The sequence below is a fragment of the Dipteris shenzhenensis genome, chromosome 10, assembly GCF_047967505.1.
Source record: "Dipteris shenzhenensis isolate YYH24624 ecotype China chromosome 10, Dip_SZ_1.0, whole genome shotgun sequence".
NCBI classification, from domain to species: Eukaryota; Viridiplantae; Streptophyta; class Polypodiopsida; order Gleicheniales; family Dipteridaceae; genus Dipteris; species Dipteris shenzhenensis.
In genome coordinates this window covers 51,140,252-51,212,340 of record NC_141605.1, presented here as the reverse complement: position 1 = coordinate 51,212,340, position 72,089 = coordinate 51,140,252, and the positions used below count along the sequence as shown (strand labels likewise).

Here is a 72,089-nt window from a genome sequence, read left to right as displayed (position 1 = left end):
CATTAGGGCATGTAGAATGGCTGTCATTGTCATAGACTTGATCTTCAATTGCAGCATTCTCAACCTCAGTTTCAAGGTCCCAAGGAAAATCTGAGTCATCATTGGTATGGTACCTTCTTCAGGTTCATTACCCCACTCGAGGTCAGCAACCATAAATAATGGCATCTCTAGACCAGCACCTTTGCATCTATCTATGAGAAGATGGGGTCTAATGAATGGCAGTTGTCGATGGTTGCCAATGTTTGTATCTAGTTATTAACATTGCTTTGTGAATCACCCGCTATGGCATGCTATTGCAAGGGAGTTGATTTGCCTGATATTGTCATTGAAGATGTGTCATCCAATGCTCTAGGCACAATTGGTTTTATAGCTCCTGTCCCCACATTCACCCTTACTGGCAGTGTTGCAATTTTGGATTGTTAGTCTATCAGTTCCCCAGTCATGGAGGACTGATGCTTCCCATAACCAAGGACGTCCTAGTAAGATTTGATAGGATTTTTTGGGGAGATTTAAGATTGTGAATTGAAGGAAAAAATGGACTCCTACGACCTTTGTGGACATGCCATTTACTATTTCCAAGGGTTTAGCCCGTGAATCATGGGCAAGGCATATGTTGAAATTAGCCTTTTGCATTGGTGGGAGACCCCATTCTTTGTAGAGCTCCTTTGATAGGACATTTACACCTGCTCCACCATCCACTATGGCTTGGACTTCATTATATGCCTTGTGGATCAAAGGCACAGTAATGTTGCATATGTCGTCTCTCTCACCCATCCACATAGGGATATCTTCGATGTCATTCATAGGTGGAGAGGGATTTGCGAGTTCAATCCATCCTTTGAAACTCTCCCAGAGATTGGGACAATTCCGTAGGAGGATTCCGATGGAAATTAACACAGGGCAACTCAGGATGCTAGAGAGTGCAACTCCTTCAAGTTGACATGGTGGTACATTATGTTGTGGAGTCTATTGTTGGAACAAAGGCTCGAGTACCGTATCAATACTTTGTGGGGCCAAGTCATGGATTGGGTCTTGAGCTTGTTTCTCAGCCTCAAATTGAGCTTCTTCCTTTTGTACCCATTGTTGAAGTGCCTGAAAACGAGCCTTCTCCACCTCTGCATTTGGGTATGGAGCTTCTTTTATTTGAGGCTCAGGAGTTGATGTGAATGAGCTTGGCTGCTCATTGCTTGGCAGAGGTGGAGGTACTTGTGCTTTCTTTTTAAGAAGTCGCTTTGGTTGGATTGGAATGTTAGGGTCATTGGTGGCCTCTTTTTGTTGGCATGTAATTACATTCACAGGTTGTGATATTACACTTGTCGGACCTAGACTTTGATGGTCCACCCCAATGATGCCGATTGGAACGTCAGGCTTAACCTCCGTTTGTTGTGGGACTTTATTTTTCATGGGACAATCCATACAGGAATGGCCTATTCCTATGCCAAAATCTTTGCAGAGTGGTTGGAAAGTAGCGAGGCTACCACGATGAGGGCACTTTGTGATCTAGTGATTTTCTCCACAACCGTAGCACTTGATTGGTGCTCAATATGTGTTGGGATGTACTTGATTTGCATAAACTAGTATTAGACCCTGTGCACCTTCTACATAATACAATGGGTACTCTGTTTCATACTCAAATGACGAGTCTACTTCCTCGGCTTGTAATTGATGTTTGTAATTGATGTATTGGAACTACTAGAGGAGCTAGATTTGGTGATCTTGGATATGGTCATGGATTTGGATTCCTGAGTCAGAGGCGTTGGCCAGAGTGTAACTGCATGCAGATTGGGCGAGAGTTGCAAAGGGTGAGTCTACCGCAAGTGCGAGTGTTGATGTAGTTTTGTTTGGAGGGTTAGAGTGGTGTTAGTTTTGTAGGGATCATCATGTTAATGATGTTCCTAAGATTGTCACACATGTGTAGGAAAATGTGTCGGTGCAGACGAATCGTCAATCGGAGGTCACAGCAAAACAAGGCCCACATGAGGGCGCTAATAAGCGAGTGCTAGGGATGCCGAAATGGTGTGAAATGGGCTGGAAAAATGCCATGTAGTGTGTGTTTCTGTGTGTGAAATTTTGGTTCAAACGGGGTCCAATTTGGGTCCCAAACGGATGAGTTACGAGGGGTTAAAGAAGGGGGAAAATGGGCCTTTTTTTGGGGGGGGGCCCTTGGTCTTAAGCTTGGTGTGAATGGACTTTAAGTCCAACCGAGGGATTTGAACTAGGTTAATTCTAGTTAGTCTAACTAACCTATAAACCTAACTGAACCTAAACTAACTGTGGATCTCACTAACTACAGCTAGTTGAACTAATTGACCTAACAAGTTCCACTTAACCTAACAATAGCTAACCTATCCTAACAATAGTTAGGTTAGACTTAACCTAACCTATATCTATGTCTAACTAATAGTGGTTAGTATACTAACCTGATTAGAGTTAATGCAAACCTAACCACTAGCAACACTAACCTAACCTAAGTTAGTTTAGGGTTAGTTAGGTTATTATTATTATTTTAATAATAATTTTTTTTAAAAAAAGAGGGGGGAGGGGGGTGGCATCATCTGAGAGGAGAGGGGGATCACCGAAGGAGGGGGGGTTTTTGGCAGGAGAGATGCTCGGGCGAGAGGGAGGTGTGGAGGGGGTGGAGGAGTAGAGGGCTTCGGAGAGGTTCTCCCGCTTGCTCTCTCCCCTCCCTTCCCCTCTCCTCCCTCCCCTCCCTTGTCCTCCCCTCCCCCTCCCTTCCCCTCTCCTCCCCCTTCTTCTCCCGCTTCCTCTCTCCCCCTCCCTTCCCCTCTCCTCCCGCTTCTCCCCTCCCTCCTCCGGCTTCCTCTCCTCCCCTCCCCGCCGGCCCTTCCCCCTCCCTTCCTCTCCCTCTGCCTCCCCCTCCCCGTAGGCCCCTCCCTCCCCGTCGTCCCTCCCTTCCCCTCCCCCTCCCTGCGGCCCCTCGCTCCCCTTCCCCACCATCCCTCCCTTCCCCCCCTCCCCCTCCCCCGCCCTCGCCCTGCCCCCTTCCCCTCCCCCGCACCCCCCCTCCCCCTCCCCCTCCCCCACCCCACCCCGCCCCTGCCTCGCCCGGCCCCCTTCCCCTCCCCGTGCCCCCCCTCCCCCTCCCCCGCCCCCTTCCCCTCCCCCGCGCCCCTCCCCTCCCCCCCCGCCCTGGTCGAGCCAACGGGGAGGGGGGGAGGGGAGGGGCGCAGGGGAGGGGCAGGGGTAGGGGAAGGGGAGGGGGCAGGGGCAGGACAGGGGCGGGGGCGGGGGCGAGGGGCGCGGTGAGGGGGAGGGGGCGGGGCGGGGCGCCGGGAGGGGAGGGGGAGGGGGGGGGCCCCCCTGTTGCGTGCACAACACGGGGGAGGGAGGGGAGGGCGAGGGGTGCGGGGGAGGGGGGGGAGGGGAGGGGCATGGGGGAGGGGGAGGGAAAGGGGCGAGGGGAGGGGGAGGGCGCAGGGAGCGGGAGGGGACGGGGTGGGGCGGGGGAGGGGACAGGGCAGGGAGGGGGAGGGGGAGGGGGGGGCCCCCCTGTTGCGTGCGCAACAAGGGGGAGAGAGGGGAGGGCGAGGGGCACGGGGGAGGGGGAGCTGACGGGGAGGGGGGGAGGGGAGGGGCGCGGGGGAGGGGGAGGGGGCGGGGGGGGAGGGGCAGGGGCGGGGGAGGGGAGGCGGGAAGGGGGCCCCCCTGTTGCGTGCGCAACATGGGGAGGGGGGGAGGGCAAGGGGTGCGGGGGAGGTGGAAGGGAGGGGGCCGCGGGGAGGGGGGGCAAGGGCGGGGGGCAAGGGCGCGGGGGAGGGAAAGGGGCGGGGGAGGAGCGGCTAGGGCAGGGAAGCGGGGAAGGGGGGTTAACCCCCCCACCTGTTGCATTGCACACGCAATAGGTGGGGAGGGGGGGCGGGGGCGCGGGAGGGGAAGGGGCGGGGAAGGCAGGAGGGGGAAGGGAGGGGAGGGGGGTTAAGGGGGAAATCCCCCCCCACCCACTTGTTGCACACGCAACAGGGGGGAGGGGGGGCGCAGGAGCAGGAGTGGAAGGGGAGGGACACGGGGAAGGGGTGGGGGCGGGGGAGGTGGGGTTAACCCCCCTAATAGGTTGGTGGGGGGGAGGGGAAGGGGAGGGGCAACAGGGGAAAGGGGGGAGGGGAAGGGGAGGGGCGCGGGAAAGGGGCAGGGGCGGGGAGGCGAGAAGGGGGAGGCAGATGAAAAAAATTAATTAACTTAATTTATTTTAAAAAAATAAAAAAGTTAAAATAAATAAAACTTAAAAAAATTTAAAAAATTAAATTAAATTTTAAATATAAAAGTAAATAAATTAATTAAAATAAAATAATTAATGAAGAAAAAAATAAATTATTTTATTTTATTTTAAAAATTAAAAATAAATAAAACTTAAAATAATATTTAATTAGAAATTTATTTAATATTTTGAGTTTGAAAATCATTGTAATTCTCATTTTTTATTTTTGATTGTTTTTCAGAAAGCTATGGCTTCCAGTTTTGGTTCCAAGGTGTCTTTCAAATACCTTGAACATGCTTGGTATTTTATGGAGCGCAAATCAAAGTATTTTTTGGTGATCACTGCAGAGAATGTATCAAGCGTGAAATATTCTAGAGAGGCAGTAAGAAATCATGGCATGGTCTCAAACATCAACATTAAAGAAAACAATTTGATAGAAGTTGTGTGCAAAGGAAAGAATGACAAGGTGGTTTATAAGTTACGAGTTACTCACAAGCACTTCTTGAAGCCCTTACCAGATTCAATTGAGGGATCCCAAGAATTACTTAGTGCCTTAGAAGCATTGAAGAAAACGTGGGATGCATTTCCAAGTGGTGGTGTTGTACCTTCAGCAGCAGTAAGTGCATTAGTAAGTACGCCATCTATAACATATAACCCTCAAGTACTGCCAATATCTGTGGCGATAACTACGGTAACTCCGACAAGAGTAACGACAGTATCTCCAACTGTACCTACACCATCGACTGCTGCAACTACAAGAACAAGAAGGAGTGATCGTGGAGCAGATTCAAGTTCTACAACTATTCCCAGAAAGAGAGCAAAAATAACTCCTACTCCACGTGCAGATAGTTCAAGTGCAGGTTATTTAAAACCAGGTGAAAAATTGGATAGCGATGAAGAGGAGGATCCGCAAGAAGAAGATATAAGTCTCGAAGACTTTTCTATAAGTGTGGCAAACTTACATCCTCCAGAGGATGAGGGATACATTTGGGGATTTTCACAATTCAGCGTGGCCACAATGCTTATTGATCGAGCTTCGTTGTTCACAAATCAAAGAAAGCTAGATAAGACATTTGCACGCAAATTGTATGAAGATACAAGGAAAACAAGAACTCCAGTTGCCACTAATATCACTCTTCGTCCTATGGCGTTTAAGAGACTTCAAGAAGATGATCCTACATTGCCTGATGTCACATTTCAAAAGCGCATGGACTTTCTTGATGCTTTTGAGAACTTTAGAAGGAGTGACTTTGTTCGTGGAGAGGCTTTGTACCAAAGCCGATACTCGGGGGGGTCACTCATCATATGTAACCCTATCACGTGAGTTCAACAGAAGGATATTTTTTATTTCTAAAATTTACAGAAATAAATATACATAAGGGACTATTTAAAATAGTTTTGGAAAAAATTTATAGATTTGTATAGAAAAGGGGTACATTTTATTAATGAAAAATTTACAGGTAAGGGATTTTAGAAATAGGCCTTGAATGCACGTGGTATAGAGGGTTTCTATACAGTGACCCCCCCGAGAGCCGATATGGGACTGACATCGAGAAGAGATACATGCTGGCAAAGAATAGATTCTTGGAAAGATGTAGGTTTGATCCCATTGATGGGAAACACTTTTGTGAAGCTTGCAGGATCGCCCTTGATGAGGGAAGAAAAGGAAACTTGCCACAGACTGAGCGGATGGAAAAGTTTCAATAGGTCATTTGTCATATATGCATATTTAACAATGACTCGACGTACATTCTAGAATCAGAAAGGTTGAATTCTGCTCCATTTAGGTTGAAAAAAAGCACTTCTCTTTCTGAGATCTTGATAAAGGCAAGGGAGTTATGGATGGGCTGTGGAAAGCCATAAACAGTGAAGGGCAGGAGATCTACATCTGAGTACATGGCAAAGAGGACTTGGTTCTATAGATGCTTGAAAGGTGTTGTAAGCAATACGCAAGGCATACCAAGTAATAAGGTTGAGGCAAAGGATTTGAACACCGCCGTTGCAAGATACAGGGATGTGACTTGCATTGTCTTCCACGAGGACTCAGTGTTTCAGAGCATAGTGGATGTTTGCTAAGCATATGAAACAGGGAAGATATCCTTTGAGGCACCAGAGCACATTGCAACTCAGAGGAAAGAAATAAAGAAACCGATGTCTATTGTTTAGTGGAGAGCATTAAGGTTTGTTCCAGATGCAAAAACAGAAGAAGTATGCAAGAAGATCCTAAGTGGTGACTGCTTCTTTGGAAAGAAGAGCAAGCATAGCAACTTGGATGAAGTGGTCACTCGAATGATTCAAAGTGAGGCTGCTCTCTCGACACTATTATTTTTATTGAAATCTGATGATGAGTTAGCTAGCAAGTCAATTGATGTGGATAAGAAGAAAGCACTTAGCCTAGGTCAGCTCCTTGATAAGACATGGGCTAGAAAGTGGTTGGCTTCAATGGATGCAGATGCCACACCAACAAAGGATCTAGGAGCTATAATGCCAAAGGTTGTTGAGACAGAATATATGGACATCAAGAAAAAGGCCTTACAGTCCACTACCCAAGGTAGAGCAATTGGTGGTTTAGATGATGGTTCTCCATTCAGCTTCTCCTATGATATCCTACTATCAGAGAATGATACAAAATTTGCACACATCAATGGCATTGATACATAGCATTTCATAACAATGAGCAGTCATGCTTGGGAGAAGCCATGCATATTTTTCATAGATGAATTGCAAGACCTTGTAGTGTCACGGATAGTTGAACTTGTGCGGTTTATCGTAGAAGGTCCTATGGTAGATAAGAAAAGATCAACGTTGGTCCCGTTCGTGACAAAATCACAAAGGGATGCCTTGTATGCGAGTTTGACATCTACATTTGGGTATTTACTTTCAAAAGTATACCATGGTATAGTCCTACGTAATCATATGACTGTCTGGGAAGGCACTGCCATTCAAGTCTTGTAGCCTTTCTTGATGTGCTTCTTATCCAGGGGTGGTGGCAATCTAATCCAAATTCCTTTAAGGACTCTCGAGCTTCATTACTTTGAGGACAATAAGGTTAAGCTTGATGCAGCAATGGTGGATTACAGAAAGCCAATGGATCCTGATGTGATACTAGAGATGACAAAGAATTTACTGAATGATGGGTGGGAAGTAGCATTGTATCAAATGGGTTTTGCTGCTGAGAAATTGCTACGCCAAGGTAGAAATGTAAATGTCATTGATGTCCCCCATCAAATTGAGTTCTTTGACACATATTACAGTTGCACTACCTTCTTTGAAGAGGAAAATGTCAAAGAAGAGGGTAGTGAGTCTGAGGGTGATGATTCTAGCTCAGGTGATGATGAGGATGAAAGCTCTACATCCGATGACTTAGGGCAAGAAGAAATCCGCACAAAGAATAAGGGTGATCAATTGTCAACTAGAGTTAAGGAGGTTCCACTCATCATACAGGAAGGCTCGTGGTAGCAAGAAGTAATAGTATAGCACGTCACAGGAAAAGGTAAGTCTAAAGAGGTGGAAGCACTTCCCTTGAAATTAAAAGTGAGGAAGGCACCCTTGATCTTGGGTGAAGGACAGGCAAGTGAATCAAGCAAGGAAGCCTTACTCAAAGAAGGTATGGACGAGGCAAAGCATGACCAGGAGGAGTTACCAGGAGGCATAGATGGTTCTTCAACCATGACCTTACAGACTCTAGAGCAGCCTACTAGTCAGGAACCTAGTAGCCAGGTCCCTACTCACCAAGAACTTGGTTATGAGACTCTAGAGCAGCCTATTAGTCAGGTGCTTGGAACTGAAGAGCAAACTAATGAAGACCTTGCTACTGAGACTCCAGTCTTAGAGCAACCTATTAGTCAGGACCTTGGTAGTCAAGGGCCTAGCATTGAGGACATTGGTACTGAGTAACATGATGGCTGACGGCTTTGTAATCACAAGTTTTGAACTTCTATGTAAAGCGAATATCTAATAAAAAGTTTACTACTTTTTTGATTTCTTTACTCTCATTATTGTGTATAAAGATTGTTTATGAGGTCCATTTTATACTTAATGGTGTATTTTAAACTTTATGTCAAATCTATTTTTATAGTTAAGGGTGTTTTTTAATACCAAGTGTGGTGTTTATGTACACCACTTACACATAAAAGGATTTATCTACACTACCTGTCTAAGGGCTTTATGTACACCACCTTTCTAAAAGAAATGGTCATAAAGGTGTGTGCACACCACTTATACATAAAGGTGTTTATTTACACCACCTTTCTAAGAGAATTGGTCATCTATTATTGTTCATCTATTATTGGTCATCTATTGATGTTCTTAGGCGATAGTAGCTCAACTCACAAGAAGTTATGAAGATGTTTATGTAGACCACCTTTGTAAGAGATTTGGTTATGCATTGATGTTCTTAGTACTTAATCATCAAATCTTTTGTTTTGAGTTGGCAAATCTAGTTCAAAAAACAACATTACTAGTATATTCAAAAATTTTGGACTGTTTTTTAGTCCATTTCTCAAATTGGACTTTACACAAGTTCAAAAATTTTGAATAGGACTGCTATCTAGAGCTTCACCATTTTGAAAGCCAACCCATGCACTTATTTCCCTTATTTTTTTGTTTTGTAGACCACTGCCAGTTATAATGTATAAATGATAGCGAGCTCCAGCAATAACGGGACCCCAACATGTTGTACAATTTTCCCAAGTACAACTTCCCAAAAGAGATGACACAAGAGGGATTTTGCTTCCGCCTCCAATCCTTCAATGACACATACAGCTCGATACCCGATCCAGCCATCATTGCAACGGTCCACTTGAATCGCCTTCTCCTCTTAGTCCTCTGCAATCTCCCCACCCACAGTCGTTCATTGACGTGACCGGCTCCACAATCTGACTAATCAGATTGCCTTCAACCGCGACATTGGTCCCACTCAATTTTAGGACCTGCGCCTCTACCTCTGCATCTGCAATCTCCATGGCCACCACATCTGCATGTACAAAGACATGCACACCACCCTTTTTTGGAAGTTTCGCTCGTACCTGACTCGGCTCACTCCACACCAATTGGACCGCGTTTTCCAGATGGTCCTCTCCACACATCTCCTCTAGCATGGCTGATTCGAGGGCGACTCAGCAACATGAAAGGGGCATGTTAACATTTACAGAGTACAGTTGTAGAATGCTAGGTAACCTATGATTAGAGGTGGTTAGGCTTCATGATTCACTTCAATGGTTGCAGCCATGGAAGGAGTATAGTGCAAGCTCAAGGGGTTTGAGCCCCAAATATCCCAAGCGGTCAGCTTTAAGCCACAAATTGCCACAAATACATCAAGTGGTTATTTTTCTCACGGGGGTCAAGCCGCTGCAAGTAGCTCAAGATCAGCCTTGCCACTCCATGTTTTGAGCCTCAAACATGGGTATTGAGCCCTAAATAGCTTCGGCCTCGGAGGCTCGAGGCTGACACAAGCGCTATTTAGTGCTCTTATATGGTTTATACAAGTGCTATTTCTAACATTAAGGGAGAGATAGAAAGCATAGCAAAGATGCCTTGGCACTCTACATGCCCAAGAGCCTTTTAAATGTAACGAAAGAGAGAGTGCTAAAAGGAAAAGGGTTGGCCCTCCTTTCAAAAGGTGACATGTATAAAAGACCAAATGGTTGACTTTGGTCTTCATTATTGTATGCACAAGTTTGGAATACAAGCTCCCTCTTCTCTTCAAGAGTGTCTTTGGGTGTTCTCGTGTTTCCTTTGTAGTGCCTTTGTGTTTGCCACTCCATCCCCCTTCACTCTCCCCTTCCATTCTCCTTCTCCCTCCCTTCTCCCCTCTCTTCTCCCCTCTCCCCCTTCCCTGCTTCTCTTGTGGAAACACACTGCAATAATGCGGAAGCCACTTGCGTGACACAAGTGGACGGCTCGTGCTTGCATTGCTCTCATAAGAAAGTAGCTTGGAGTGAAGGCTCCATCGAAATTCCTTCAAGATCCCCACGATAGGTGAGTCACCATCGAGACCACACACTTTAGCATGGATAATCCCCACTCATTTTCTAATCCACCTTATTTTCTACTAATTTTTGTATGCATTTTACGCATTTACTATTGGCATCATTTTTTCATTTTGACACTTATCATATAGACCCACTTTTATTCACTTATTTTGTGTACACCCTATGAAATCTCCCCTTTACACTCTTTTTAAAACCACCCCACACACCAAGCACACTACACTTGTGACTTAAATGTTTTTTAAATTATGTAAGAATCCATATGGTTGTATATATTCCTAGGTAAAGCAATAACAAGTCGGGGAAAACATGCATTACCTATCTACCTAAACGTAACACCAAGCACACTAATTTTCCCATATTCACTAATCCCTTCTCAACCCATGCTCTCATTCGCTCCTTACTCCACTTGTGACTTAAATGTTTTTTAAATTATGTAAGAATCCATATGGTTGTATATATTCCTAGGTAAAGCAATAACATAACAGACATTACCTGTCTACCCAAACATAACTATGTTGTTCTTATACCTAGTTTGTTTGGATGGTGGCAGGTAAGTGGGGCCTGCCTTCGGAACCTAGATTTCCTGAGGATTCGACATCGTTTTTCAATATTGTGTTTGTCAAACTAAATATTATTAAATTTGGTGGAAATTTTTGCAAACTCTAGTTGTTGCATTTTTCAACTTAAATGTCTCAAATATTTTTTTCTTATATGTTTCTGCTTTTTTTGAATTTTTATCCAATTGATGGAATTAATTGTATGGCTCAATTATTGATGGGACTGTTTAATCTAAACACACACACACACACCCACATACACAATACATTTGGGTAGTAAATGTATCTCACACACACAGATACTTATTTCTTTACACACACACACACACACACACACACATATGGATACTTCCCTAACTATGAATTATTCTTTTATGTGCCCCCGTGAAATCTTCCCTTTACACTTTCTTTTTAACCACACCATATACCAAGCCCACTAATCGTCCCATACCTCCTCAAATCCCTTCTTAACCCATGCACTCATTTGCTCCTTACTCCACTTGTGACTTAAACTCCACTTGTGACTTAAACTTCACTTGTGGCTAAATTGTTTTTTAAATGATCTAAGAATCCATATGGTTGTCTATATTCCTAGGTAAAGCGATAACAAGCCCCGAGGAAAATAGTCATTACTCGTCTACCCAAATGTAACTATGATGTTCTAACACGTAGTTTGTTTGGATGGTGGTAGGTAAGTGGACCCCGACCTCGGAACCTGGACTACCTGAGGATTTGACATCTTTTTTCAATATTATGTTTGTCAAACTCAAAATTATTAATAAAAATTAATTTTGATTAAAATTTTTGCAAACTCTAGTTGTATTTTTCAACTCAGATGTCTCAAACATTTTTTCCTTATATGTTTCTCTTTTTGAACTTTTTATCCAATTGATGGAATTAATTGTATGGCTCAATTATTGATGGGAATTTTTAATATAAGCACACACTTTGATTTTCCAACTAGCCTTTTGTCAGGCTAGTGCCATACAATTAATTCACATCCATTGGATAATTCTTTAGCATGGATAATCCCGATATAAGTCATGTTGTGATCCACCTTATTTTTTACTAACTTTTATATGTATTTTGAAGAAGTGGATTATGCATTTACTATTGCCATAATTTTTTCATTTTGACACTTATCATACAGATCCACACACACACACACACACACACACACACACAAGTATACTTTTTCTCATATAAACATACTCACACACACTAGCATTTTTTATTAACAATTCTTTATCAACCTTTTATGGTTTTAATTGCAGGGAACTATCTCTTTGATGGAAGATTGACTATCAAGCTCCTATCAAGTTCATGGATCCTCGTATTTTGATGTTTTCAGGGAACTTTCTCTTTGATGGAAGAATGACATTTGATGGATAGCAAGTGCATGGATCTACATTTTTTGGGGGTGATCTCGTTGATGGATGAAATAACACATGGTGCTTACAATGTTTGGGACCTGACATGGTGATTGGGGTTCAACTATGGATGTTTCTGGGTTTTATGAGGTACATCTAGGACCTCTCTTAGATGTGAACTTATAGTTCTTCTCCCTTTTCTCTTTAAAACATAGGATTTCCCTTGGTAGTGCTTGCCTTTTTGGTATAATAAATCCTTATTCCTCTCTTTAAGTGTTATTAAATTAGTTCAAAAGTTGCCTTTGTACTTGCTTAATGGTGATAATTGTTTTTTCCCAATCTACATCTACTTTCACAAACATTTAGGAACTAATTTTCCCCCCTTTCCTTTGAAAAAAAGAGTATAATAGATTTAAATCAACAACAAGCATTCAAAGATTCTTTCCCCCTCCCCTTGTAACATAAATAAACCAATTTTCATAGCACCTTGAAGTTAAAAAAAAAAAACTTTTGGTTCCCCCCTTTTTTTCTTTTTCTTTTCTTTTTTTCCCTAAACCCATTTATTGGTATAGTTATCTAGATATATGTATCCCTGATATGTTTACACACACTTACTCTGCCTTACTAAAATTCCTTTTAAACCCTACGACCCCTGCCACACTCGTCCCATTTAGTTACACATACTCTTAAGTTAGCCGTACTTAAGGAATTTTACTTAGACTTTGTTAAGTAATTCCTACTTGTTTATTAATGTAATGAATACTTACAATTGAGTTTATTTATTACTCCCTAATTGATGGCATCTAGTATAATAATGAAAACATTTAATAAAGGGGATTATATGGTTAAAACTCCATTTAAGAAAGCTACATTAAGGAGATGTAATTCCCCCCCTAAACCTCACCATCCTTTCAATCTAACCTAACCTCTCAAAGAAAAGCCACCTAACCTAACCTCTCAAAGAAAAGCCACCTCCCTTGATTGAGAGCCATTTTTTAAAACTTAGTGCCACCGCCCACGTTGCCACATCATTCTCCTCCCTTCTTCTCCTTGGGTTGCACATACTTTCCAGCTTCCTGTGTCTTTTCTTCCTCATCGTGGTGAAAGCTATTTTCCTGCTCGCTTTCCTCCAAACTCCCTCTTCCACACTGCGCAATGGCATTGTTCTTGTTTGGCTCCTCACGAGCTACCACCTTCTACTACTCTTCTTCTCTATTCTTGCGCGATGTCCTGATAGACGTATGCGTTAACCTCTGATCTCTCGTTTCGGCTTTGTCTCTTCAAGAAGTCCTAGTCTTACGTTTTTTCCTGTGTGCGGGTTTGATTTACGAGCTTATTTGATCCTCAAACTACCCTTCCTTGCACGTTTTGTTAACTACATTTTATCCTTAGGCACTCTTGTCCTTGATACTTCTTGTTCTTTCTCGCTTACTTTTCTCTTAAACAGTGCACCTCCTTTCCCTGCGATCTCGTTAGCTATGGCCTTGTAGGCTCTGGACAGACCAGATAGTGATTGTGGTTTAGCATTGTACATTTCTTGATTTGTTTTTGGCAAGCCGTGTGAAGTTTCTTCTGTTGGGGATCACCACAGTTTTTGATTCCGTCCTTTAGGTCTTCAAGCTTCTTATCTCTAGCGCTTTTTACTCAACGGGTGGACCTTAGCCACCTTCATAGCTTCAACCGTGTTACACGGTTTCTCTTCATGCTCCACAATGCGAGCCTGGTCGTAGTAGTGAAGCTCTCAGTTTCGGTCACTACGCATGTATTGCAGTGCGCAGTCCGCTCCTGTACCTTGGTCTACACGACTCAGTTACTTCTTACAGGTTATCCGGGTCCCCATTACGTATGCTTTTACAAGTTCGCTTCCACAGGGTGTAGACAACGGGTTTAACGTGAACGGTTTTTGTTGGAAGATGACCACTATTGCTTCTACTTGCCAGTGACACGTCTCTTGCTGAGATTCAACCTTTACATTTTTTTGCTTTGGTTAGTCAACCTTAGAGTTGACTAACTTTTCTTTAACTAGGTTCTACATGATTTATTCTTTGTTTTTCTTGCTTATTTAAACATTTGAGAACTTACAATAAAGGCAATGTAAGTAAACGTATCGAAGTCCGTAATTCTCTTAGTGACTTTGGTTTGCTATGAGGTTTAATAAGTTAATACTAGTAATTTCAAAAAGTGATGGATTTAACCCCCTAATGCACATGTTAACTCTTTGCTATACTCTTTTCATGCATTTCATATAATCTTTATTGATTTATTTCATATACTTCTAGGATTTTTACTCTAATTGTATTTATACTTACTTTTAACTCTACTGATTTACTATACTTACACTTTATTGCTTTCAAATCAGGTGTGCGTACTTAGTGTCACCTTGTGTGATTTTTTCTTTCCTTAGTTAAACTTTTACCATTGCTTATTGCTCTTTTTTCTAGATCATCCATCATGGTAGCCATAAATTCCCTTCGTCTTTGGTTAACTCAAAATTTCCTTCGCTTTTTAATAAACTAATTTATGTTTTCATATAGGATGGGTTTATTTATTTCTATATATATTTAGTTGGAGCTTAATTCTTTTAGATAATTAATGGACCCCATGTTAATGAACATAAAGGACCCCATGTTAATGAACGTTTTTATTCTTTTACATAAAGGACCCCATGTTATTGAACATTTTTCTTGTTAAGGTTATGGAACAATTAATGTGTAGTTTATTTAATGAAATTTGATGGAGGTGTGGATTAGTCCCTCCAATAATTTATGTGAATATGGTCATTTATTAGACTTTGCTTATGGGCGTGAATAAACCCCTTTTATATAGACACTTGCTAATGGATGCATTTTAACCCCTTTGGTGTGGCCACCCACTATTGTGTGTGGTTCTCCCCCCATGATTATTTATTTGTGATGATGGCAATCACTAATGGATGTAACATATTCCCCTTGTTTAATTATTTTAATTTTTGCATAAAAGAATAAATTTAATAATATTAAATATATTATATGTACTCAAGGATGTAGATTACCCACCTTGATTACTTTTTCCTTTTGTCACTAGTCTTGCTTTCATTTTTTTCTCAAATAAGGGTGTGGACTAACCCCCTATGATTGGTATTTTTTTACTTTTCTTACATGGGTGAGGAGTACCCCCATGTTGTTGTGCTCCTTCATGTAGTGCTAAAAGATTTTTTTGTCTCACATTGGTGTAGTATACCCCGTCTTTGGTTGGTTATCTAGTTTTGCAACCTCTTGTTAGTAAACCTTATCTGATATGGTTAATAATTGTATTTGATAGGAAACTCTGGTGATAAACTCCTGCAAAGTCCATAGAACTGCTAGGATGTCCGCAATCACAAACCTTTCCAGAATGGCCTTTATTTCTCAAAAGTGGGAGGAGGCACGTAGAGAAATGGAAACAATTGTACAAAAAAATAGAACTAGAATGCTCTATCCTCGTAAAGAAAAATGCAATCAATGATATATCACTTATGGCTTAAGTTTTTGGTATACATTTAGATTCTTTCTAGGATTCTTTGTTTCTTTTGGTATACACGATAACAAGCTAGGGAATACAAGCATTATCTATCATCCCATATGATGCCAAATTTGTTCTAACAAATGGTTTTTTATGGATGTTGACAAGTAAGTGAACCCTAACCAAGGAACTTCCAGAACTCTGAAAAGATTCGACACTCTATGTTATTCCTGTATTACTATATCAAAGGCATTTGGATTTATTTAATAAAAATATTTTTGGATATTTCTATAGTATCTCTAATGGTCCATGTCTCACTATATGAGTCTTGATTATCATTGTCTAATTTTTAACAAATACTCCTATTGATGGTTTTAATTGTATGACTCAGTCAATGATGGGACTTTTCAAATTTACACACACACACACACACACACACACACAAACACACACACACACACACACACACACACACACACACTCTCTCTCTCTCTCTCTCTCTCTCTCTCTCTCTCTCTCTCTGCTTTTTTGTCCCCTAGATAAAAGCATGAGGAATCAAAACATGAGGCTTGACCCCCAGGAAGGAGGGAGACCGCACCTTATTGTTGAACGATGATTTGGAAACAACGCGAGAAGGATAGACTACATAAGAATAATAGTTGGCACATAGGGATAAACACATATGCCCCCATCCTACCCACATATGGCTGGTATTATGGACACCTAAGGGAAAATGCAAGAAATTGACTCACCCCCAATGGCCATATACAACTAGCACCACTAAATGGACCATCAATAAGGGGTAGGCCTATAAGGAAAAATGATAGTGTGGAATGTGGGAGGCTAGCCTAGACACCCACAGAGGACTGACATATGAAGTATGGAGACATTATTGCAATAGGTAGAGACGTTTGGAAGCCGAATAATACTAGCCCTAAGTGTTGCAATAGTACATCAACCCTAGGATGACATGGATATGCCTAGACAGCGTACACATCCCCTAACGAGATAAACCAAGCAATCAATTGGATATGAATGGATAGTGGTGGATCAGCATGGAAGGTACTAGAGACCTTGAATACCTATTTCATTAATTTTGGACTTTTTGTGTTGTTTTTGGACGAAGCCCAAAAATCCTTCCCAAATGAAAACTTTACTTTGTGAAAATATCCTTCCCAAATCAAAATTTTACTTTCTGAAAATATTCTTCCCAAATCAAAAGTTCACTTTGTGGCACTATCATATTCACATAAAAATATTGTTTTTTCAATCTATACTTTTGCACCAACATTCAAGAATTTGAAATAATCCTATATTAGAAATTCTAGCTATATCTAAGTTATTTGTTAATTTAATTATTTTTAATATTTTTCCTTGACGTGATAAATTTATAAATCCATGAAAGGAGACTTAAATATTTCATGAAAATAACATTGTCACTCGCAATATGCACAAAAATTTTAAATATTTTAATAAATAGAAAAAAGACATGATGCCATAAGACCCAAGTTTTGTATTGAACCAAAGAGGTATAATAGCAATTATAGCTATTATTATATGATTACATTGAGAGACGTTGCTCTCAGCTAGAGTCTTTATATCCAAAATGATATAGATTGAACATATGTTTACAATTTAAATTGTTGCTCTTAAAGAGCCTCAATTCGTGCCATCTGCATAATTTGACTCCCCATTGTCTTATTGCTCAATGTCACGACAGTCCCTTGCCAGGTGCCATCTGCATAATTTGACTCCCACTTGTCTTGCCAAGCCTTGCCCCTGGGGTGCATTGACTCCCCATTGTCTTATTGCTCAATGCGATAGTCCCTTGCCAGGTGCCATCTGCATTAACTCCCTATTGTCTTGCCAAGCCTTGACCCTTGGGTGACATCCAGTGCAAAATACAGGTGCCATTTGCATTAAATCCCACAAGTTATCTTTCCAAGCCTTGCCCCTTGGGTGCATTGACTCCCCATTGTCTTATTGCTCAATGTGATAGTCCCTTGCCAGGTGCCATCTGCATTAACTCCCTATTGTCTTGGCAAGTCTTGACCCTTGGGTGACATCCAGTGCATATTTTGACTCTCATTTGACATAGGAGGTGATGACTCTGATTATAATTGTCTTGGATTGGCTTCTTGCCTAGTACCCAAATAAAATCCTTCAATGGACATCAATACAAAGCTTTAATCATGGACATTCTTCATCTGCGCTGTCTTCTTCTACTTCCTCCATGGCGAGCATCCTTAAAAATTCGTGTATATGCAAAATAGTTTGCTGTGGTATTTTTATTTTTCCTTCTACCTCATATCCCATGCACTTCTTTGATTTCTTTGCCCTTGAATGCCAAGACACTATGATTGTCTCCGTCAAAACTTGAGAGACCGCTTCATCATTTGGGACCCACTCCTTCATTATACAATTAGTATACAATGTGTTGTTATCCATATTCTCCTTCTTGCCCTTTGGCTCATACCATACTGCTGTAAATGTTGTAGCTCTCCCTTGGTCATCTCTTTGCACATCAACTACTTTTGCAACCCAAAACTTCACATTCTCATATTCATCATCCGATGGCCGAACCACAACAAAACAATCGACCTCTATATCTACTTGTGGCATAAACTCTCTCTTCTTCAGTCCACAATATGGACGTGGGAGTAATGATACAAATTCATTTTCAAAGACTGGAGCTGGGCGCAAATCGTTATGAACATTTGGCCAAAACATATTACATTCTTCCTTGACATCCTTTGAGCCTCGCATTCTCTCAAGGTCCTTTATTAAATTTCGTGTCGTGTTAATTACAGTGGTAGTGTGTTCTCTCCAAGTAGGCTTCGAATCAGGATATCTCCGAAGCATTTCCTCTTTGTATGTAACAAATGCTTTTAATCCTTCTATTTCACAGTTAGACCTCTCATTGAATTCTTGTATAGGAGCCCATGTTGGATACCTTTCCTTGTTGGGAATTGAAGTTAAGAGACTGTAAGGTTCTTCAAGTTCCCATTTTGTATCATGAGAATACTGTTGCCATTGCATTACGGGTTTTTCATCTTAAAAAAAAAAACGAAAGTAGTGTGGATTGGTATGACCTGTCAATGCATCACCACCCATTTGTATGAAAGGTAGAATGAAGCTCTTCCAATCATACATTCTTTCGAGCCTCTCACATACTGTACTTTCCTTACGACCACCAACTTGCCTGCCACATCTTCTTACTAAGTCATCTATTGTCTCCACATCCTTGCATTTAAGCTCCCTTGAGACTGTGCTAAAAACTTGATCGATATCCTCATGCGTATGCCCAACATACAAAAATCCACATTCGACCTCATTGAAGATTCGATGAGCAACTAGCATGGAGCAGAATGCAAACATGAGTACATTCTTATTTTCTCGCTAGCAATTATCAGCTTGTATTCTCAAAGTCGGTGGTAGGTGACCTTTTTCTACATGTACATTGCGAGTTGCCTTCATAATAGATGTTACAACTTGATTGCTATCATGTAGATGCAAGGAATCAATCCATATATCTGCAAAGAACTTAATTCCATGCACTAACACTCCATAGAGATGTGTCTTTAGAAAGTGCTTTCCTTGTAATTTAGGTGGAGTGGCAACAAAACGAGGCAATGTTGTATTTTGATCCATGCCATCTACAATAAGGCACATGTAGTCATCGGGATGCGAAATAGCTTGCTCCTTCCAAAATGCATATTTTTGTCTGGAATGTCGAATAAGGTCATGATGAGATTTTCGGTTTTTTTTGTATAATTCCCTTTGATTTGGACATGTTGCACTCTCAATCGCTTGCTTTAAATCATCACAGACATTGCACTTTGACATTTTTTGCCTCCTTGGGATTTTAACATATCCAAAGTTCTTCTTCCAAAGAGTATACAAAGTATGAGAAGAAGCTACGGCATCCCCTCTTTGCCTTTTCTTTTCTGCAATAGAGTCAAATACTTCGAGCTTTGTTAAGCCCATTGGAAGGTGCATTTTAGTGATCGCATCACCGTTAGGGAGTTTGGTAGATATATGGGGTTGAGGTAAAGTATTTTCATGTATGAAGTCTTGCAAAATTGCTGCTGCCCTGATAGTTGAGATTCTTGATTTGGACCTTCCTCTATTACCGTGAATGCTAAATTTGTTGCCGCCCTTTGCCTTAGTGACTAAATCCCAATATGTACCATGGGATAATCGAATAATATTGTGATATGCCTTATTGCAAATCCTTTTTCCATTTATGAGAGTTTTTACCTTTTGTCTTGAACTTAGCCTTTTATTGCCATTCTGAAGAAAGCAAGAGAGACTTGTGAGGAGGTATTCATTTCTTTCGCTTCCTCTTCTTTGCCACACGTGTCCTCTACATTCCTTGATGTCTACAAGATCAATGAAGCACATACATCTTCGCTTGCAACATAGATATCCCAATGCATTTAACATGTTCTCCTCCTTCATTACTCTCTTTCTCTTTGGTTGCTTTTGTGGATCTGCCTGGATTCGCTTTCTCTTCATGCATATGTATGACTGTTTTCGTTCCTCGTGCACGTTGTTATCTGTATTTATGCACTTCTTCTCCTCACATTTGTTTGTAACCAAGCATCCACGATTGGTCGTTGCATCCTTGTCCATATCACAATCAAAGTTAAATATTGAATAATCCTCTGTTAATCTCATCCTCGTTTTTAACATACTCTTAGGACCATTCAATGAATTCAATATTCTATGAGAGTATTGAGAACCTTGAAACTCTTCCACTCCTGAGAGAACATCACTCATTGGGACATCTTGCATGGCTTTCACAAATCCACAAGCTTGATTGACACCAGGTTTGTTAATATGCATGAACTCATCCACACTTGACAAGACATCGCTATTGAAACCTTTGCCCTTCTCACTGTGCAAGAATTCATCCACCCTAGATAAGGCTTCGCTTCTAAAATCATTTTGTTTCTCGAAACCAATGAACTCATCCACTCCAGATAAGATGTCACTTCTATAATTGAGTGTATTGAAATCATCCACATTTGAAGTGATAGAGCCTGGCACATGGGCACACTTTCTAGGTCCTTTGATATTGTAGTATACCTTGTCTTTATCATTGAAAACCACGTGCCTCTTTCTCATGTTTAAAAATTGCATGCTCCATCTCATATTCTTGGCTACCTCATAGTACAGATCACATAAGGATGTTATGTTATCAACCATACCATCATCAGTGACTTTTAGAATCCTCATCTGTGCAAATGACCATTGCTCCACTTGTTCAAATCCCAATACTTCACCTTCTGCTACAGTCTTATTTGCAAATGATCTCATTTGTAAAATGTCCCCTATAGTAAAATCCAAGGTGGTGCACTTTGTATTCTTGATACTGTCTGTTGCATAAGTCTCATCTTTGTCCCATGCTATAAATGATTTGTTGGATGTATTGTAGGGCATAACATCTCCAAGTGTTTCCATATCTCCACATTTATACTTTAGCTCAACATTTGCGCTAAGAATCTTTGATACAGTAACTGCCACCTTATCTTCGCCAAGTCTTCAAAAGTGGCAAACTGAATTGGGATCACTATCATGGATTGTAGCAAATGCAACTACTTCTCTTTTGCTACATAAAATCACATCCATCCCTGGAACAAAATCTATAGCCATCTCCTTTGTGAGAGTCCTTCGCAAGCAAGCTGCAGTAGCAACAATTACATAAATATTAGTCTCTTTTTAATAATCTACTCATTTATTATAATTTTTAATTAGTACTTAATTTATTGGTGGGAGAAGTTATCCGATCAAGTACTCATCAGATGGAAATGCCAAGTTATCCTTTGCATGGTCAATCGAGCATTAAATACTATTTTTGCTCTAGTGTCATGCACATCCGTAAAAAAACACGAGCCTGCTAGGTATGTTATCCAATCAAGCACTTATGGGATGGGTGTGCCACTTTGCATGTAAGTCAATTCCACCTAGTTGAAGGTGTGTCCAAAGTATTGTGCCCATCAGATATGCTTTGCATTGTCGATCAAGCATAAAACACCATTTTTGCCTTAGTGTCATGCACAACCATGAAAAAACACGGTCCTAAGTGTGTTAATCAAACAAGTACTTATTGGATGGGGGCTCCACTTTTCACCCAAGTCCGTTTCGACCAGGTTGAGATGCATGCAAAGTATTGTCACCATCGGATATGCTTTGCATGGTCGATTACGCATTATACAACGTTCTTCCCGTAGTGATATGCACATCTGCAAAAAAACACGCCCTTAGGTATGTTATCTAACCAAGTACTTATCGGATGGGTGTGCCTCTTTAAAAACAATTTCAATACCACCTAGGTTAAGGCGTAGGAAAAGTATTGTTCCCATCAGTTATGCTTTGCATGGTCGATCGAGCATTAAATACTATTTTTGCTCTAGTGTCATGCACATCCATAAAAAAAACACGCTGCTAGGTGTGTTATCCGATCAAGTACTTATGCGATGGGAATGCCACTTTGCATGTAAGTCAATTCCAACTGGGTGAAGGTGTGTGTAAAGTATTGTGCCCATCGGATATGCTTTGCATTGTGGATCAAGCATAAAACACCATTTTTGCCTTAGCGTCATGCACAACCATATAAAAACACAGCCCTAGGTGTGTTATTCAAACAAGTACTTATCGGATGGGGGCTCCACTTTGTATGCAAGTCCGTTTCAACTATTTTGAGGTGCGTGCAAAGTATTGTCACCATCGGATATGCTTTGCATGGTCGATCACGCATTATACACCATTTTTTCCCGAGTGATATGCACATCCGCAAAAAAACACGCCCTTAGGTGTGTTTTCTGACCAAGTACTTATCGGATGGGTGTGCCTCTTTGAGAACATTCCAATACCACCTAGGTCATGCACATCCGTAAAAAAACACGCTACTAGGTATGTTATCCGATCAAGCACTTATGGGATGAGAATGCCACTTTGCATGTAAGTTAATTCCACCTAGTTTAAGGTGTGTGCAAAGTATTGTGCCCATCGGATATGCTTTGCATTGTCGATTAAGCATAAAACAACGTTTTTACCTTAGTGTCATGCACAACCATGAAAAAACACAGTCCTAGGTGTGTTAATCAAAAAAGTACTTATCGGATGGGGGCTCCACTTTGCACGCAAGTCCGTTTCAACTATGAAAAGTGTTGTGCCCATCGGATATCCTTTGCATGGTCGATCGAGCATTAAATACTATTTTTGCTCTAGTGTCATGCACATCCGTAAAAAAACACGCTGCTAGGTATGTTATCCGATCAAGCACTTATGGGATGGGCGTGCCACTTTGCACGTAAGTCAATTCCACCTAGTTGAAGGTGTGTGCAAAGTATTGTGCCCATCAGATATGCTTTGCATTGTCGATCAAGCATAAAACACCGTTTTTGCCTTAGTGTCATGCACAACCATGAAAAAACACGATCCTAGGTATGTTATTCAAACAAGTGCTTATCGGATGGGGGCTCCACTCTGCACGCAAGTCCGTTTCAACTATGTTGAGGTGCGTGCAAAGTATTGTCACCATCGGATATGCTTTGCATGGTCGATCATGCCTTATACACCATTTTTTCTCTAGTGATATGCACATCCACAAAAAAACACGCCCTTAGGTGTGTTATCTGACCGAGTACTTATTGGATGGGTGTGCCTCTTTGAGAACATTTCAATACCACCTATGTTGAGGCATACAAAAAGTGTTGTGCCCATCGGATATCCTTTGCATGATCGATCGAGCAATAAATACTATTTTTGCTCTAGTGTCATGCACATCCGTAAAAAAACACGCTGCTAGGTATGTTATCCGATCAAGCACTTATGGGATGGGAGTGCCACGTTGCATGTAAGTCAATTCCACCTAGTTGAAGGTGTGTGCAAAGTATTGCGCCCATCGGATATGCTTTGCATTGTCGATCAAGCATAAAACACCGTTTTTGCCTTAGTGTCATGCACAACCATGAAAAAACACGGTCCTAAGTGTGTTAATCAAACAAGTACTTATCGGATGGGGGCTCCAGTTTGCACGCAAGTTTGAGATGCGTGCAAAGTATTGTCACCATCAGATATGCTCTGCATGGTCGATTACGCATTATACAACGTTTTTCCCGTAGTGATATGCACATCTGCAAAAAAACATGCCCTTAGGTATGTTATCTGACCACGTACTTATCAGATGGGTGTGCCTCTTTGAGAACATTTCGATACCACCTAGGTTAAGGTGTAGGAAAAGTATTGTGCCAATCGGATATGCTTTGCATGGTCGATCGAGCATTAAATACCATTTTTACCTTAGTGTCATGCACATCCATAAAAAAACACGTTGCTAGGTGTGTTATCTGATCAAGTACTTATGCGATGGGAATGCCACTTTGCATGTAGGTCAATTCCACCTAGTTGAAGGTGTCTACAAAGTATTGTGCCCATTGGATATACTTTGCATTGTCGATCAAGCATAAAACACCGTTTTTGCCTTTGTGTCATGCACAACCATATAAAAACACGGCTGTAGGTGTGTTATTCAATTAAGTACTTATCGGATGGGGGCTTCACTTTGTACTCAAGTCTATTTCAACTACATTGAGGTGCGTGCAAAGTATTGTCACCATCCGATATGCTTTGCATGGTCGATCACACATTATACACCATTTTTTCCCTAGTGATATGGACATCCACAAAAAAACATGCCATTAGGTGTGTTATCTGACCAAGTACTTATGGGATGGGTGTGCCTCATTGGAACATTTCAATACCACCTAGGTTGAGGTGTACGAAAAGTGTTGTGCCCATCGGATATCCTTTGCATGGTCGATCGAGCATTAAATACTATTTTTGCTCTAGTGTCATGCACATCCGTAAAAAAACACACTGCTAGGTATGTTATCCAATCAAGCACTTATGGGATGGGCGTGCCACTTTGCATGTAAGTCATTTCCACCTAGTTGAAGGTGTGTGCAAAGTATTGTGCCCATCGGATATGCTTTGCATTGTCGATCAAGCATAAAACACCGTTTTTGCCTTAGTGTCATGCACAACCATGAAAAAACACGGTCCTAGGTGTGTTATTCAAACAAGTACTTATCAGATGGGGGCTCCACTTTGCACGCAAGTCCATTTCAACTACATTGAGGTTTGTGCAAAGTATTGTCACCATTGGATATGATTTGCATGGTCGATCACGCATTATACACCGTTTTTTCCCTAGTGGTATGCACATCCGCAAAAAAACATGCCCTTAGGTGTGTTATCTGACCAAGTACTTATCGGATGGGTGTGCCTCTTTGAGAACATTTCAATACCACCTAGGTTGTAGTGTAGGAAAAGTATTGTGCCCATCGGATATCCTTTGCATGGTCGATCGAGCATTAAATACTATTTTTGCTCTAGTGTCATGCAGATCCGTTAAAAAAACACGCTGCTAGGTATGTTATCCGATCAAGCACTTGTGGGATGGGTGTGCCACTTTGCATGTAAGTAAAATCCACCTAGTCTAAGGTGTGTGCAAAGTATTGTGCCCATCAGATATGCTTTGCATTGTCGATCAAGCATAAAACACCGTTTTTGCCTTAGTGTCATGCACAACCATGAAAAAACAGGGTCCTAAGTGTGTTAATCAAACAAGTACTTATCGGATGGGGGCTCCAGTTTGCACGGAAGTCTGTTTCAACTAGCTTGAGATGCGTGCAAAGTATTGTCACTATCGGATATGCTCTGCATGGTCGATTACGCATTATACAATGTTTTTCCCATAGTGATATGCACATCCGCAAAAAAACATGCCCTTAGGTATGTTATCTGACCAAGTACTTATCGGATGGGTGTGCCTCTTTGAGAACATTTCAATATCACCTAGGTTAAGGTATAGGAAAAGTATTGTGCCCATCAGATATGCTTTGCATGGTCGATTGAGCATTAAATACCATTTTTGCCTTAGTGTCATGCACATCCGTAAAAAAACACGCTGTTAGGTATGTTATCCATTCAAGCACTTATGCGATGGGAATGCCACTTTGCATGTAAGTCAATTCCACCTAGTTGAAGGTGTGTGCAAAGTATTGTGCCCATCGGATATGCTTTGCATTTTCAATCAAGCATAAAACACCATTTTTGCCTTAGTGTCATGCACAACCATATAGAAACACGGTCCTAGGTGTGTTATTTAAACTAGTACTTATCGGATGGGGGCTCCACTTTGCATGCAAGTCCCTTTCAACTACGTTGAGGTGCATGCAAAGTATTGTCACCATCGGATATGCTTTGCATGGTCGATCACGCATTATACACCATTTTTTCCCTATTGATATGCACATCTGCAAAAAAACACGCCCTTAGGTGTGTTATCTGACCAAGTACTTATCGGATGGGTGTGCCTTGTTGAGAATATTTCAATACCATGTAGGTTGAGGCATACGAAAAGTGTTGTGCCCATCGGATATCCTTTGCATGGTCGATCAAGCATTAAATACTATTTTTGCTCTAGTGTCATGCACATCCATAAAAGAACACGCTGCTAGGTATGTTATCCGATCAAGCACTTATGGGATGGGCGTGCCACTTTGCATGTAAGTCAATTCCACCTAGTTGAAGGTGTGTGCAAAGTATTGTGCCCATCGGATATGCTTTGCATTGTCGATCAAGCATAAAACAGCGTTTTTTACTTAGTGTCATGTACAACCATGAAAAAACACGGTCTTAAGTGTGTTAATAAAACAAGTACTTATCGGATGGGGGCTCCAGTTTGCATGCAAGTCCGTTTCAACTAGACTGAGATGCGTGCAAAGTATTGTCACCATCGGATATGCTTTGCATGGTCGATTACGTATTATACAATGTTTTTCCCGTAGTGATATGCACATCCACAAAAAAACACGCCCTTAGGTATGTTATCTGACCATGTACTTATTGGATGGGTGTGTCTCTTTGAGAACATTTGAATACCACCTAGGTTAAGGTGTAGGAAAAGTATTGTGCCCATCCAATATGCTTTGCATGGTTGATCGAGCATTAAATACCATTTTTGCCTTAGTGTTAACCTAGTTGAAGGTGTGTGCAAGGTATTGTGCCCATCGGATATGCTTTGCATTGTCGATCAAGCATAAAACACCGTTTTTGCCTTTGTGTCATGCACAACCATATAAAAACACGGCTGTAGGTGTGTTATTCAAATAAGTACTTATCGGATGGGGGCTCCACTTTGCACGCAAGTGCGTTTCAACTACATTGAGGTGCATGCAAAGTATTGTCACCATCGGATATGCTTTGCATGGTCGATCACGCATTATACACCATTTTTTCCCTAGTGATATGGACATCTGAAAAAAAACACGCCATTAGGTGTGTTTTCTGACCAAGTACTTATCGGATGGGTGTGCCTCTTTGAGAACATTTCAATACCACCTAGGTTGAGGTGTATGAAAAGTGTTGTGCCCATCGGATATCCTTTGCATGGTCAATCGAGCATTAAATACTATTTTTGCTCTAGTGTCATGCACATCCGTAAAAAAACACGCTACTAGGTATATTATCCGATCAAGCACTTATGGGATGGGCGTGCCACTTTGCATGTAAGTAATTTCCACCTAGTTGAAGGTGTGTGCAAAGTATTGTGTCCATCGGATATGCTTTGCAATGTCGATCAAGCATAAAACACCATTTTTACCTTAGTGTCATGCACAACCATGAAAAAACACGGTCCTAGGTGTGTTATTCAAACAAGTACTTATCGGATGGGGGCTCCACTTTGCACGCAAGTCCGTTTGAACTACATTAAAGTGTGTGCAAAGTTTTGTCACCATCGGATATTATTTGCATGGTCGATCACGCATTTTACACCGTTTTTTCCCTAGTGGTATGCACATCCGCAAAAAAACACGCCCTTAGGTGTGTTATCTGACCAAGTACTTATCGGATGGGTGTGCCTCTTTGAGAAAATTTCAATACCACCTAGGTTGCAGTGTAGGAAAAGTATTGTGCCCATCGGATATCCTTTGCATGGTCGATCGAGCATTAAATACTATTTTTGCTCGTGTCATGCACATCCGTAAAAAAACACGTTGCTAGGTATGTTATCCGATCAAGCACTTATGGGATGGGTGTGCCACTTTGCATGTAAGTCAATTCCACCTAGTTTAAGGTGTGTGCAAAGTATTGTGCCCATCGGATATGCTTTGCATTGTCGATTAAGCATAAAACACGGTTTATGCCTTAGTGTCATGCACAACCATGAAAAAACACGGTCCTAAGTGTGTTAATCAAACAAGTACTTATGGGATGGGGGCTCCAGTTTGCACGCAAGTCTGTTTCAGCTAGCTTGAGATGCGTGCAAAGTATTGTCACCATCGGATATGCTCTGCATGGTCGATTACGCATTATACAACGTTTTTCCCATAGTGATATGCACATCCGTAAAAAAACATGCCCTTAGGTATGTTATCTGACCAAGTACTTATCGGATGGGTGTGCCTCTTTGAGAACATTTCAATACCACCTAGGTTAAGGTATAGGAAAAGTATTGTGCCCATCGGATATGCTTTGCACGGTCGATCGAGCATTAAATACCATTTTTGCCTTAGTGTCATGCACATCCGTAAAAAAACACGTTGCTAGGTGTGTTATCCGATCAAGTACTTATGTGATGGGAATGCCACTTTGCATGTAAGTCAATTCCATGTAGTTGAAGGTGTGTGCAAAGTATTGTGCCCATCGGATATGCTTTGCATTGTCGATCAAGCATAAAACACCGTTTTTGCCTTTGTGTCATGCACAACCATTATAAAACACGACCGTAGGCGTGTTATTCAAATAAGTACTTATCGGATGGGGCCTCCACTTTGCATGCAAGTCTGTTTCAACTACGTTGAGGTGCATGCAAAGTATTGTCACCATCGGATATGCTTTGCATGGTCGATCACGCATTATACACCATTTTTTCCCTAGTGATATGGACATCCGCAAAAAAACACGCCCTTAGGTGTGTTATCTAACCAAGTACTTATCGGATGGGTGTGCCTCTTTGAGAACATTTCAATACCACCTAGGTTAAGGCATACGAAAAGTGTTATGCCGATCGGATATCCTTTGCATGGTCGATCGAGCATTAAATACTATTTTTGCTCTAGTGTCATGCACATCCGTAAAAAAACACGTTGCTAGGTATGTTATCCGATCAAGCACTTATGGGATGGGCGTGCCACTTTGCATGTAAGTCAATTACGCCTAGCTGAAGGTGTGTGCAAAGTATTATGCCCATCGGATATGCTTTGCATTGTCGAACAAGCATTAAACACTGTTTTTGCCTTTGTGTCATGCACAATTGTCAAAAAACGCGGTCCTAGATGTGTTATTCGACTAAGTACTTATGGGATGGGCACGCCACTTTGCATGTAAGTCAAGAATACCTAGGTTGAGATGTGTGCAAAGTATTGTGATGATCGCATATGCGTTGCATTGTCGATTAAGCATAAATCAGCGTTTTTGCCTTAGTGTCATGGACAACAACCAATAAAAAACATGGTCCTAGGTGTGATATTCTAAAAAGTACTTATTGAATGGGCGTTCCACTTTGCATGGAATACCATACCACCGCTTTTGAGGCACGTGCAAAGTATTGTGCCCATCGGATATGTGTTACATGGTAGATTGAGTATTAAATACCATTTTTGGCCTTGGTGTCATGTACAACCGTCAAAAAACATGATCGTAGGTGTATTTTTCAAACAAGTACTTATCGGATGGGGATGCCACTTTGCACACAAGTCAATACTACCTAGGTTCAGGAACGTGCAAAGTCTTGTGTCCATTGGGTATGCTTTGCATAGTCGATCTCACATTATAGACCATTTTGTTCCTAGTGTTATGCACAATCGTCATAAAAATACGTTTGGAGGTGTGTTATCCGAACAAGTACTTATGGGATGGGTGCACCACTTTGTATGCAAGTCAATACAACCTAGGTTGAGGCATGTACAAAGTTTTGTGCCCATCGGAGAAATGTAGATGCGATAATATTAGAAAATTCTCGGTATGTGTATATGTGTGTGTGTGTGGCAAACAATTTTGATACAACAAAGTAAACACCTAGTGCACAAATTATGCACTTCACACCTTGAGTAAATAAGCTTGTTGATGAGGATAAATATGCCCTTGAATAAAAGCACAGTTGTTGTATGACCACAATAGGATCGCTTTGACACCTGTGATTTTGCCCACATGTAAGTTTGCAAATAGTATAAAAAATCATATAATAATATATTAATAGTTTGCAAATGTGTATAGCAAGTGAGTAATGGGAAGTGGAAGTGGGAGTGAGGAGGGAGGAGTGGAATGGGAGAGGGAAGTAATAGGGGTGTATGATAATAAGTATAAAAAATAGTATAATAATATATTAATAGTTTTCAAATGGCAAGTGAGTAATGGGAAGTGGAAGTGAGAGTGGGGAGGGAAGAATGGAATGGGAGAGGGGAACGTAATAGGGGAGTAGGATAATAAGGGAGTGAAATGAGTGAGGGGAGTTAATAGGGGATGAAAAAGAGGAGGGTGAGATGGGGAAATATGGGATTTTGGGAAATGGGAGGAGTATGGGACGTTGTGGAAATGTGGGATGGGAGTGGTGGCAATGGGGGAGGAAGAAGAAATGGATGGGGGGAGGGCTAATGGAAGATTGGGATGAGGGATGGGGGTCCAATGGGAGAGGGGGAGTAATGGGAGCCAATGGGAGAGGGGATAAATGAAAAGCCAATAGGAGACAAGGGAGGAATGGAAAGCCAATAGGAGAGGAGGAGGAAAACCTAATTTTTCTTATATATAGTCTTCCTTCTTCATTCATTCTCCCCTCATTTCATTCATTGAAGCAAGAAAGCAAGGACCATCAAGAAAGCAAGGAAGGAAGAGCAAGAAAGCAAGAAAGAGCAAACTTACAAACTTTTTCCAGGTACTTGCAAATTTTTTTGATTAATTTTTTATCTAGATTTTTATTAAAAAATTTGAAGAGAGAGGAACTAGAGAGAGAAAGGTTCCTGTCAGGAGGGGAGGAGAAGGAGAGGCTGGAGGGGCGGGAGGGAAGGGAGGAGGAGGGGAGGGAGAGGCGGGGGCGGGGTCGAGGGGGGGAGGGGGGAAGGGGGGCGGGGGGGAAGGGGGGGGGCTGGGGCAGCCTCCTTGGAGGGGGGGGAGGGGAAGGGGGGGGAGCGGTCGCCACCCCCCCTAGAGGAGGGGAAGGGGGGCGGGGCAGGAAAGGGGGGGGGAGGGGGGCGGGGCGGGAAGGGGGGAGGGGGTTGGCGTTCCCCTGGAGGGGGGAAAGGGGGGCGGGGGGAAGGGGGGCGGGGCAGGAAGGGGGGGGCTGGCGGGGGGGGGAAGGGGGGAGGGGGGGCTGGCGCCCCCCTCCAAGGGGAAGGGGGGCGGGGGGGAACGGGGGATGGGGGGGTGGAGGGGGAAGGGGGGCTGGCGGGGGGGGGGAAGGGGGGAGGGGGGGGCTGGTGGCCACGGCCGCCAGCTTGGGGGAAGGGGGGAGGGGGGGGCGGGGGGCTGGCGGAGGGGGGAGGGGGGGGGCTGGCGGCCATGGCCGCTAGCCCTGGGGAAGGGGGGGTGGAGGGGGAAGGGTGTGGGACGGGGGAGGGGGGGGGAAAGGGGGGAGGGGGGGTTGGCGGCCACGGCCGCCAGCCCTGGGGAAGGGGAGGTGGAGGGGGAAGGGGGTGGGACGGGGGCGGGGGGGGGAAAGGGGGGAGGGGGGGCTGGTAATTGCGGCCGCCAGCCCGAGGGAAGAGGGGAGTGTGGCGGGGGGGAAGGGGGGATGGGGGGCGGGGGGCTGACGGGGGGGGAAGGGGGGAGGGGGGGCTGGCGGTCGCGGCCGTTAGCCCTGGGGAAGGGGGGAAGGGGGGAGGGGGGGGCTGGCAGCCACGGCCGCCAGCCCTGGGGAAGGGGGGAAGGGGGGGTGGAGGGGGAAGGGGGTGGGACGGGGGCGGGGGGGAAAGGGGGGAGGGGGGGGTCTGGCGACCGCGGCCGCCAGCCCTGGGGAAAGGGGGAAGGGGGGGTGGAGGGGGAAGGGGGTGGGACGGGGGCGGGGGGGGAGGGGGGGGTTGGCGGCTGCGGCCGCCAGCCCTGTGGAGGGGGGGAAGGGGGGCGGGGGGCTAGCGGGGGTGGGAGGGGGGGGAGGGGGAAGGGGGTTGGAGGAGGGCGAGGGGCTGGCGGGAGGGGGGAAGGGGGGAGGGGGGGCTGGCGGCTGCGGTCGCTAGCCTCGTGGAGGGGGGAAGGGGGGGCGGGGGGTTGGCGGGGGGGGAAAGGGGGGGGGTTGGCACCCCCCTCCAGGGGAAGGGGGGCGGGAGGGGAGGGGAGGGGGGGAGGGGTTGAGGGGGGCAGAGGGGGGAGGGGTTTTGGCAGCGGAGGGAGGGGAGGGGAGGGGAGGGGAGGGCGGGGGGGAGGGCCGTCAGGGGGAAGGGGGGGCGGGGGGGGAAGGGGAGGGGGGGAGCATGAGGGGAGGGGAGGGGGGGGAGGGGTCGAGGGGGGGAGACGGGGGGCCAGAGGGGGGGAGGGGTTTTGGCGGCGGAGGGAGGGGAGGGGAGGGCGGGGGGTCGAGGGAGGGAGGGAGGGAGGGGAGCGGAAGGAGAGAGAGGGGAGAGAGAGGGGAGAGGAGAGGAGGGAGCCGAAGGAGAGAGAGGGGAGAGGAGGAAGGGGAGTGAGAGAGAGAGTGAGGGGAGGGAGAGAGAAAGAGAGAGAGAGAGTGTGGGGGGAAGGTATGGGAGAGAGAGAGAGAGTAAGGGAGAGAGAAACAAGGGAGTAGAGGGAGAGAGGTCGAATTCTTACAAGAGTGACAAATAAGATTTGACTTAGGAAAAGAATGAAAGGGACTTACTAGAAGAGAGTATCAAGAAGAATGTTGAACACAAATTTGAATTCTTACAACTAAGAGTAGAACTATCACGAGCAAGAGCGACAAATAAGATTCTTGCTCAAATAAGATTACTATCACAAGCAAGAGCGACAAATAAGATTTGACTTACTATCACGAGCAAGAGCGACAAATAAGATTTGACTTATGAGAAGAATGAAAGGGACTTACGAGAAGAAAGTATCAAGAAGAATGTTGAAGAAAGTATCAAGAAGAATGTTGAACACAAATTTGAATTCAAAAGGAACGTACGAGAAGAAAGTATGAGAAGAATGTTGAACACAAATTTGAATTCAAATTTATAATGAATTCAAATTTCCCTCTCTTTTTTGAAAATTCAAATTTATGCGTAGGAGGAGTGGGCTAGTTTTTCTTATATATACTCTTCTTTCCATTCATTCATTCTAACTCTCTCCTCATTTCATTGAAGCAACCAAGAGCGGAAGAGAAAGGATAAGTGGAGCCTTACTTTTTCACTTTTTCCAGGTACTTGCATTCTTTTTCATTCGTCTTGTAATTCTTTTTCTTTACTTACAATTCTTTTTCAATTAGCTTCTTGTTAAAGTTTTTGAGCTCTATTTCTTAAAATTCGTCTTGTAATTCTTTTTCTTTACTTACAATTCTTTTTCAATTAGTTTATTGTTAAAGTTTTTGAGAAGGGGGGTCTTTTAGAAGGCATTACAATTCTTTTTAAATTAGTTTCTTATTTGAGTTTTTGAGTTCTATTTTAATTAGTTTTTTATTTATATTTGAGTTTGTAAATTTGAGAAATGAGAGAATAGGGAGGGAGAGAAAGAGAGAGGAGAGAGGAGAGAGGGAAAGAGAGAAATTAAGAGAGAGAAGAGGGGCTCTTGGCGGCTATGGCCGCCAAAGGGAGAGAGAGAGAAGAAATGAGAGAGAGAATGAGAAATGAGAGGAGTAGGGAGGGAGAGAAAGAGAAAGAGGAGAGAGGGATAGAGAGAGAGAGATTCATAGAGAGAAGAGGGGCTCCTTAAATGAGAGAGAAGAGTAGGGAGGGAAAGAAAGAGAGAGGAGAGAGGGGGAGAGACATTAAGAGAGAGAAGAGGGTATTCTGGTGGCCGTGGCTACTTGAGGGAGGGAGAGAGTAGGGAGAGAGAGGGAGAGAGAGAGAAAGAGAGAGAGGGAGAGAGAGAGAAAGAGAGAGAGAGGGAAAGAGAGAGAGGGAGAGAGAGAGAGAAAGAGAGAGAGGGAGAGAGAGGGAGAGAGAGAGATGTTTATCAAAATGAAACATGGCAAGAGGAGAGAGGGAAAGAGAGAAATTAAGAGAGAGAAGAGGGGCTCTTCGGGGCCATGGCTGCCAAAGGGAGAGAGAGAATGAGAAATGAGAGAGAAGAGTAGGGAGGGAGAGAGACAAGAGATTAAGAGAGAGAAGAGGGGCTCCTTAAATGAGAGAGAAGAGTAGGAGGGAAAGAAAGAGAGAGCTGAGACGTGGCCACCAAAGGGAGAGAGAGAATGAGAAATGAGAGAGAAGAGTAGGGAGGGAGAGAAAGAGAGAGAGGGAGAGAGAGAATGAGAAATGAGAGAGAAGAGTAGGGAGGGAGAGAAAGAGAGAGGGAGAGAGACAAGAGATTAAGAGAGAGAAGAGGGGCTCCTTAAATGAGAGAGAAGAGTAGGGAGGGAAAGAAAGAGAGAGCTGAGAGAGGGGGAGAGAGAAGAGAGTCTCCTCGCAACAATGAGAGAGAAGAGTAGGGAGGGAAAGAAAGAGAGGGAGGGAGAGCGAGAGAGAGAGAGAGAGAAGAGAAGAGGGAGACTTAGGGAGAGAGAAAGAGAGAGAGGGAGAGAGAGAGAGAGAGAGAGAGAGAGAGAGAGAGAGAGAGAGGGAATGAAACTTCTCTGCTAGAAGAGTAGGGAGGGAAAGAAAGAGAGGGAGGGAGAGGGAGAGAGAGAGAGAGAGAGAAGAGAAGAGGGAGACTTAGGGAGAGAGAAAGAGAGAGAGAGAGAGAGAGAGAGAGAGAGAGAGAGAGAGAGAGGGAGGAATGAAACTTCTGTGCCAAAGGGAGGGAGAGAGTAGGGAGGGAGAGGGAGAGAGAGAGAGAGAGAGAAGAGAGGAGGGAGACTTAGGGAGAGAGAGAGGGAGAGAGGGAGAGAGAGAGAGAGAGAGAGAGAGAGAGAGAGAGAGAGAGAGAGAAGAGAGGAGGGAGACTTAGGGAGAGAGAGATAAAGAGAGAGGGAGAGAGAATGGAACTTCTAGCAGCCATGCGATGTAGACTACTCTCTCAATAAGATGAGTCATGAAAATATGAATCTATTGGAGCAGATTGGAAGTTCATTCACCGCTATGTTGTCAATTCGACAACAACCTCATTTTTTTGAATTTGGTGAAGAAGAGATTTCAATCCTCTTGAATCCTAAGAAAGAGGTTAATGTCAAAGTCATTACAACCATCCTCAGGTTTGATGCAGCCTTTTCCTTGGCTTTATACTTTGCTTATTTTGATAAAACCCAAGAAGCTAATACTTTTTTTTAAAATATAGTAATGTTATAGCAAATTTTTCGCAAAATATACAAAGCATTTCATATATGCTCGATCCTCGTATTTCGGAAGTGCTTAGCAACAAAGAAGAAACCATAGAGGATGTTTGCAAGTGGTTGAAGCACGTTCCTATGAATGATGCACGAGTTATTTTTACAGCATATTATGAGAAGTAAGCATCAAACCCTACTTGTTTTTTCTATTGCATTGCTAGAATTGTCTCAAACACAGTAATTATTCTTTATTGATAATGCAGCTCGCATTGGAGTCTGGTAGTCGTGGACATCTTTGCGAAGAAGTGCTTCTTTGCCAACTCAATGACATCCGTCCATGGCACTGTGTTAGAGTAAGTATAGACTACACTTGTTGTCACTTCTTGACATGTAGATTGATATGCAATGCACATATTCACTGTTGTTATATGTTTTGATGTGCAGATCACCTTGAAAGTTAGTAGATGCTATCGACATAGTACTGCGGCAATGTGACTTGGCACAATAAATAGAGTATATAACATGTCAGGTATCACATCAAGAGAATAGCCACATCTATAATTGTGGATGGAGGGTGGGCTACAATTGCTTTTTGGTACTTGGTCAAATTTTTGAGATAAAAAATGACACCACACTGTCAACATATACGGATTTGCATCTCTATGCATTTATAACATGTACCATTTGAGCAATCATTAAGGGTGACATTATGGACCCTCCCACAAGGTAAATAGATAATGGCTCAGAGGAGTGCGAAATGAATGCCGTCAAAGAGTCAAAGGGGATAGAAGACCTCAACTCTACAAACATGGCTTCATTGGAAGAATTGGGAAGCTCTTTTAATGTTAGGGTTATGATCTCGGGGGGGTCACTCATCATATGTAACCCTATCACGTGAGTTCAACAGAAGGATATTTTTTATTTCTAAAATTTACAGAAATAAATATACATAAGGGACTATTTAAAATAGTTTTGGAAAAAATTTACAGATTTGTATAGAAAAGGGGTACATTTTATTAATGAAAAATTTTATAGATATGGGATTTAAAATATAGGCCTTGAACGCACGTGATATAGAGGGTTTACACATAGTGACCCCCCTGAGGTTATGATTCAACATAGACCTCAGTATCTTGAATTTGGGGGAGAGGAGATTTCAATCCTCTCTAGAGCTTCAAATGAGGTCAATAACAACGTTATGATGGCCATTCTCAGGTTTGATACAAAATTTTTCTCTGCTTGATAATTCAATATTTTGATTAAATCTAATAAGCTAATATTCATTTATTTGTTGGTGCAGTATAGTTATCTCACGATTTGGTAGAGCCGTACAAAACTGTGTGTATATATTGGATTCCCTCCTTTCTCCTATACTTAGTGATAGCAGAAAGACAATAGCCGATGTTTGTAAATGGTTACAGCCTTTACATTTACATGGCGTGCGAGTCCTATTTATGGCATATCACGAGATGTAAGTATCATGGCAACCTTTATTTTCATCTTATACTGGCAACATTGTGTTAAATAATAATGGTTCTTAATTATTCGTGTAGGAAACATTGGAGTCTGGTGGTTTGGGACCTTGAACACAACTATTGTTGGTTTGTTAACTCGATTGCAGGCTTTCATGGCTCAGTGCAAATGTAAGTATTCTATTAATCTGTTGTTACTTCTATATTATGTACCTTATGTAATAGACACACTAAGTTTTTTTAATATGTCATGATGATTAGGTCGATTGAGAAGTTGGTATCTGCTATCAGAGAAACAGGATAGTACAAAGACTCGGTAGACTTCCAAAAGCGTTTAGTAGTAGAGCAGGAAGAGGGGCATAGTTGTGGGCGGAGAGTTGCCTACAACTGCATGTTGATTTTCAAAGAAATTTTCTCACTTAAGCCACAGATCTCATCGGAAGACTCTTTGGAGCTCAAATATTCAGAGGAGGATATATAATTGTTTAGGGTTGAAATCATTCGAGACCTAATTGCTGCCATTAGAATACAACGTGCAACTGAAGCAATATCAGAGCTTGCATTTAAGGAAGAGGAGACTGAGTCTACTGTGAAAGCACTGCACACTACAGAAGAAGTAGAGACTCAGTGTACACCTACAGCACCACAGCCTCCACTGGAAGCATCAGAAGAGTTGCCACAGCCTCCGCTTGCATTTAAGGAAGAGGATACTGAGTCTACTCCGAAAGCACTACATACTACAGAAGAAGTAGAGATTGAGTGTACATCTAGAGCACCACAGCCTCCATTGGAAGCATCAGAAGAGTTGCCACAGTCTCCACTAGAAGCATCAGAAGAGTTGTGATGCATGTATGATGTTGTGTTTGTATATATGCATGAGGAGCATATTCTCATGATGTTGTTTACTCCATGAATATTATGGTTGACATTTATTTGTTGCAATGTATGAATCATGATGTAGTTTTTGTTGATTATACACCAATTTCTGACTTATTACTTAAGTGGCATTTAGTCATGATATTTATATATTTATTTCATGCACACAATTTTATGATATGAATGTGTGATGATGTGATTATTAGGAAATATAACCTTTTGTGATGAGAATTTTAATATGAATATGTGATGATGTAATATTTGTAATATATTTCATGGCAAAGTATCAATTCTCAATGCTCCACTCACTTAAAGTATAGCATTCCCAATGCTCTGGAAAATTTTATTCAGTTGGACAGTCTCCACTCACTTAAAGTAGAGATTTCCAATGCTTCTCTCACTTTATTCCAACCCTTATCCTTATCATAGTGAACACATCGTGCCTTAGTGGACTTGTAATCTTCCATCGAAGTTTTTCCACAAACACTCTTATTTCTTACATCCTAGTCCTTCTGATTAACTTGTATTCATCTTTCACTTTACGTCTTCCCTCACTTTCTATCACTCTTAAAGGAGGGGAAGCTCACTGTGCATCCCTTGCTATAGCTCCCTCACTCTCCTTCTCCCACTTTCCCTCTAAGACAATGACTAGTTACTACCCGACTTCATTTATTGAACTCAAATTCTATCCTAGATCTCTTTTGTATGGACCAATGAAGGGAAAATCATTCGAGGAGGATATGTTACACACATGGCTACTTGATTTCAACTCAGCAGAAGAGGTGAATATCCTTAGCTTTCTTCTTCCACAGGTGCATCGTCGAGATGTGATGGGAGGATGGGTTAATGCATGGGGCCTCACCGGTTGGAGTGGAAAAACTTTTTAGTGCTCTTAGTAGCGGAGATGGGTGGGAGGTAGACTAGGGATACCTCCATGGTTATTTTTTAAAGTTCCCTTGTATGGATATCTGAAATCCATAGATTAGAGTTCTAACAGCACTTCAAATCTATGTTATGAGGGGTGAGCATTGAGGATCAGCAACTAATAGCACACCAACAAGTAGCCTTTGACAGTATCAGCCCTCACAAAATGCTCGTGTGTATATGTGTGTGACATGTGTGTGCGTGAGAGAGAGAGAGAGAGAGAGAGAGAGAGAGAGAGTAGAAACCTCTTTCACAAAATAAATTGCTGTTGTAACTTGTAGAAACATGTTTCAAGGTTTATTTTCATTGTCTATTTCCAAGATGTGAACATTAATTGTTCCTTTCTATCAATGTTTGTAAATGTTTGCTGAACTGCTAATCTGAAGCAGGTGTGGCAGTCCACATTGAGTTGCAGTCTCCCTGGATTAAGGTTATAGTCTTTGGAGTGGGGTAGACTCTGGACAATTGTGATAAAGCATCTTCAAAGTTCAGGTATAATAACTTGCATTCGTCTATGCCCTCAATTATCCTGATTTTTTTGAGGGAGGGAGAAAAGAGAAAGATTTAAACTGTGAGAGATACTTTCTTATAATGCACTATTTGCATGACATGCCCAATATGGTTGAGGGTCACCTTTGTTACATCCTCGTTATCGTAGCAACCTTGTGTGTCCCATATTATGGTGGTCCACTCAAATAGAATAGCTTTAGTCCTCTACATCTTGGAATCATCATGTCTGTGTGTGTGTGTGTGTGTGTGAGAGAGAGAGAGAGAGAGACATGCTTGCATCATTTTTTTTAGGGAGGGGGAAAAGAGAGGGTAGAACTTTGGGATATACTTTCTTGGAATGCATTATTTGCATGGCATGGCAAATATGGCTAGCACATAACTGGATGTAATGCGAGGGTCACCTTTATTACATTCTCATTATGGCAGCAACCATAATATGGTGGTTCACCCAAATAGAATAGCTTTAGTTCTCTACATCTTGGAATCATCATGTGTGTGTGTGTGTGTTTGTGTGTGAGAGAGAGAGAGAGAAGCTTTACTTAGATTAGTTTCTATTTGTTTATAGATAGCTATGCCTCCCCGACAAATGTCTCTATTTCAATTGCCAATGTTCACTCAACAACCACCACCCCCAAAGCGTTCAAAGAAGAGGCACATTTCAAAAGATGCATCCTCCAATGAAGGTGAGGGAGAGGATATCTTAGGAGATACAGTGTCAACAACATAGTTTGCTTGGGTACAGATGGTGCTTCATCTATGATAGGGCATGTTAATGGGCTAGCTGCTTGCATGAAATGAGTCAGTCCTTATATGACTTCAATACATTGTATTGCTCATAGAACAAGCCTATGCTTATGTGACGCAGTTAAGAGATCTGTAACAGCCCAAGAAATTGATCAGATTGTGGATGAGATAGCAGCGATGTTTTCCAAAAGTGCCTTAAAAATTACAGCACTGAAGTCTCTAGAGACCGAGTTTGGGTGTGTGGAACTTAAGATGAGTCGTATCCACAAAATCAGATGGCTGAGTAGAGCATCAGCTATTCACAAAGTTTGTGAATCTTTTGAGCCTTTGCTGGTTTTTTTTGAAGTCATATAATCCCACTTTGTTTGTCAAGGTGAGCAATTTTGAGTTCATCTACAAGATTCACTTCATGGCAGATATGCTTGAAAGGTTGGCCATATTGAGCAAAACATTTCAATGTAACTTTGTTGACATTTCAGCAGTTAGTGGGATTATACAAACTGAAATACACTTAATTCGTGAACAATTCCTCATGGATCCAGATGTGGATATCAATGCATCTCAATGTGACACCATGGGTTATCCCATTATTCCAGATTATGGCCCTATTGTGGGACAACTTGCTGCCCTTAGAGCATCTCTTCGTGGCAATACATACAGATCAGTCTTGATTCGTAGAAATCTTGATGGCATGGATATGGAGTCAGCCCTTGAATTTTAGAAGGAGTTCTCTAACGTGATAATTCAGAATCTATTTGAAAGGTTTCCAGATAACAACCTTGTTGGATGCTTCAAGGCACTATCACCTTGTACTTTTCCAAAGGGAAACCATTTGAAGAATTATGGGTTTTCTAAAATTGAGACACTTGCATCCTACTATGATGAGTCCAAGGATCTTGAAAACGGAGAGAGCATCGGACCTCTTATTGACAAGATGCATGCCAAACGGGAGTATCAATATTTCAAGGCACAAGCTGCATTTGAATGGGAAGGAAGGAGTTTGAGGGATACATGGGTCTCTATTGCTAGAAACCCAACCACGGCTGCCAAGTATCCCATGCTACTTTGTTTAGCACATATCTCTATGCTACAATGTGCAAGTACAGCAATATGTGAAAGAGGTTTCAACATACAAAATATAATCAAGGACAAGCTTCGAAACTCTCTAAAATCAAGGAGCATGGATGCGCTTATGCATGTGTACTATTAGTTGGAAAAGAAATCAAGACCAGAGGCTAGAGGCCGCTCAAGGGCCATAGAGAAAAGGAGATCGTGAGGGCGAACCATTGTCATAGGAGGGGAAAAGGAATTAGAAGTGGAGGGAATGAAGGGGGAGACTATGACACAAGGGAAAAGGAGAGGGGGAAGAGAAGCATGAACATGATAGGAGGAGGAATGTAGAGATGGAGACATCAAGGGAAGAGAACCATACTTTATTTGAAAGAAAGGATGAGAGGGAAATATCAAAATACTAGCCAGGTGGCTTTACAAGAATGAGCGTGTCTCATCAAGGAATAGCCCCCTCCTTTTATAGCCAAAAGAGGGGGGCCTCTCCCAATTAATGTATCCTCCCACATGCATGGTGTGTGTGGAAAAGTCTCCCATGTGGGCTAGGCGGTTACGCACTCTCAATTGTGTGTGACAACCCTTTGCCTCAATTTTCCACATAAATCAAGCCCCATATCTCAAGTTTATGATACTCCCTTGGTCTCTTCCCAATTTTATAATATGTTCAAACCTCTAGGAGGACAAGTGGAGGGTTGGCACAAGGAATCTTGCCACCTCATCCTACTTTCCCCATTATTTAACTTGCTCTCTTGGACCTTCTATACCTCCCCCACATGGGCCTATCCCATATGGAGGGAATAACTCAATATAATATCCATCTCCACCTATTTTATATTGCTTCTCCCATGGAATTTGAGCCATATCTCACTAAATGCAACCTAGGTGGAGGGGTGGCACATGGAGGAGCCATGCCACATTACATTTTATAATATTACTATCATGGATTATGTACAACACACCTTATGGGTTCTCTTACATGGAAGGGTGGCACATGGTCATGCCCTGCCACCTCAACCTTGGGCCCTATGCACACCATATTTTATTATACTATTGCCACATATACAAACACACATACATATTAATGCCTTTTTCCTTAGACAATTTTATCCACAATAGTTCCCCCCCTCAGGCAGGGAATGCACAGCATTTCCATGCCTGGGTCCATCACGCACAAAGAAAGGCTTGAGGTAACTCTTGTTGATCACCTTCTTGCCATATGGTTCATGCAGCTCTTGAACTTGTACAGACCCATTGCTACGTTCCTTAATGACTTTGTATGGACCAGTTCATAGTGGCAGAAACTTCTTATCCATTTGGTGGTCCAATCTGTTATCAAAGCATAGCACAACATCCCCCTCAGCAAAGTGTCTTTCCCATCCCTTACGAATCTTAGCATCCAAGCGATCCTTTTGTCGATTCTTTTGGATCTCTGTTTGGTGTAATGCAAGGCGTCGGGTTTCATCTAACTTCTCAAGTTGTACCAATCTGGCCTCTACATGTTCATCTTCTATCATCCTCTGTTCCTGTGCCAATCTCAAGGCCGAAATATCTATCTCTAATGGTAAAACTGCCTCAGTACCATACACCAACTCAAAAGGAGTGTGACCTATAGATGTTTTATGAGTGATGTTGTAAGCCCACACGGCTTCAGTGACCTTCTAATCCCATTGGCCAAGAACCCTTATATTAAAGTCTATTTTCATGTGTGCCTTTAAAATAAAGTTTCGACCTTCATTTGAACCCTTTATTAAAAAAGGCATATCATTTTCCCAATCGGGATTTCTCAATTTCAACCGAGATTTTTACACTAAAAGCCCGGGTTTTGTGAGCACTGGCGAGTAGTGCCGCTCCAGTACCGAGACCCTGCATCAGCTGCCCTGACAACTAATTCGAAAGACGGAGCGCTGACAGAGCCAAAGCGGTGGAAGGTATGGAGAAACGAGCCGAGATTTCCCTTCACTACGCTGATGGACGACAACCAGGTGACAGTTAGTCACTTCGTCTTTGTTCTGCATGAGCGCTGGTTTGTAGGAGCACTTGATTGTAGGGGAACCTCAAATGCGTTGTGATAGATGGAGCTGCTTGCAGCTCTCGCACTGTATAATGCTCACGTTAGCTTATCTTACCCCTCCAGCTACTAGCAGTAGAGCAGGTAGTCGCCTGTGAACTCGAATGTGCGTTACGAAGCAAGCCACTAAGACATGCGTGCAAAAAGTAGAGCATCACCTTCCCTCCCCCAGGAATGGGATAATAGCATGCAATGATTAGGAGTTGTTGTAGGAAGGAGACATGAACGATATGGCGCTTACGACCACTGCCATTTTTCCACGAAACGCGAAGGATAGCACTAGTGTTGAGCTTCTCGTACACACACACGATGACACTCAGTAGATACAAAAGACCCCGCAGCGCTGGTCGCTATGTCCAGGGAGGGACATACTCCCCACATTAGGCAGTGTTGCTGAATAACACGAGGATGCTCCCTAAGCCGGCAGCAGATGACCCGACGAGATACACACGTGCTATTGACGGAGCACTTGCGAACGCGGTCAGTTGAGTATCTACAGGACCTTCCTTTCTCTTACGAACTTGATTAACCAGGTAGCGAAAACATAAAACGTTTCGCTTAGAATAGCATTGAGAAGGGTGATTGGGTGCCATGTCAAATGGAGCCGCGTGGTCTATAACGAGTTCAGTGAAGACCGGTCTGCCGGTTGGACCCCAAACGAAAGGGAGACATAAGCATAGCTGAGTGACCACAAGGGTCACAGGGAAGCATTGCTTATCCTTCAGTATAACGTAAGGTGCTGCAGATACTACCGTGCTTGCTACCATGTAGCTCTCAGGTGCACACAAGCACGCTGGACGGGATAGAGGCTACATGAGAATGTAGACAGAAGGTATCGATTATGCGCACTAGCGTAGAAGGTCTGGGATGCACCCATTTCGTACTGGTAGAATACAATGCTGGTGGAGTTAGATTTGTGAGCACGCACATGGAGGGATACTCTATCGCTGCTCTGTCGTTCTTTTTTGAAATAAAAGGGTTAGTTATTCACTAGAACTAACAGATATGTTGTGCAAGACTTGACGACTATGGGCCAGTGCTCACACAAAACATTATTTTCAACCAGACAAAATAAGGGTAGCTCTCTACAGTAGCCGTTATTTGAAAATTTCAACCGGTAAATAAAGACGTAAATACTTTCCAACCGGCCATATAAAGAAATTTACTCACATCAGACCTTATAAAAACGCATATATTTTTTGAAAACCTTAAAAAAAGGAGTAAATACTTTACAACCAGCCATATAAAGGTATTCAATCATGTGAAACCTTATAAAAAGACATTTATTTTCACTAAACCTCAAAATAAGTGATAGATACTTTCCAATAGGCCATAGAGAGGTATTCACTCACACGAAATCCTTTTAAAAAGACATTTACTTATACAAAACCAGAAAGAAAAAGTCCAATCACTATTACCTACCAAGACAACCAAGTAAACTTTTCAGCAAGCTTTGATAACAAGAGATAGCAAGGTATCTTTCTCTCATAATGGTCTACACAATGGTCACCTGGTAGTAGATCTTAGCCACACATTCAAACAATCCATTTCTTAGCTCAAGATCATCCTTAGCTACATTCTTGAATAAGCCCAAACCTGTATATTCACATAAAATCCCATGTAATGTACTTTTAGCATATTGAAAAAACAGATTTACACTACTAATCTAAATAGAAAAAACTTACCATAGATGGATCCTCTTTCAATTATTGATCTCAAAACAGCAACCATATTGATATCAAAACAGTAGCAACTGTATATATGTGATCCCTTACTGCACCTTAACCATTTGTGCAGAATCCTCTTTCAATTATTGATCTCAAAGTAGCAACCATACTGATATCAAAACAGCAGCAACTGTATATGTGTGATCCCTTACTGCACCTTAATCATTTGATTGTAGAATCCTCTTTCAATTATTGATCTCAAAACAACAACCATATTGATATCAAAACATCATCAACTGTATATGTGTGACCCCTTACTACACCTTAACCATTTGATTGTAGAATCCTCTTTCAATTATTGATCTAAGAAAAACAACCATATTGATATCAAAACTGCAGCAACTGTATATGTGTGATCCCTTACTGCACCTTAACCATTTGATTGTAGACAAATATCATCATAGATAATGCCACAAAAAAGGTACACAACCCACAAAACAACCTACAAGTAAAACCATGGAGACACGATCATACTAGCTTACTTATAAGGACAACTAAGACATCATAACCAAGACAACGATAGCTACCATTACTTGCCAAGACAACCAAGCAAACTACTAAAAAGCTTTAACAATGTGAGATGGCAAAGGAAGCTTTACCTCATATGGTGTATACAACGGTTAGTCAACAGTAGATCTTAGTCCCATATCTTGCCCACATGATCACAATCCTAAGATATGCAAAGTTGTAACATCAAGTAAAAGCTGAATGGTTGATTTGATCATAAGACACTTGTCAAGCAAGATATCCACACATTCAAACACTCCATTTCTAAGCTCAAGATCATCATCAACTGCATGCTTGAATAAGACCAAACCTGTATATTCACAAAAAATCCCATGTAATCTAATTTCAACATGTATAAAAACAGATTTACACTTCTAATCTAATAGAAAAAACTTACCATAGATGGACCCTCTTCAAAATATTGATCTCAAAACAGCAATTGTATATATGGGATCCCTTACTGCACCTTAATCGTTTCATTGTGGATAGAAATCATCATAGATAATGCCACAAAAAAGCATGCACAAAAAATATATCCCAAAAAGCAACCTGCAAATAAAAGCATAGAGAAATGATTTTACTTAATAGGATAGCTAAGAGAATAAATATTGATTTCAAGACAAAATCTACCTAATGATTGAAACTTTAAAAAATACCTTCAACCTCTTTGAATCCCGCTGACCCTACATTTAAAGAAAGCAATCAAAGTCAACTAAACACATATACAATCACATTAAAATTATTTATATATGATAAACAAATCAAAAGCATACCTTCTGCTTTCACCATAGATATGCCTACTAGTTTTGGTACCTCTCTTCCATAATTCAATGGCAACACCAAAATCATAGTCTTCAAGAGGTGGCCCTTCGATGTACACATGCATAAGCGCATCCATGCTCCTTGATTTTAGAGAGTTTCGAAGCTTGTCCTTGATTATATTTTGTATGTTGAAACCTCTTTCACATATTGCTGTACTTGCACATTGTAGCATAGAGATATGTGCTAAACAAAGTAGCATGGGATACTTGGCAGCCGTGGGTGGGTTTTTAGCAATAGAGACCCATGTATCCCTCAAACTCCTTCCTTCCCATTCAAATGCAGCTTGTGCCTTGAAATATTGATACTCCCGTTTGGCATGCATCTTGTCAATAAGAGATCCGATGCTCTCTCCGTTTTCAAGATACTTGGACTCATCATAGTAGGATGCAAGTGTCTCAATTTCAGAAAACCCATAATTCTTCAAATGGTTTCCCTTTGGAAAGGTACAAGGTGATAGTGCCTTGAAGCATCCAACAAGGTTGTTATCTGGAAACCTTTCAAATAGATTCTGAATTATCACGTTAGAGAACTCCTTCTAAAATTCAAGGGCTGACTCCATATCCATGCCATCAAGATTTCTGCGAATCAAGACTGATCTGTATGTATTGCCATGAAGAGATGCTCTAAGGGCAGCAAGTTGTCCCACAATAGGGCCATAATCTGGAATAATGGGATAACCCATGGTGTCACATTGAGATGCATTGATTTCCACGTCTGGATCCATGAGGAATTGTTCACGAATTAAGTGTATTTCAGTTTGTATAATCCCACTAATTGCTGAAATGTCAACAAAGTTACATTGAAATGTTTTGCTCAATATGGCCAACCTTTCAAGCATATCTGCCATGAAGTGAATCTTGTAGATGAACTCAAAATTGCTCACCTTGACAAACAAAGTGGGATTATATGACTTCAAAAATACCAGCAAAGGCTCAAAAGATTCACAAACTTTGTGAATAGCTGATGCTCTACTCAGCCATCTGCTTTTGTGGATACGACTCATCTTAACTTCCACACACCCAAACTCGGTCTTTAGAGACTTCAGTGCTGTAATTTTTAAGGCACTTTTGGAAAAGATCGCTGCTATCTCATTCACAATCTAATCAATTTCTTGGGCTGTTACAGATCTCTTAACTGTGTCACATAAGCATAGGCTTGTTCTATGAGCAATACAATGTATTGAAGTCATATAAGGACTGACTCGTTTCATGCAAGCAGCTAGCCCATTAACGTGCCCTATCATAGATGAAGCACCATCTGTACCCAAGCAAACTATGTTGTTGACATCAAGGTGTAGTTGTGACATGAAGAACATGCAAGAATCATACAAATGGCTTGAATTTCCACTTTGTATTTCCAAGAGGCCTAGAAACACTGTAACAGGTTCACAATCCTCTATGAATGAGGCATAGACAATGAGGTGCTGAATATGCCCAATATCCGTCGATTCATCCATCATGAGGCTGTAAAATGTAGATGCTTTCATCCTTTGCAAGATTTGTGACAAAAGCCCCTCACTAATGGATCTTACAAACTTACTACATGCCTTGTCATTGTGGTACAAATTAGTTGTGATGTATGGACATTTGCATCGGATTAAAAGCTTTAGTTGTTTCGAATATGATCTAAAAGAAAGATCCTCTTTGGCAACAAAATATGCTGCTACAAATAGATTCTCAATGGCTTGATTGGCATCATCCTTGGATCTATTCATCCAATCTTCAATGCACACTTTCTTGAATCCATGTACATATTTTGCCTCAGAATGTGCCCTAGATTTTGCATGCTCTGTAAGAGCATTGTGCTGGATATTAATGGAACCAAATTTCCCAAACTCACTTTTGGAGCGTATGTCATTCTTGCAATACTTGCAAAAAATCCTATCGACGAACTTGTCAAAATAAGCCCATTCAAATGTTGCTGTCCAAGCATCGTTCCATGCTTGCCTTCGAAGCTGGAACTGCAAATCATTCTCTAGGCCAACTACATTTGGCTCTGTATCTCCTAAGATATCCTCTCCCTCACCTTCATTGGAGGATGCATCTTTTGAAATGTGCCTCTTCTTTGAACGCTTTGGGGGTGGTGGTTGTTGAGTGAACATCGGCAAATGAAATAGAGACATTTGTCGGGGAGGCATAGCTATCTATAAACAAATAGAAACTAATCTAAGTAAAGCTTCTCTCTCTCTCTCTCTTTCTCTCTCTCTCACACACACACACACACACACACACACACACATGATGATTCCAAGATGTAGAGAACTAAAGCTATTTTATTTGGGTGAACCACCATATTATGGTTGATGCCATAATGAGAATGTAACAAAGGTGACCCTCGCATTACATCCAGTTATGCGCTAGCCATATTGGCCATGCCATGCAAACAATGCATTCCAAGAAAGTATATCCCAAAGTTCTACCCTCTCTTTTCCCCCTCCCTAAATAAAATTAGGATAATTAAGAGCATAGACAAATGCAAGCCTCTCTCTCTCTCTCTCTCTCTCTCTCACACACACACACACACACACACACACACACACATGATGATTCCAAGATGTAGAGGACTAAAGCTATTCTATTTGAGTGGACCACCATAATATGGGACACACAAGGTTGCTACCATAACGAGGATGTAACAAAGGTGAGCCTCAACCATATTGGGCATGTCATGCAAATAGTGCATTATAAGAAAGTATGTCTCACAGTTTAAATCTTTCTCTTTTCCCCCTCCCTCAAAAAAATCAGGATAATTGAGGGCATAGACAAATGCAAGTTATTATACCTGAACTTTGAAGATGCTTTATCACAATTGTCCAAAGTCTACCCCACTCCAAAGACTACAACCTTAATCCAGGGAGACTGCAACTCAATGTGGACTGCCACACCTGCTTCAGATTAGCGGTTCAGCAAACATTTACAAACATTGATAGCAAGGAAGGATTAATGTTCACATCTTGGAAATAGACAATGAAAATAAACCTTAAAACATGTTTCTACAAGATACAACAGCAATTTATTTTGTGAAAGAGGTTTCTACTCTCTTTCTCTCTCTCTCTCACGCACACGCATGTCACACACACATACACGCGAGCATTTTGTGGGGGCTAATACTGTCAAAGGCTACTTGTTGGTGTGCTATTAGTTGCTGATCCTCAATGCTCACCCCTCCTAACATAGATTTGAAGTGCTGTTAGAACTCTAATCTATGGATTTCAGATATCCATACAAGGGAACTCTAAAAAATAACCATGGAGGTATCCCTAGTCTACTTCCCACCCATCTCCGCTACTAAGAGCACTAGAAAGTTTTTCCACTCCAACCGGTGAGGCCCCATGCATTAACCCATCCTCCCATCACATCTCGACAATGCACATGTGGAAGGCTTCTATTTATGTATGACGAGGAGCAAAATTATCAAAAGAAAAAGGAAAATTAATATGGATTCTCTTACGATTAGTAATATCTTCATAACAAGACTTCAACGTGATTCAGAATAAAGTTCGAAGCAATAAGATCTTGTTTTTGAAAGATGCAATCCAAGTTACTGAGATCTACAATGATACGATTGCCACCACCCACAAACACTATCAATCTGTTGATCATCTCGTGTCTAGAAGGAGGAGAAAGGCTATTCACAATTTTTATGAAGGGCTTCAAACGGGAACGCTTGGCAGTAGCCACATCGATCGTATTACGTTCTGGAGTGACGAGTCTACCGTGAAACCTCAAAGTTCAACCAAGTTACCAACCTGGGTCCTGGACTATGAAGTTTGGAGTGCGAATCGTGATTGATCATTGGTCCTCTGGCGGCTGGCCATCGATGCCTTTGAACTTCGAATTGCAGGGGCCAGGGCAATGGAGATCCGAGAAACTGGAGACTGTAGGCAGAGGGGCGGCAGAACCAAGCATGCAGCTGGTGAATCTTCCTTGATTGAAGTTGTAGACAGGGAGGAACTACCCCCCGAACATGCAGGCCAGAAGGAGCAAGGAGTGGCCACTCAGAACGAGGCTAGCCACAAGATCGAAGCTCTCCCGTGGGTGGAGAACGGCCATGCAGACAAAGCACAGGGGGGGGGGGCTACCAGCAAGGACCTAGCGCAGAAAAACTCAAAGAGGTCTCCAGCATCCAAACAGGAGAGCCCAGTTAAAGGCAAGGAAAAAAGAAAGCCCGAGAACAAAGAAATGCAAGGATAGCCCAGCTCTGAAACTTCACCAAAGAAGATCAAGTCACTCAGGAATGTTAAGAGCCGAGCTAGGAAGAACTCTTCCTTTGTTAACATCTACGCTCCTTTGGCAGTCGAGATGGAGCAGTCCGATTCTGATAATGGTTGACCAAGCTGATTAGAGGCCTCAACTGGCCTTCCTCTCCTGGAATATCAGGGGGGCATGCACTGAATGGAAGCAGCAAGCTCTAAGGGGTCTGGTTCATAGAGACACAACCCAGTTGCAATGGCGATTCTGTTGCAATGGCGATTCAAGACCTGAAGGTAGGAGGGTGGACAGAGTCGATGTGACGATGTCATGAATCATGATCGTCATGGATGATGGGTGGGAATCGAGAATCGGGATGGAAAAGGAGGAGTCAGGACGGTGGTTAGATGTAAAATTAAAGAGGATCCTGGGAGTTGGGACCTGGGTCCTGGATCAATCATCAATCATCACTCTATGAGTCATGACTCATGACTCGTCACTCAACCTTAGTTTGAGACAAACATGAGGAATCAGGATTGAAGTTTGAACTTTGAACCATGCCACATGGCTCTTAGAGTTAATAAATTAATACATGGCTCTAGCCGCTAGCGGCTAGCCTCTTACAGTTATAGAATATATTCTACTAATAGTACTACTCTATATATATATATACATAATTTAATAAAGGCACGTTCTAGACTCACCCTTTATTTTAAAGACTATCTATACCAAGAACCCTTTAATTAAAGTCTATTTTCATGTGTGCCTTTAAAATAAAGTTTCGACCTTCATTTGAACCCTTTATTAAAAAAGGCATATCATTTTCCCAATCGGGATTTCTCAATTTCAATCGGGATTTTTACACTAAAAGCTCGGGTTTTGTGAGCACTGCTATGGGCTGCCCAAAACTGAGCTACTACCTTATGTGAGAGAAGGGAGCAGATGGGTCGAACCAGCAACATAAGCTATGCTGTACTTGTATAGATTTATGAAATCAATATTTTGCTTATTTTGACCACAACATAATTAAAAGGGGTGCATAAAGATGATTGGCCTATATTAAAAGTTTTTAAAAACCCTAACTCTCATTATTTGATGGCACAAGTGAAGAACACTGCTAGACCCATAGGATGTTGCCTCCACCCTTCCTCCTCTAGCTCCACCACCTCCATGGCATCTGTGCACATGAACCTCTCCGGGTCGCGTACCTCTCCTGAGCCCTTCCCCAACTCTCAACATACCTACCTCAACTCTCATGAGCCCTCCCCCAACTCCTAAGAGCATGATCTTTTCCCTAGGTCCCGTGAGACCTCCCTCGACTCCCGTGAGTACTCCCCCAAGTCTTGTGAACCCTCTCTGAAGTCTTGTGAGCCTCCTCCTTTGCATGAGCCTTCTCCTCCACATGATCCTTTCCCTCCCCATGAGCCCTCCCCCAAGTCCCAAGAGCATGTTCCCTCCAACAACTCCTATGAGACCTCCCCAAAACCCCATCAGCCAACCCCCAACTCCCAGGAGGGATCCTGTGAGAGGACTCCCCCAAATGAAAAAAATGTTTTTAAGAACCTCCTCGATGTTGAGCAGCTTCCAGAGAGGATTCAGTAAACCACAAGAAAGAGTACCATCATCCCTATCCCAGTGATATAGCCCATCCTGGATGTAGTTCCTATGCTCGTGCAACCGCGTGGGATTAAGATAAAGAAGATGCCAAGGAAGCCCCATCACAAGGACTTCAAAAAAGGTGCAAGCTCAATTCATCCATGAGAGGAGGGTTTGAAAGAGGTCGCTAGAGCCATGTCCTTGTCCATGACCATGATGCGCTTTACGTGGATGGCACACAAGTTGGCATCCTTGAGAAAAGATGTGGTGACTTGCTCTGTAGCCTCCTCAAGTACCCCCATAGCTCTTGTGCTAAAGCACACATCATCCTTGTACCCCTATGCTATCTCTCATACCACACATTGGAAGGGAGCACGTGAGATCAGGTTGTCGATGCTCTTCTGCAGTAGAGTTGTTTGATCTTCCTTAGGGCCCTTGCTCGTGGATTTGCTATGTATGGCTTCCTAACTCTTGGTGGAGGCCGTATAGGTACCTAAACATGGATCCATGGCCTCTTGTCTACTTTGAACTTCTTGCGCTGCTCTTATCTACCCTTGAGATGGTCTTACTCATGATGCAAATTGGTTGTTGCCAATCTTCAAAACTTTCGTACTACAATTGCCACATTTTCTTGAAAGACTTTCTACACTTCTCTAAGATATCTTGTATCATTTCCCAATGAACAATTCCAACATGACATGCACAATTTGTAGTAAAATCAAGCAAGATGATGTAAGTCTGCATGGAACCATTGGGCTGATGCAATCATGTTATTTCTTGCAGAGTAGCATGGATAAGATGTTGAACATTCATACAAGAAAAGGTACGACTATTTACACTACATCTCCAGGTTAGTGACTACATCCTAGGTTTACCGTTTTGATGCATGCTCTTCTTTGCTCATCAAAATATTCATTGAAGGACCCTTCATTGTATGGTAGCCAGAGGGAAATTTGTGGTTTCCTCCCACCATTGTATGATGGTCCACATAGGATCTTATTTGGTACTCACAATAGCTCTCATGAGAATTGCTCTACTACTTGCATTGCCCCCCCTCTCTCACTACAAGACAAGGGTCACTTTCTGATGCTAAATACAAAGAATATTTATTTGAATAAGTAAAAAGAGTCAGAATGTCCGTTGATGTGTACATCATAAAGAACTTGCATCAATATGGGCATCGGTAACTTAATGTTCTTGGTGATGGTATAGGTGTCGATATTGACATTGGTATACACCAACACTGCAATGTCAATATGGGCATTGGTGTATACTGATGCTTTAACAGAATTAAAAAAAATTTGTGGGGAAGGATGGGGCTTGTTTTAATTCCATCCTACTGCACAATTGTTTTTCATTAGAATCATGATTAAACATTACAAAAGAGGTCTACAAAATCATGTTACAATGCTACAAAAAAGTTCTTCAAAATGGCAAAAGTAGTGCTGGAGTTGAGAATGGAAAATCTACCAAGGTAATGCACTACAAAATCTCAGAAGTGCCAAACTCAAAACCGGAAAATCTACTGAAGTAATGCACTACAAAATGGTAAAATTATAGAACTCAAAAAAATCTGCTGAGGTAATGCGCTACAAGATGGAAAAAGTCCTAAAATACAAAATGACCAGATGTCCTATCCTACTACTGCTGCTCCTCCCTCAAACTCTCCTCGTCCTCTTCACCCTCCTCATCCTTGCCCTTTTTGCATAGACCTGATCCCTTTGATAATGGAAATGAGAGAGGGAGAGAGAGAGGAGTGCACACAAGATTACTAATTGCACACTAAGTTGTATTGTACATGAGCAAGAAGATATACATGTGAAACCCTTAGGGTTAGGGTTATGGTTCGCCCCTATGCCCTAGAGGTATGTTGCAATTTACACCATCCTCAACACCCCCTCTTGAATTGAACTGGGTAAGTAGAGGGTGCATGTACAAGACCTTTTTGTGTAGTTCATTTGGTACATATGATAGCATCCAAAACTGAAAAGAAATTAGAGTAGTATGTGCGTGGAAGCATGTACAATGAGTACAACTTAGGATCCTATACATAATGTGCATTTCCCGCTATTATGTTAGGTTGAAGGGAAGAGAAAGGAAATATGCAAAAAGGAAAGTCCACCTGCATCAAAGACTAGTCGATCGAAAGATGACTTTGTGAAAAATGATGTGTATGGCTACATGGCAAACTTGTCAAAGCTGACATGTCATAAGTTATCATGGCCTGTGCAGCTGCTTTGAAGAAGAGGCATCTGGATGTAAGGCTAATCGATGTAGCGATGGAGATGTGATCTAGTAGGTTGTGACAAACGAGGGTGTCGCCCACCCAAAAGAATTGGCAACAATGGTGGAGGTGCTACAATAGAGTAATCTCTATCAAATGATGCAGGGTCAAAGAAGGTTGCATAGTTAGTGTGGACAAAGTGATCTAGGGGCTAAATCTCCAGGGCCAAAGGTGTAGGTTTGATACACTACTCTGCTGAATAGGTGGCCCGTAAAACTCAGAAGGTATGACAACCTATCAAACCCATATGCTCAACTGTCATGAGCTAAAGGGCATCTGGTGTATGCATGGTAAACATCCATCGGCATGGGATGTAGCATCTATCATAGGCTCAAGGCGGAGTTGACAGTGTAAAGGCCTAGAAGCCTAAAATACAAAATTTGAAAAATGATAATATGTCCCTGAGGCATATGTGGTGCTGAATGCTAATGTAGGGATTGATCTGTAATCCTGGGTCCAACCACTAATCTACATCTGACAAGTAAGGACTGTATACTACAACCATAAGTGCATGCTGAAACATTGAGTTTCCTAGGTTGCACTATGGCTGAACCTAATGATGTCCCACTGCACTTGGGTAGGACCGCACTGATGCATAAATATCCTCATACTGAGGAATGATCTGTTGATCAAAAAAGGTGGTGATCACTGGATCCAAGGGTGGTGCAATGCGGCATGACTGAGCCAATGCTAGAACGTCCTGAAGTCTGATGTGCTAATCTGTACTACTCATGGAAACTGTGTCCAACATATGGTCTGTGTCAGAAATAAAAGAATCAATTATGAATGCTAGAATGGAATCACCTGAAGAGCTGAATGCAGTGTGGCATAAATCTTTGCATGCGACAAAAGATGTGAGTGCCTCGTACCGCAGGACTTGCCTGTTGCTGAAACACTGCATGATCATCACTGTGGAACTCTTGCGGTATATGTGTATCATTTGTGGCAAAAGAAGGAGTCAGATTCATGCATGATTAGAGAGGCATGTGAGGTGTACCAATGAGAGTGCTAGAAGGTGTGGGACAATGGTATGGTGAGGTGGAGGGTGGTCAGGCCTACATAGAGCCCCTCCCCTTACACTAGGGACCACCCAAACTATTGTCCATGTGCCAACATGGACTTAAGTAGCACAAAATGTGTGTGTAGAGTAGCGACAAAGTTTCATTTGTACTTGAATAAGGCTAGGAATAATCCCTCTTAGGAATCCAAATTGCATGTTCTACATGCAAGTTCTACGTACAGTCCCTACATGTAGTTTCTACATGCAACTCCTACATGCATGTTCTGCATGCAAGACCTACATACAACTCCTACATGCATGTTCTACACACAACTCCTACATGCAAGTACTACATGCAACTCCTACATGCTTGTTCTACATGCAAGTCCAACATGCAACTTGCAACTCCTACATGCAAGTTCTACATGTAGAGAGAGAATGTCTTACAATTCCTACATGCAGAGAGAGAAGCTCTACAACTTTTATAAATACCCCATGATGGAATGAAGGCCTCACTCTTTGGGGCATTGCGTTGAGTTCCACTTTGGTATTCCAAGCAATTGTCTCCAAGTGTCCATGCTTCCTTGCACTCCACATCCAAAAGCATGCCTTAACCTTGCAACTCCTCCTTCCCTTTCATCCAACCTTGCAACCCCTCCTCTCCCTCTCCTCCTCCCTTCTCCTCCCTCTCCTCCTCCCTCCTCCTCCCTAGTCCTCCCTCTCCTCCTCCCTTGTCCTCTCTCTCCTCCTCCTGCATGCTCTTACACCTTCCTCCCCACTCCTATGCTCCCGTTAAACCCTTAGTCCCTCAACCCTTAACCTCCATGATCTATGAGCGAGATGAGTTCTCTACCATGTTCTTTACCCTAAACCTCTCCTTCTAACCCTTAAACCCCTTATGAACCCTGGAACTCCTTCTGAACCCTTGATCCTCTTCTAAACCTTGGACCTGCTTCTAAATCTTGGAACCTCTTCTAAACCCTGGAACCTTTTTCGAAACCTTGGAATCTCATTCTGAACCCTGAACCTCCCTCTCTCGAGGGGTGAACTACTAAGAAATCATAGGTATCACATGCAAGGGGCAACAAAATTAGCAACAACTAAGAGCTGGCACTCAGCCTGCTACTATGACATGATTTTTATGGAGCCAATCCAACAAATCACAAGGAAGTTTTGGCAATTCTTGCTGGAGATTCCATAGATGTGGTTGAAGAGCAGCCGTAACGCACCAAAGGATGACTTCAACTAGTAGATAGAACCAAACCAAAGCCCGCCGATGGAATGGAATTTGACAACCTATAATTTGATATGAATGGCATTATTCATCCTTGCTAAGTGCTTCCATCCTGAAGATAGGGTACAAGTGTTTGGTGGTTGATTGTGAGATGATTGCAGAACTGAGTAAAACTATTGGGTCTAAAGGGATGGTAGCCGGGCAATTTTTGGACCTTACATCTGTACAATACTCCATTTTGAATGTAACAAACTCGAGGCTACATGACACGAAATGCAAGGTGCCCAAAGGCTAATGTGAGATTGAAATCCTATTTATATAGTCAAAGACCCTCAATTGCAGCTTGAAACGTACCAAGACTTGCTATAGGCATTGCGAGCTTCGGCGTCCCTGGTATCGGGAATACTCATTGTGAAAAATCAAAGGCAAGAAAATGAAAGATGGATGAAGGCAAAAAAAATTCAAGAAATGGGAGGCAGGATGAGACGATGAAATGAAAACAAAAGAGTGAGAGAGATACAAAAATCATGATTGCATATTGCATTGGGTAGGGGAGGATCATCGGCGATGAACTTCTTCAGTTGTTCCTCCATGGCCTATGTGCACTCTCCTTGTGTTGCTTGCCTATATTGTTGTTATTCTAGCATCCAAAAGGAAGCTACAACTAGTAAGCTCAAAGAAGGCTTGCATCCCAGCGCCTTGGTCAAAAGCAGAGAGCTGCTATGCACGAACTTGCCAAAATATTTCTGATTGAGATGCTTCCAACAAAAGGTGATTTTATGGGAAGGCAGTTTCTTTATTTTTGATTCTGCAATTGGTTTGCAGCTTGTCCAAACTTGATGGGGAAAGAATTGAGTGCTGCCCAACTTAAATCCAGAAGCATTGGCTACTACTAATCCCCTTGTTAAACCGGTCCCATGATTTCCTTTTCAAAGCCACTCTCAAAGCATCCATGGTGTGCCATGTTGCCTATTGACTCAGATAATCGTTCAAATATGCGTTGTTTTCATGGAGAAGAAGGAAGGGCTATTGCCTAGCATTCCTATCCCAACTTCAACCTTATAGGAAAACCTGCATTTCCTCACCTAATCTTCTCACGTTCCTTTTCACAAGACCAAATTCTTTCCATCAAGTCGTGGAGCATGTCTTTTGAGGGCATCATGTCCAGTGACTCATTCTAAGCCTTCATAGGAGCATTATGGGAGATTTAGATGTAGCCCATGGCCATGTCAGAGGTCTCAAGGATGCAAAGCTTTTGTTGGAGGGGAAGCGTGAAGAATCGAAAGGATTGTCAATGAGGGACAAGAGATGAAATGGTTGTAGACCTAAAAGGATCCCCAAGAGGAGGAGGTAGAGTGGATAGGGGAGTTGGATTGGGAGAGGTCAATGTTAGCGATGGGATCAGGTGGGTGGTAGCAGTAGCCATCACCATAGCCATGTCATGAGAGAGGTGGAGGAGGAGGAGTAGAGAAAGCAGGAGGAAAGGGAACAATGGAGGAAGAGAGGTGGATGTGATGAAATGGATATGGAAGGGAGAAAAGGATATGAAATAAGGTAGTAGTTGTCGATGTTAGTTGTGCCGCATGGCATCAAATGGCAAGGAAGTAGAGCATCCCTTTTCATGACATGTAGCTAGCCCCTTGATCGACATGCCAAACTCAAAAATAAGGAATATAATCTTGATGGGTTTAGGGTTAGGGATAAACCCCTTGATCGACATGCCAAACTCAAAAATAAGGAATATAAGATCGGTTAGGGTTAAACCCTAAACTCTTCCCATGCCATAACTCTCCATGGTTAGCTCGGATCACTCTTCTGTTTAAAGGTGAAATGTTCAAAATTGCAAGGTCTACACATTGGTGCCCATTAGATAGCCCGATTTGTTCTTCAAGTGGCTTCTTTTTAAGAAATAAATTTTTTTTTAAAGGTAGTAACCCAAGGTTGATGCCTGGGGTTAATACTTTTGGCTAGAGTTGGGATTTTTAGTCTCCTAGGCCTTGAGTAATATGTTCATGAGAGTTCTTGGTAGTTTGTTCTTTACAAATACTTGCATATGTTTATTTGTTACTTGGGATGCTAGTCTCTCCTGCAACGGCATCAAATATTGGCTCTTTCCCATGGCTTTCGCAGGAAGAGCAAGGTATTATCAGTATGTCCCTGGGTTCCGAGGCGCACTAGAGGGATCCTTCATTGCCACAACCTGCCTTTGGAATTGAGGAAGCTTGAGAGTTTTGTTAGATATCAATGCTCCACTCTCGTGTATCTATGCGGGAACCATCTAACTCTACTTGTAAGCCCCCCATATGAGGAGAAGGCATTTGAGTAGCTCAGTTATCTGGTAGGTCTTGGTTTGGACACCAAATGGGGGCCATGTGTGGTAGATGGAGCATTTCCCGAGGCAGCCCACTCTCGAGTTGCGGGGCCTGTTTGGAGCCCCAGATGATCCCGGATGGCTCTAGGCCAAATGGGCCGAAGGTCAGTTGCTCTATTCTGTGCCACGGTTCTAATGTGTGGTCGGTGACCTATTTCGAGACCGACCTCCCGACTGGGTTGGTCTCCCAATTGGGTCTAACCGACTATGACTGGTGGCTATATAAGAGCAAGCCCGTGAAGCCCATCATAATCATTAGCTACAGCAACCCTGATTCCTTAGCATCCAGCCTCCATCCCCTACTGTTTAAGCATGCCATCGAAGCTTCTCACGCAGGAGTGCACGGCTGGAAGGCAATGCCATCTATTGTATCAGTTTTACAATAATTTAAATTTTGATTCTCCATATTATGTGCTTTTCTCTCTTGCATACAAGATCCTATTATCTGTTGAGCACAGACATTGTATTGTTTTCTTACATGGTATCAGAGCCAGGGCTCTAGTAAGAAGATTTGGTAGTGTGTTTCTGTTTGTGAGCAAATTGTGAGAGATGGCCCAGCCCGCAAAACTGCAAATCCCACCGTTTGGCGAAAGCGAAAAGTTGGACGGCACTAACTATCCACTCTGGAAGTTCAAGATGAAGACCATCCTAAGTGCATACGAGCTTTGGGATACTGCTATTGGGGTCGACATGAAGCCGGTTGCGAGATCCAATCTAGCCAATGCAGGACAACAGATAGTACCAACTGCAGATGAAATTCTCGCGTGGACAAGAAGAAATGTAGATGTGCTGTGTTCTATTGTCTACAATGTAAGTCACGAATCAGATGCGGATTCAGAATCTAGAGACTCAACTCGCAAACAAGAAACTATCTGAGTCTAAAACGACAGAGAAGTTTATCACCAAGGTGAAGAATCTGCCTAATCAGATGATTGCGATTGGCATCACCATCACCAGCAAGAATCTAGCATGAAGGTGCATACAGATTCTCCCACCAAAGTACGACGGTCTTGTTACGGTGCTGAATACGTAGAACAGAAATCTGCCCCTCAACTTTGAGGATTTCATTGCAATGCTTTTGGAGGAGGAGATGCATCTAAAGATGAGGACTCGAGAAGATTCAGCTTTCTTGGCTGGATCAAAGAAAGGTAAGGGTAAGGACTCTGGTAACCCATCTTCTTCTGATGATAAAAAGAGAAAGAAGAAGATTAAGTGCTTCTATTGCAATAAGATAGGGCACAAGCAGAATGAGTGCCGGAAGAAGATTGCAGATGAGAAGAATGGAGTAAAGAAAGAGTCCAGCAACAATGCAGATGAGAAGAATGGAGTAAAGAAAGAGTCCAGCAACAATGCGCAGGCAATACTAGTAGAGCTGTTTGTAGTAATTGAGGAGATTTGCATGGAGGCAGTTCATGTTCCTGTGGATGAGCCTTGGATTATTGACAGTGGTGCATCACACCACATGACCAGTCGGAAGGATTGGTATACCTCTCTACATCTGGTAGGGAATGACGTCTTGGTAGCAGTCGACAATGATCCAAAATGTCCAGCAAAAGGAAAAGGTACGATTGCTCTTAAGTCAGATGGAGTTGTAAAACAGTTGTTCGATGTTCTTTATGTGCCAGATATCAAGAGGAACTTGTTGTACGTTTTTGCGATCACGAATCGGGACCTCAAAGTTCACTTCGATAAGAATGGCACACAGATTTTGGATCTTCAAGGGAAGATCATTGGTAAAGGTACACGGCGCAACAACATCTACGAACTCTCAACTTTCAGTGCTTGAGCCGATGTGAGCAACACTAAGCTGTGGCATGAGAGGTTTGGTCATCTAAACCTTAGTTCTTTAAAGGAGATGCATAAAAGTGGAATGATTGCAGACCTATCAGAAATTACAAATCTGCCCGATGTATGTGAAACTTGCATAATGGGCAAGCAGCATCGGCAACCCTTTCTTAAAGAGGCTAGTAGGGCAAAGGCTCCCTCAGGGGGGTCACTCATCATATGTAACCCTATCACGTGAGTTCAACAGAAGGATTTTTTTTATTTCTAAAATTTACAGAAATAAATATACATAAGGGACTATTTAAATTAGTTTTGGAAAAAATTTACAGATTTGTATAGAAAAGGGGTACATTTTATTAATGAAAATTTTTACAGATAAGGGACTTTAAATATAGGCCTTGAACGCACGTGATATAGAAGGTTTATACATAGTGACCCCCCCGAGAAGGCTCCTCTAGAGCTCGTTCACACGGACCTTTGCGGAAAGATGTAGACGAAAGCTTTGGGTGGTTCCTACTACTTCATGACACTGATCGACGACTACCGTAGAAGGATATGGATATACTTCCTGAAGACTAAAGATGAGGCTTTTAGTAAGTTCAAAGAATGGCATGTAATGGTTGAGAAAGAAACAGGGAGGAAGGTGAAGAAGTTAAGATCAAACAGAGGTGGTGAGTGTTGAGAGATATGGTGCCATGAGCACATAGATTAAAAGGCTAAGGTATGTGATAAGGAAAGAATTAAAGTAGCCACCCTAGGATGTGGACTACATGATGTGGAGATGTGGATTGAGGATATCCACAAGGAGAGATGTGGATGAGAGGATCCCACATGGTTTGACTATTCTAAAGGCTCTCTCTATATAAGAGGCCTACCATGTATTGTTGATATAGCACATTGGAATAGATTGAGTGTTTCATACTTCCTGTCTCTCTCTCCATGGCCTTCCTTATTTGGTATGATCCTCCATGATCTTTATGCTCATTAAGTGATAGATTAGGCTAGTACGATCCACACTTTGACATGGTATCAGAGCTTAGGTCTAGCTCTCCTAGGTTAGTTTTAGTTTTAGGGTGTGAGTGTTTCTTGAGTATTTATTGGAGAGAGAGAGAGAGTCTACTCTGTGAGAAATAGAGATCTAGGGAAACTCTTAGAAAGTCTATTTGTCTTCTTCCCTTGGAGAAATAGAGTGAGAGACATAGGTCTCTACTATGCCAAGACCTCCTTGGGCAGAGACGATAAGCAAGACATTGCCTATCTATGGCAAGGAAGATGCTTCCGGAGTGATTGAGCACTATTGCAAGTGACGAGCGTTAAGTCCTCCAGAACTGCAACAAAATAGCAACCAGCCACTAGCTCTTCATCAAAAGCTCTTCATCAACCTCAAGTCTGACTCCCTACAGCCGGCCTCAGAGCTCCTACAAGCTCACAGCGCTCCAGCAACTTCGCGGCATGGCATAAGCAGCTCTACCTTGTGCCAACGACTAATGACCTCTGGCTGCAAGCAAGATGTCGGATGCTCCAGTCCATCTCCAAGATCCTTGCATAGCGCCTTCCAGCACCCACACAGCTCCAATCGGCTTCTCCAACTGCAGCAATTCACGAAGCCCTCAGCGCATGCTTCAACCTCACATCGCTTCACTGCATCTTGAAACTATTGAGTCCAATACCTCTTGCAGCCTGACGGACTCCTGTGTCAATAGCCCGCTACGACACACAACCAGTTGCTCCTAATATCTTCTATGAGGTCCTTCTCTGCTAGCCCGTGGCTCCTTCAATGCCAGCGCACCTCTCCAGTGACTCCAACAAGCAACTCAATAGCTCCTCCAACGTGAGCTCCTAGTAGCTGCCGCCAACGCCATCAAATGCCTCCTCTGCATCAAACTTGGCTCTAACATCCTCGCCTCCATCAACAGCCGACGGACTCTCCACGACCTTTCGTAGAGAAACTTTAGCTCTGTATCAAAGGCACTCCAAGGCTCTAAGATTCTCGTCTACCGGCTCCAACGAGCCACAATGCCATAGCCAATGACCACCGACAAGCTTCCGTCAACAAAACAGCGTCGCCTTCTCCGAATCTCCACCGCGTCGAGCGTCGTAGCAGATTCAAAGTTTCTCTCTCTCATTTTTCCTAAGGTTTCTACAAGTGACACGTGGCAGCTAAAGGAGAAGACACATGGCAGATAAGCCACTCAGCTTAGGTCAAGATTGACCTTAGGTTAGCTCCATGGTTAGGTCAAAAGATAACCGTAGTTAACATTTCTAGCTTGGGTTCACGAAGCTGGGTTACAAGGTCACCACAGTGCCACCTAAGCACAGAGTCCGTTGCTAAGCACAGTATGGAATTCAGCATGTGAATCCCTGTGCCACATCATCAAAGGCTCTCTTCTTCATAGAATCTTCGACAAGCCATAACTTGCAATCCAAGAAGAATTTGGACACGCTCCAAAAAGGAAAAGTGATCATCTTTTTGAGCTCCATGCGCCTCTCATGTGAGAATCATTGTATGCAATTAGACACTGCCAATATTGAAAGAAATCAATTGGTAAGACCTTTGCAACAAATGGATTAGTGACGCATGAATGCAAGCATCGTTGTCATAAGCATGCCAAAAGCTCAAGTGCATGAGATGACCATAGCAAAAAGCATGGCATCCACACGTAAAGCATCAAGGCACATGGAAGAACAAAGCATCATGCATCAAGCTACATCAAGCGAAGAAGAAAACGCCATCGACATGAAGCATTAAAAAGCAAAATCCTTGCCACCTTTAGCCCACACGTTTGTAAAACAAGCCTGACCACCTGAGAGTAGCAATGAAAGCACCCAGGGGAGGTATTGACATGTAAAAACCACACTTGACCACCTTAAGTAGCAATGCATGCACTAAGGGGAGGTGATGGAATGTAACTCACATCTGACCACCTTGCAGTAGCCAAAGAATCATGGCACCAAGGGGAGGTGTTGAGAGATATGGTGCCATGAGCACATAGATTAAAAGGCTAAGGTATGTGATAAGGAAAGAATTAAAGTAGCCACCCTAGGATGTGGACTACATGATGTGGAGATGTGGATTGAGGATATCCACAAGGAGAGATGTGGATGAGAGGATCCCACATGGTTTGACTATTCTAAAGGCTCTCTCTATATAAGAGGCCTACCATGTATTGTTGATATAGCACATTGGAATAGATTGAGTGTTTCATACTTCCTGTCTCTCTCTCCATGGCCTTCCTTATTTGGTATGATCCTCCATGATCTTTATGCTCATTAAGTGATAGATTAGGCTAGTACGATCCACACTTTGACAGTGAGTTCACATCAAGTGAATTTGAAAGTTACTGCAAAAGTGATGGGATTAAGAGGCAAAAACCCCCGCCACATACATCACAGCAAAATGGAGTAGCAGAGCGCAAGATGCACATCATCTGCAAAATGGGCACGAGTATGATGAAAGGGAAAGATTTGCCAAAGACTTTCTGAGCTGAAGAAAGTAACACGGTAGTTTACATTTTAAATCATAGCTACATGAAGGCTGTGAATGGGATGACTCCACTGCAGGCCTTTTTTGGTAAGAAACCTTCAGCTGCACATTTCAGAGTTTTTGGATGTGACTGTTTTGTGCATGTCCCTGATGCTAACAGGACCAAATGGGAACCAAATCTAGCCGGAAGTGTATTTTCTTGGGCTATAGTGAAGAGGCGAAGGGTTACCATCTCTATAATCCTATTACCAAGAAGGTAATACTAAGTCACGATGTGGTCTTCTTAGAACAGCCGCATCAATTGGAGGAGGATGCTTCCTTCCCAAACAACCAAGACTAGGATATCCATCCAGTACAACCACCAATAGCAGAATGAACTCCTCCAACAGTGCTTGGGAGGATTCAAGATAAAGAAGAGGAAGAAGAGCCTGCAGAACCACAATGGCAACGGCCATTCCCGAAGTGGGTAAAGTAGCTTTTGGATGGCAGAGAACCTCTAGCCATTGAGGAGGAACCATCCAAACACCGCCGGTCCAAGAGATTAGAGGAGCAAAGAAGGGCGCATGAACACTTGGTCAACTACACTTTGATGATAGAGGTGATCCGTGTTGAAGAACCCAAGTGTCTTGAAGAGGCACATGGTGATGATAGGTGGATGGAGGCTATGCAGTTGGAGTATGGCTCCATAATGAAGAACAACACTTGGGACCTTGTGGATCGACCACCAAAATGCAAGGTAATCGGCACCAAGTGGGTGTACAAGACCAAGTACAAGTCCGATGGCACATTGGATAAGTACAAGGCTCCGCTCGTGGCAAAAGGATTCGCACAGGTACATGGTTTTGATTATCATGATACTTTTGTTCCCACAGCTCGACTAACCACAATTCGGAGTGTTTTGGCTTTAGCAGCATAGGAAAGTTGGCTCGTGTTGCAGATGGATGTAAAATCCGCCTTTTTGAATGGAGATATCAAGGAGGAGGTATACGTGGAACAACCACCTGGTTTTGAGATCCCTGGTTCAGAGGGTTAAGTCTATAAATTGAAGAAGGCACTTTACAGGCTGAAACAGGCCCCACGAGCATGGTACCAACGGATTGATGCCTACTTTATGCAAAACGGGTTCAAGAGGAGCCCATTTGATGCAAATTTGTATATCTACAGAGAAGGAGGCAGGTGTATGATCGTGGTCCTTTATGTGGACGACCTTGTCATAACAGGGAACCATGAAGAAAAGATCTCACAGACAAAGTAGTTGCTAGGAAGAGAGTTTGAAATGACAGTTGATGCATTTTTGTTTGGGGATTGAAGTTTGGCAAGAGCCAAAACAAATCTTCATCTCACAGCTGAAGTATGCTGGAGAGATACTGAAGGCATTTGGCATGGCTGAGTGCAAGACAGTTGGCACCCCTATGGAGGTTGACGTGAAGCTCTCAAATGAGGATTCATCACCACTGGTGGATGAAGCGGAGTACAGAAGGCTTGTGGGTAGTTTGATTTACTTGTGCAACATGTGGCCGGACATCAGCTTTGCGACTGGTGTACTAAGCAGGTTTTCCAATAAGCCTCGGGAGAACCATTGGAGGGCAGGGATGCAGGTGCTAAAATACATCAAAGGCACACTTGATTATGGCATCACCTATACCAAGGGCAACACCTTGATCGGATTCTGTTACTTGAATTGGGCAATAGACGTGGACAGTAGGAGATCAATGACAGGTTACTGTTTCTCACTTGGATCTGGAGCTGTGTCATGGGTCAGCAAGAAGCAACCCACAGTTGCTCTTTCTTCTACTGAGGTTAAGTACAAATCAGCATGTTTTGCTTCTTGTGAGGCAGTGTGGTTGAGGAGGATTTTAGGGGACATGGGTGCAGTGCAGAACAAGCCTACGCAGTTATCATGTGACAATCAGAGTTGCATGGCAATTGCAAAGAATCCTGTGTTCATGCTTGCACAAAACACATTGAGATTCAATATCACTTTGTACGTGAGCCCATCATGGATGGAGAGGTTGAGTTGGTATATTGTCCGACTATAGAGAATGCTATAGACATCTTCACGAAGGCTCTTGGAAGAGACTTGCTGGAGGGGCATCTTCATCGACTTGGCATTGGGCTGAAAAAGTAAGTTCACTTGCAGGTGGACATTGAGGGGGGGTGTTAGATATCAATGCTCCACTCTCATGTAACTATGCGAGAACCAGCTAGCTCTACTTCTAAGCCCCCCATATGAGGAGAAGGCATTTGAGTAGCTCGGTTATCCAGTAGGTCCTAGTTTGGACACCAGATGGGGGCCATTTGTGGCCTAATGGCTGGACGTCTTCAGATAGAGTTGGCACACTGCCAACTAGGCTACATGCAAGTGCGAGAAGGCATCCCATGACTGATCGCACTGACGGTAGATGGAGCATTTCCCAGGGCAGCCCACTATCGGGTTGTAGGACCCGGTTGGAGCCCTAGATCCCAGATGGCTCTGTGCACATCTGCAAAAAAACACGCCCTTAGGTGTGTTATCTGACCAAGTACTTACCGGATGGGTGTGCCTCTTTGAGAACATTTCAATACCACCTAGGTTGAGGTGTAGGAAAAGTGTTGTGCCCATCGGATATCCTTTGCATGGTCGATCCCGAGAGCATTAAATACTATTTTTGCTTTAGTGTCATGCACATCCGTAAAAAAACACGCTGCTAGGTATGTTATCCGATCAAGCACTTATGGGATGGGCGTACCACTTTGCATGTAAGTCAATTCCACCTAGTTGAAGGTGTGTAAAGTATTGTGCCCATCGGATATGCTTTACATTGTCGATCAAGCATAAAACACCGTTTTTGCCTTAGTGTCATGCACAACCATGAAAAAAAACGGTCCTAGGTGTGTTAATCAAACAAGTACTTATCGGATGGGGGCTCCACTTTGCACGCAAGTCCATTTCAACTAGGTTGATATGCGTGCAAAGTATTGTCACCATCGGATATGCTCTGCATGGTCGATTATGCATTATACAACGTTTTTCCCGTAGTGATATGCACATCCGTAAAAAAACACGTCCTTAGGTATGTTATCTGACCAAGTACTTATCGGATAGGTGTGCCTCTTTGAGAACATTTCAATACCACCTAGGTTAAGGCATACGAAAAGTATTGTGCCCATCGGATATGCTTTGCATGGTCGATCGAGCATTAAATACCATTTTTGCCTTAGTATCATGCACATCCGTAAAAAAACACGCTGCTAGGTGTGTTATCGGATCAAGTACTTATGCGATGGGAATGCCACTTTGCATGTAGGTCGATTCCACCTAGTTGAAGGTGTGAGAAAAGTATTGTGCCCATCGGATATGCCTTGCATTGTCGATCAAGCATAAAACACTATTTTTGCCTTAGTGTCATGCACAACCATATAAAAACACGGCCCTAGGTGTGTTATTCAAACAAGTACTTATCAAATGGGGGCTCCACTTTGCACGCAAGTCCGTTTCAACTACGTTGAGGTGTGTACAAAGTATTGTCACCATCGGATATGCTTTGCATTGTCGATCACGCATTATACACCGTTTTTTCCCTAGTGATATGCACATCCGCAAAAACACGCCCTTAGGTGTGTTATCTGACCAAGTACTTATCAGATGGGTGTGCCTCTTTGAGAACATTTCAATACCACTTAGGTTGCAACGTAGGAAAAGTTTTGTGCCCATCGGATATCCTTTGCATGGTCGATCGAGCATTAAATACTACTTTTGCTCTAGTGTCATGCACATCCGTAAAAAAACACGCTACTAGGTATGTTATCCGATCAAGCATTTATGGGATGGTCGTGCCACTTTGCATGTAAGTCAATTCCACCTAGTTGAAGGTGTGTGAAAAGTATTGTGCCCATCGGATATGCTTTGCATTGTCGATCAAGCATAAAACACCATTTTTGCCTTAGTGTCAAGCACATTTGTAAAAAAACATGGTCCTAGGTGTGTTATCGGATCAAGTACTTATCTAACCGACAGGCCACTTTTCATGAAACTCAATAATACCTAGGTTGAGGTGGGTGCAAAGTATTGTGGCCATCGGATGTACTTTACATGGTATATCACGTATTAAACTCCATTTGTGCCTCAATGTCATGCACAACCATAAAAAAACACGCTTTTAGGTGTGTTATCCGACCAACTGCTTAATAGATGGGTGTACCACTTTGCATGCAATGCAATACCACAATTTTTGAGACTCATGCAAAGTATTGTGCCCATCGGATATGCTTTGCATTGTCGAACAAGCATTAAACATTGTTTTGGCCTTAGTGTCATGCACAATCGTCAAAAAACGCGGTCCTAGATGTGTTATTCGACTAAGTACTTATGGGATGGGCACACCACTTTGCATATAAGTCAATAATACCTAGGTTGAGATGTGTGCAAAGTATTGTGATGATCGGATATGCGTTGCATTGTCGATTAAGCATAAAACAGCATTTTTGCCTTTGTCATGGACAACAACCAATAAAAAACATGGTCCTAGGTTTGATATTCTAAAAATTACTTGTCAGATGGGGAAGCCACTTTGCAAGAAATTCAATTTCAACTATGTTGATGTGCGTGCACAGTATTGTTTCTATCGGATATGCTTTGCATGGGGGATCATACATTATACATCATTTTCCCCCTAGTGTTATGCACATCCGTCAAAGAACATGCTCTTAGGTGTATTATCATACCAAGTACTTATTGAATGGGCATTCCACTTTACATGGAACACCATACCACCACTTTTGAGGCACGTGCAAAGTATTGTGCCCATCGGATATGCTTTACATGGTAGATTGAGTATTAAATACCGTTTTTGCCTTGGTGTCATGTACAACCGTCAAAAAACACGATCCTAGGTGTATTTTTCAAACAAGTACTTATCGGATGGGGATGCCACTTTGCACACAAGTCAATACTACCTAGGTTGAGGAACGTGCAAAGTCTTGTGTCCATTGGATATGCTTTGCATAGTCGATCGCACATTATACACCATTTTATTCCTAGTGTTATGCACAATCGTCATAAAATACGTTTGCAGGTGTGTTATCCGAACAAGTACTTATGGGATGGGTGCACCACTTTGTATGCAAGTCAATACAACTAGGTTGAGGTGTGTACAAAGTTTTGTGCCCATCAGAGAAATGTAGATGCGATCATATTAGAAAATTCTCGGTATGTGTATATGTGTGTGTGTGGGGCAAACAATTTTGATACAACAAAGTAAACACCTAGTGCACAAATTATGCACTTCATACCTTGAGTATTGTGTCAAAATAAAAGCTGAAATAAGCTTGTTGATGAGGATAAATATGCCCTTGTAAATACGCCCTTGAATAAAAGCACAGTTGTTGTATGACCACAATAGGATCGCTTTGACACCTGTGATTTTGCCCACATGTAAGTTTGCAAATAGTATAAAAATTCATATAATAATATATTAATAGTTTGCAAATGTGTATAGCAAGTGAGTAATGGGAAGTGGAAGTGGGAGTGAGGAGGGAGGAGTGGAATGGGAGAGGGGAAGTAATAGGGGTGTATGATAATAAGTATAAAAAATGGTATAATAATATTATAATAGTTTTCAAATGTCAAGTGAGTAATGGGAAGTGGAAGTGAGAGTGGGGAGGAAAGAATGGAATGGGAGAGGGGGAGGTAATAGGGGAGTAGGATAATAAGGGAGTGAAATGAGTGAGGGGAGTTAATAGGGGATGAAAAAGAGGAGGGTGAGATGGGGAAATATGGGATTTTGGGAAATGGGAGGAGTATGGGACGTGGTGGAAATGTGGGATGGGAGTGGTGGCAATGGGGAAGGAAGAAGAAATGGATGGGGGGAGGGCCAATGGAAGACTGGGATGAGGGATGGGGGTCCAATGGGAGAGGGGGAGTAATGGGAGCCAATGGGAGAAGGGAGAAATGAAAAGCCAATAGGAGAGAGGGGAGGAATGGAAAGCCAATAGGAGAGGAGGAGGAAAACCTAATTTTTCTTATATATAGTCTTCCTTCTTCATTCATTCTCCCCTCATTTCATTCATTGAAGCAAGAAAGAAAGAAAGCAAGGAAGGAAGAGCAAGAAAGCAAGAAAGAGCAAACTTACAAACTTTTTCCAGGTACTTGTAAATTTTTTTGATTAATTCTTTATCTAGATTTTTTTTTTAAAATTTGAAGAGAGAGAAAGAAAGAAAGAGAGAGAGGAACCAGAGAGAGAAAGTTTAGAGAGAAGGAGAGAAGCCTTGGAGGCCGCGGCCTCCACGAGGAAGAGGGAAGTGGAGGGGGATGAGAGGGAGGAGCCAAGGAGGGAGGGAGGAGCCAAGGAGGAAGCGAGGAGCGATGGAAGAGGGGAGGGAGGAAGAGGGAGAGAGGGAGGGAGGAGCAGAGGGAGGGGGAGAGAGGGAGGGAGGTAGGAGGAGGGAGGAAGAGGGAGGGAGGAGTGGGGGATTGGAGGGAAGGGGGGCGGCGTCGAGAGGGGGGGTGGCATCGAGAGGAGGGGGGTGGCTGGGTTGAGAGGAGGGAGGGGCGGCGGCGAGAGGGGGGTAGGCGGGGAGGGACGGGAGGGAGGGGGAGGGAGTGGGGGGCGGCATCGAGAGGAGGGAGGGCGGGGTCGAGAGGCAGGGGCGGAAAGGGGGGGTAGCATCGAGAGGAGGGGGTGGGGTCGAGAGGGGGGCGGGGGGGGCGTCCTGGTGGCCACGATCGCCAAGACTAGAGGGAGAGGGAGGGGGGCGGGGTCGAGAGGTGGGGGCGGCGAGGGAGGGGCGGGGTCGAGAGGGGGGGTGGCGGGGAGGGAAGGGGAGGGATGGGAGGGAGGGAGAGGGGGGGTGTCCTGGCGGCCACGGCCGCCAGGACTGGAGGGAGGGGGGAGGGAGGGGGGGCAGCATCGAGAGGAGAGGGGGCGGGGTCGAGAGGCAGGGGTGGCTAGGGGGGGCGACATCGAGAGGGGGGGACGGGGGGGTCGAGGGAGGGAGAGGGGGGGTCTTGGCGGCCATGGCCGCAAGGACGGGAGGGAGGGGAGGGAGAGAGAGAGGGGAGGGAGAGAGGGGAGGGAGGAGGGGGAACTGGCAGCCACGGCCGCCAAGACAGGAGGGAGGGGAGGGAGGCAGGAGGGAGGGAGAGAGAGAGGGGAGGGAGGGGAGGGAGGGGTGGGGGGGTCCTGGCGCGGCCACCAGGACGGGAGGGAGGGGAGGGAGGCGGGAGGGAGGGAGAGAGAGGGGGGAGGGAGGGAGGGGAGGGAGGTGGGAGGGAGGGAGAGAGAGGGGGGAGGGAGGGAGGGGAGGGAGGGGGGGTCCTGGCGGCTGTGGCCGCCAGGATGGGAGGGAGGCGAGGGAGGCGGGAGGGAGGGAGAGAGAGAGGGGAGGGAGGGGAGGGAGGGGTGGGGGGGTTCCTAGCGGCCACGGCCGCCAGGGTGAGAGGGAGGGGAGAGGAGGGAGGGGAGGGAGAGAGAGAGGAGAGGAGGGAGGGGAGGGAGAGAGAGAGAAGGGAGGGAGAGAGAGAGAGGGGAGGGAGGGGTAGGGGGGGTTCCTAGCGGCCGCAGCCACCAGGGTGAGAGGGAGGGGAGAGGAGGGAGGGGAGGGAGAGAGAGAGAGAGGGGGGGTTCCTGGCGGCCACGGTCGCCGGGTGAGAGGGAGGGGAGGTGAGAGGGAGGGGAGGGAGAGAGAGAGAGAGGGGGGGAGAGAGAGAGGAGGGAGGGGAGGGAGAGAGAAAGCGAGAGGAGGGAGAGGAGAGGAGGGAGGGGGGGGATCCTGGCAGCCGCGGCCGCCAGGGTGAGAGGGAGGGGAGAGGAGGGAGCGGAAGGAGAGAGAGAGGAGAGGAGGGAGGGGAGGGAGAGAGAGAGAGAGAGGGGGGAGGGAGAGAGAGAGGGAGGGGAGGGAGAGAGAAAGCGAGAGAGAGAGAGTGAGGAGGGGGGTCCTGGCGGCCGCGGTGCCAGGGTGAGAGGGAGGGGAGAGGAGGGAGGGGAGAGAGAGAGAGAGAGAGAGAGAGAGAGAGAGAGAGAGAGAGAGAGAGGGGGGGGGGGGGGTTCTGGGAGAGGGAGGGGAGGTGAGAGGGAGGGGAGGGAGAGAGAGAGAGAGAGGGGAGGGGGTTCTAGCAGCCGTGGCCACCAAGGTGAGAGGGAGGGGAGGGAGAGAGAGAGAGAGAGAGAGGGGGTGAGAGGAGTGAGGAGAGGGAGGGGAGGGAGAGAGAGAGAGAGGGAGGACAAGGGAGGGGAGAGAGAGAGAGGAGTGAGGGGAGGGAGGGGAGGGAGAGAGAGAGAGGAGAGATGAGAAGACTTGAGGGAGAGAGGAAGGTATGGGACTAGAGAGAGAGAGATATGCAACTAGAGAGGGAGCTCCATCGCATAGAGAGGGAGCTCCATTAGAGAGAGAGAGAGCCCACTATATAGAGAAGAGGAGAGGAGTAGAGGGAGAGCGGTCGAATTATTA

At 43.4% G+C, this 72,089-nt stretch overlaps 1 long non-coding RNA gene across 2 annotated transcripts; it reads right to left on the bottom strand.

The window, feature by feature from the left end:
* Positions 1-44,283: 44,283 nt before the first annotated feature.
* Positions 44,284-49,588, bottom strand: LOC147897949 (uncharacterized). Of its 2 annotated transcripts, XR_015541711.1 has the most exons (5): positions 49,467-49,588; positions 48,500-48,602; positions 45,294-45,445; positions 44,989-45,206; positions 44,284-44,831 (listed from the first exon to the last, which is right to left on the bottom strand). It is a non-coding gene; the product is annotated as an uncharacterized LOC147897949 (long non-coding RNA). The 2 variants fall into 2 exon arrangements; XR_015541710.1 differs by having other exon boundaries at positions 44,284-45,206.
* Between the last annotated feature and the right edge of the window lie 22,501 nt (positions 49,589-72,089).